The following is a 72,089-nucleotide window of genomic DNA, read 5'->3' on the forward strand; positions in this document are numbered from 1 at the left end:
CCTGAACACATAGTTTCCACTCTTGACATCAAAGGAGTCTTCTAAGCAATCTATGGATGTCTTTATCTTTCTATTAATATATTAATCTTTCTCTCTCTCTCTCTCTCTCTCTCTCTCTCTCTCTCTCTCTCTATCGATCTTCTGAACACATAGTCTGCATTCTTGACATCAAACAGGAGCCTTGAGGAAATCTTCTTCGTGACTTTCAGTTTGATTTATTTACCCTGTCAACAGGTTATCCCTCCTTGTGTTTGTCAAGATTAGCATTCTCGACCTACTTAGCCCTCCTTCATTTATCTGTTTTACAGGAGATATCAAGCATATTGATAATATGACTTTGGTGAGTTTACTTGAGGAAAGAAGCCCCGAAGGTCTTTGATGTAGAACGGAGATCTTGTTCAGAAACAGCTACGCTTGCATGCCAGTGAGTTTCTTCAGGTTGATATGTAGATCACTGGTGTCTGCCGGTTCTACAGTGAATGATTCATACACACATACATATATACATGCACTCTCCTCTCTCTCTCTCTCTCCTCTCTCTCTCTCTCTCTCTCTCTCTCTCTCTCTCTATATAACATATATATATATATATATATATATATATATATATATATATATATATATATATACTCTACCTTTCATCTGTTGTATAACGTTTGATTTTCTTTTTTTAATATTCAATACTTTAATGATGCTTATTCTAAAACAGTTTTATTTTGGCCTAAAACATAATCTTCCAGAAAAATATATAAGTATTCCAAAGCAAAGGTCTCTCTCTCTCTCTCTCTCTCTCTCTCTCTCTCTCTCTCTCTCTCTCTCTCTATATATATATATATATATATATATATATATATATATATATATATATGTATATATACATATACATATACATGCACACACACACACTTACATATATATATATATATATATACAGGCGGTCCCAGTTTGTGACAGGGTTCCGTTCTTGCAGCGTCATAACCGAAAATCGTCGTAAGCCGGAACATCGTCGAAAATCGTCAAAAATCATAAGAAAACCTTACTTTTAATGCTCTGGGTGCATTGAAAACGATGTAAACTGCATTATTATTGAGTTTTACATAAAAAAACCTTCAAATTATGATTATTCTGCCATTTTGGGGCCATATTTCTTCCGTCGGATTGGCGTACGACAGCGTCGTAACTTCCAGTTTGGAACATGTGTAAGTAAGCCGGAAATAATTTCTGATGAATATATTTGGCGTCGTAACCTCGGAACGTCGTAGCCGGAACCGTCGTAAACCGGGGACTGCCTGTATATATATATATATATATATATATATATATATATATATATATATATAGCATGTCTTTTCCTTGACAAGACCCTATAGACTCAAAACAGAATAATTTAAGCCTGTGGTGTGAGGAAGTTGACTTCAGAGCGGTACTCTTCCTTTTATCTAAGTTCTGTCTCGTTCTAATTAATCAAAAAAAAAAAACCCCTGCTGATTAATCAGAAACTGAGGATGAAAATTGCTTCAATGGGAAGATGTACTTTTCAAAATCGAGTAGAGAATAAACTAGGAAACGAAATCGTAATTCAAAGATAAATCAAATATTTTTTTGGAATGGCAGACAGACACCAGTTCAGTCGTCTTGTAGGGGAAGAAAAAGGCAATAATGAATTATTCCCTTATTATATTGACTACAATTTAATCCCCAAACTGGACATATAGGACCCGTCCCAGTTTGATCTAAAGATCTGAAAGCGTTAAAAGGTTATTAGACATGCACTGCAAAAACAATGGTAGTTATCATAACCTCACCATTATCAAAAGAATGATCATGCCTTCATAGTTCCTATAAAGGTGAGGAAGTATCACGAGAATGAGAATTCTCATAATTCATTCTTGAAATTATTTTTATATTATCATTTTTCACCATGCTAATGAAAAGGAGAGTCAGCTATGATCAACTGAGCACAAAGAATGGATTATTTCGAAATTAATCTTTAAGAGTAGTTTGTCCATCTTTCCATTATAATCTGAATGAAAAGCTGTAGAACTGCAATTCATCGACTTTTCCTCGGTATATTCGCCCACTGTAAAATGAACTGGCTCCAAGTGAAGCAAAAAAATAATAATAATAATAATAATAACCAGGAAGGAGCCCCCCACTTACATGTTTTATTAAAGACAAAAGGCATCAGTTGCCATTTCCATTCCTTTTGGATATAGATCCTTCATATATACTTAGAGTTGAGTAATTTTCTTTTTCTCTTTTGCTGTTACAAGACTTTTATTCTTCCATACGAAGAAATAATAATAATTATTAACAACCCTATGGCGCGTCACAGTAATGCAGGACTCGGGCGCAGGAGAAGAAGAGAGAGATAGAGAGAAAATGAAAAATACCAAGACTTGCGGATTGAATTTAGAAGGCTATGGGAGATACCCATAATCGTCGGGGGCATTGGGCACACTACCAAAATCCTGCAGGAAAGCTACTTGAAACACAACATATAATAAAAAAGTGATGGGCTCCCAGGAAGCAAGTTGCAACCCAAAACCCTACACTACAAACCACAACTTATAATAATAATAATAATAATAATAATAATAATAATAATAATAATAATAATAATAATAATAATAATCAGTGGGTAACTCAACTGGTAAACAAATCCCACGCTGGTGGAAGAATAAACATAATTTCGACATCCTGCTTGATTCCTTATCAACTGGTCGTAATGTTGATGAAAAAATAAAACCTTCCGTACACATGCGAATAAATACTCACACATGGATAAACACTAACAGACAATTCTCATTCAGTCTACCGAGGACTACGTCATCTTCTCTCATCATGTCCGTATGTTGCAATTTGTATTCTCGGGCACCTTTGCCTATTATTTGTTCTATCATATCCTCTTCCCACGTACGGCACTATTTTATCATTTATTTTATCTTATTCTCTTCTCTCTAGCTTTCTCATTAACATCTATTTATAATTTTCTTATACCTCTGCATGGCCTTGCGTGTCATGCAACTTCATCTAACTAAACCTTACTTAATGTTGTTTGTCTTCTTCAATAAACCTCTCATTTCCTTATCCCACTGCTTATCGCTATTTTCCTTCATCCTACCTTCCTGTGTCCATAAGCATACCCTGTTAACTCTGTGATGCATCCATGGACTTTGCATATTCCTTGTGAACATTTTCCAATCTGCGTTCTTGAACTCGGCCTATTGATTTTTATATTTCTCATAATTATTTCTGATCAGACTCACCTAAGTCTGAATATAATAAACTTCTGTCTATTAAAAATCTGTATCAATCAAATGGAGATGAGTTATACATACAGGATATCCCCTTTCTTATTAAATCAATCTAATCTACCGTCTTTTCCATGGACTCTACAAGCACTATTTCTAACAAACCCAATTAAGCTCATTTCAAACATTTTCAGAAGACTCGGCCTTCTCTGTTGGTTTATGAACTCCCATTTTCAACAATTCCACAACCCTAAGTCGCCTACTTTAGCAATTATATCCAACTAGCACACCCACCCTTTCATGTTCTATACAGCCAGTCAGCCCTAATTAGCCCAGGAACATTAGTTGAAATGATGGAAAAAATGTAAAGCTGATTTTTTTTCAGGAATAATACTCCAAAACCTGAATTCAAATATGTAGAGACCAAAAAAATCCCCTTGTGCTAAATGCATGAGGATCAAAAATCAAGATGGCCGCCACCTGTCAGTTATAATAGTGAATTTTTTTGTATTTCATGCAATGAGACAATAATTTCATCTTTTCTAGAGTGAAAAGTGAATAACAAGTTTAACTTTGTTCGTGTTTCCAACTTAATTTATGTTTTTAGGTCTAAGGAAAAGGCAAGAATCATATTCTATTACTTTTGTTTGTTGCAGGTGCAGTGACGTTCCACTCTTAGCTGACAAATGATTGACACATACTTCCATAAATTAAATACTACCTGTCCAAATTGAAATTGTCAGTAATGTTTTCTTAGATCTAATATACTATATTTTATTTTCAGATTGAGTGAAGCATAATGGTTGATCAGGAAGTTTGCATTTTTGCAAAGAACCAATTGTTACAGATCGTAGTCTCTGACAGAGAGGGACTTGATAGCATTTTGTCAATAAGCTCTGAACTACAAGATGGAATTGACAAAGAATACTTAAACAAAAATGCCCATTCCAACACATTCACAGTGTAAGAATAAATACAAGGAAACCATCAATATCAAGAAACGTAAGCAGAGGCAGCGATAGGCAGGAAGAAGAAAAGAAGCATGTCTGCAGATCCAAAGTTCCCTCTTTTTTGACATCAAAACATGTTGTATTTATTGTGCAGAATACATAGACAATGATGGACTATCTAAGTTGCCAAAACATCGTCGTAGTGAAGTACACACTGCAGAAACAACAGAACTACTGTCTTCAATCACAACAAAGGCCATGGAGCGTGGTGATGGCTGGGCGAAAGAAGTACATATTCGGGTACAGAATGTTGGTGACCTTGTTGCCACTGAAGCTGTATATCACCACAGCTGTCAAATTAGGTTTCATGGTGGTCGTGATTTGGAGAAGCACACCAATAAGGGTCATCCTGCAGGTCAGTGGACAATGAAAAGCAGGAAGCCTTTATGAGACTTTGTGAACACATAGACGCTAGTGATATCCATCAATACTCTATTACAGATTTACAGGAACTTATGGCAAAATCTGCTATGGAGGAAGACGTTTACACTAGAAGCACCTTAAAGCAAAACTTCAAGCTCACTATGGTGATAGCCTCATTTGTAAGTACTGACTATGGGAAGGAGACAATATATACATTTTTGGATAAAGGCAATAGGCTTCTCAGGAAAGCTATAAAGATACTGGATTGACAGCTTGTGAGTAATTGACATGGCAGCTACTAATTGAGGGATCAAATGCGGTCTATCATCTATGACAATTCTCATTTCCCTAAATTCTCAGGTTTGTTCAGTAGTGACAATATGGTTTCACAACTCTTGTTGTGCCTGTTATCACGTTTAGTAAAAAGCAGCAAGAGTGTTTGCCAGGTGATCAGCTTATCCCCATGCTATAACTGCTGCAGCTCGCCCGAGATCATTTGTGTCCCCCATTCTCCTTGCAATATCAGTGTATATTAACTCTAAATTTGAGTCCCGTGAGCTTGTAGATTTACTTCATAGCATGAGTTTTGCGGATGATTATCGAGGAAGTACTGAGGCTTTATGATGCACTACTACCAACAGAGAAGCATTATGACTGGGAGGTTCACTGATTAACTTTGTGTTTGATAATGCTGATTGCAATATTCGCACATTGACGGGTCATGATACTTGGCATGCCCTTGGTGGCATTGCTTGTGTCACACCTGCAGGAGACTATGTTGAACCTGCACTGGAGTGCTCACCTAGGTCAGGACTGCTGTAGACACAGGAAAGTTTGGTGAAATACCTCTTCTGCGGTACAATAAACCAGCTGTTCCCGGGCTCAAAAAGATTAAGATTGGTCAGCTACAGCCTCCCAAATCCTGAACCGCCAGGTCTCAAGCTAGCAACCATGTTAGATAGCATGTGGTTGTCAAGCTATTTTGTGGCTGATCAACACGCTGTCTATGTGGGGTGGCTTTAACCAAACAGTGGTTACACAAGGAAACTTTGATATAAGCAGGACTGACATACTGCCCTTCATCAACCATATACCCAAGCCAACCTGGTACTTTACTCTGCACTTTCATTTTGTACAGCAGCTATCTGTAGATATAACCTGGGTGTGTCATCTGTCACTTTTGACCAGCCTCTGTACAGCAACAAGCAACTGAGATTGTTGGTCATGCTGACTTAACTAATGTGTTCATTAGACTAGGTGGGTTTCATCTAATTATGTCCTACATGGGGTCAGTTGGTCACATCATAAATGGAAGTGGTTTGAGAAACCAATGGGAAACTGTATATGCAAAAAACTCTGTGAATTACATGCTTACAGGGCACGCATATGACAGTGCTTTGCGAGCCCGCATGCTCTCAGCAGCTTCTATAATGTCAGAGATGTTGGATACACCACATTGTCTGAGTGGAGTAAACATAAGCAGATTGAATCCCTGCTGGATATGCTGTTAAAACACACATGTCAACCAGATGACCTGGCTGCAGACACACAATATCCCAATTGTGCCAGATAATTGAAAGATCTTCAGAGGATATATCCTAAGCAGTAGAACTGGCAAACTATGGATAGAAGTACATGAAAATGATTAGAATCCTACTGTTCTTCATTCGAGCAGAGAACCGGAGACTGGGAGCTACACTTGTACTGTATTGTGAAAGATGATTCCAATTTTCCATGCTGGAGGTCACACTGCATATGCCAAATCAGCTCGTCTCTACCTTGACCAAATGAAGGAACTTCAGAGCATCATGGTGAGTCCCAATATAAGTTCACCTCAGAGGGGTACTGGACAATAAGAAGATCAGATAGGTTCTGGTGTGGGGTATTTACAGATCAGACTATAGAACAGATCCTGATAAGAATGCTCAAGGCAAGGAGGTATTGCTCATGGACGGGGGTATAACAGCGAGCACACAAGCTAAAATGGTCACATCCTACCCCAAACTGCTCCAATATGCGAATCTCTGGAATCATTCACTGGAACACAATCACTTACCAGTGATCAGCATAAAGACCTTCGATGCAACTACAACTGCAAGAGATGGTGCACATTTCAACAAGTTCAAGGCTTACTTATCACAGCATGCACCATTCTCATACAGTGGGAAAACAAGGATAAGTTAGTCTGTATTGCTACTGGCGTAGTGGCCCCAGAAACTGCCAATGCTGATCTAGCCATAAAAAGTTGGGGAGGAAGCTGCGAGCAGACTAACTGGAATCAGTTATACTGATGAAGCTCAGAGAAATGATAAAGTAATATCTATTGCCATAGCAAATAACAGCGCAAAAATCCGTCGCCACCAAGTGAAATTAACCTTATGTCGCTCTTCATGCGTGTCACCTGTGATGTGATAAAATCGTTCTGAGATGAAGGACCATCTAAAACATGAATTCAACAAGCAACCACCATCAATATTTGAGAATGGTATAATGCGTAAAAATACCAAAAGTGTATTAGCCAATGCATTGAAAGCATATGTCAATCCAACCCCCATTGGTGATCTACAAAATCCACTTTATGTAGTCGATGGCGGTCACTTATTACAGTGTTATATGGCCAAATGATGGTACATATAAAGACATTATTGATAACTATTCAGGTTATGTTCTCAATAATTATGGCACAGGAGCAATCATTTGCTTCGATGGGTACAGTAACCCATACTTATCAACAAAGTTGGCAGAGGCAAACTCGTTGTACGGCCGGCAAAAATGTGGCCCCAGATATCCTGTTTGAACTTGGCATGGCTGTAACCAATAGCCAACATTCATTCTTAATAATCGACAAAACAAAGCCAGCTTCATTGTCGCTCTGATGGATGGATTGACCACTTTAGGTGTAACATGCCTTCAAAGTCAGGCAGATGCTGATTTCCTTATCAGTGACACAGCAGTTGAGCATGCAGTCAGCACAGATCGTCAGTAATCTTAGTTGGAAAGGACACAGACCTGTTAGTGATGCTACTCGACCGTGCTAAACGAAATCTTTACATGCAGTATGCGGGATGCCGTTTATAGCATATATGACATCATGGAGCTCTGCATCCAAATACCAGGAAGCATTTGCTGACCGCACGTACAATTACAGGGTGCGATACAGTGTCAGCTCTGTTTAAAGTAGGAAAAAGAAGGCCTTAAAGGTACTGGAACAGTATGACTGGCAGGCACTTTATTCATTCAAGAATGTTGATGCTACACATGACGAGATCGCAAGCGCAGGGGAAAGCTTCTTGCTCAAACTGTATAAAGGTGATGACACATCACCCAGACCTTGATAGACTTCGATTTGTCCTATATATGCAGAAAATGAAAAAAATCTGCTTGTACCTTTCGAACTCGAGCCTTCCTCCAACTTTAGTAGCTGCAAGTTTCATGCATACCGTGCTTACTTTGCAGTGCAGGAGATGGTTGTTAGGCAATGTTAATAATCTACAACCTACTGATTGGGGATGGAAATACGAGAACAAGCTCATTCCGATTTGCACTGATAGACCTGTGGCTCCTGACCATATTTTACGCGTGGTATCTTGCGGATGTAAGACAGGCTGTGGCAAGAAATGCAAATGTCGCAAAACTGGTTTGAACTGCTCGGAAATATTGCTCCTCATGCACTGGTATAACGTGTAATAATGCTTATCCTCTAGATGACAGTGATGACAATAATAATGAATTTCATTATTAACGTATTTGTCTAGAAAAGTGAAGTTTCAATTTTTTCTTTTTAGGAATTTAAATTTTTGTTATATGTTTAATGCGATTCAAATGCATGTATTTGTGGTGGTAAAAATGATCTTATCTTAAATCTCACTAAGTCACTATAGCAGGTGATTCATGTTTTGGAATCAGCCTAATTTTTGACAGGTACCTCTGCAATTTAACCTGTGATCTTGCGACTTTGAGACTTGAGTTAAGACCGTCTTTTATATTGGTACATCTCCTGAAGGCTAAGTAACCTTAAATAATGATTACTATGTCATAAATGTATGCAGTTGTAAAAGGTTTGTTAAATTTCCATTGTATGCAGTCTAGTAATTGAAATATTTGAAAACAAGATTTGTGATCTAAAACCTCTCTCTTTATATATTCCTGACATTTTTTTAATTAAAAAGGCCAAGATTATATACCTAAAATATCTTATTCAGTTCTCATTCAAAAACACATAAATCAGGTATTAACTGCACATAAGTGAGATTCGTATGAGAGATACGCTAATATTAGTGGAAATGGCGGCCATCTTGGATTTTGGGCTCTAACACAATTGCTACAAGGAGGTTTTTGGGGTCTTTGCAGATTTGAATCAGCATGTCTTGGAGTATCATTACTGAAAAATTCAGCTTTCTACATTTTTTCCATCTTGCCTTATAAATTTGGCAAATGTTCCTGGACTATAATGTTCGCTTGCTCTGAATAACAGTTCCTTTTATTTTCCCTCACTGGACCGTGAACACCCACTATCACATATAGTCCATTAACTATTTTTCACAGATTCACAAAGTTTTTTTATTAATACAAACATTAACCCTTCCCAAGCCTTGCATCAGTCAACGACCCCTGTGTTTTCTATCTTGCACACACATGTTTGGGTGCATGTCTGTTTTGTGCGTTTGGGTGGAAGCATTTTCAGTCGTATAAACTACATATTATGGGTATATATATCAACATTTCTTCTTGAACATATATTGGATCTCTTGGCATTACTACCATGATGCATTACCAATGTACATGACAAATATGTAAAATAAGGAACTGCATCTTTGTCTTCTACCCTCATAGCCTTACCAAGTGGACATTGTTCTGGAGAAGCAAATTTATAGTCGAAAATGATACACGCTATTTTCTAATGTTAAGAAAAAATCAAATATCAGCAGATGCATCCTTCGTTTATATCTTCCAGCTAACTTGTGCGTCGATGATTCCTAAAAGCTGGTACATCGAGGAGAGACTCGTTTGCAAAAGGTCAAGAGTTTCCACATGCATATTATGTACTCTGAAGGGAGAGAACCTTTAACGTTTTCTTCGCAAGGAATTGGTGTTGAGGCAAAACTGGGTAATCTGTGTTTAAGGTTAAAGATTATGGGAATTCTATAGAATAGCTCAGCAGAGCTATCGTTTATGAATGAAACACTTTGAGTGAAATATAGAGAAAAGGGTGTACGTAATGCAGCACAGGCGAGATCACTGAGAAATTTACCGTCTCATGTTTATGTCTTTGCATTCATCCCTAAGGGGCTGGTACTAAACACGGTGTTCCTCTCTACTCAAAAGATGTATTGTTTTTATATATCTTTTTAATTATGAAACAATCACGTGATATCAGAATCTAAGGTTATACCTGAGAAAAAAAAATAGGCGTTATTTCACACGTGAAGAGTAATGATAATGAAAATAATCCGTAGTTTTGTTGAAGATAAAAACAAACAATTGTTGCATAGAACAACGTTCTAATTGAATTTCTAAACAGAATAACCTTCCTGAAAATGAAATAAATTATTTTCCCAACGAGAGAATGACACCACAGATAAAGGGCAACGAGGGTACCATATCAACCATGCCGCTATGATTATCTGAGGATATCTGAAGAACTTTTCATGCATTTACACCAAAATACACACACACACACACACACAAATACCTACCTGACTGAAAGTATTGGAGAGAAAATACGGAGACTCTTTAAACACTTTTTACAAGGGAGAAATTAGCCATTTATATGACCAAGGGTAAAGTTAAGAAGGAAAAATGGAGATTATCTAGATTGAACAATGATTCTTGATACTGCCTATGAAGAATGGAAGAGACTGCTGGAAGGCAGCAGGTTGGGTGCCAAAAACTGGAAAGTGACTTGGAATGTCAATGGAACCCAGGCAGGAATATTTGTAGGGATTGTTGAACCAACTCTCCTTTATGGAAGTGAAGTTCAGATGAATGTAAATGAAAAACAAATCAGGTTTTGACTTTTGAGGTGAATTACCACATAACAATCAAGAAAAAATACTAACATAATGAAAGTTATCAATTTACCTATCAGTTAAAACTGCCATCATTCAGCAATGAAAAAAAAAAAAATAGATAAAAACATCCACGTTTAAGCTTGCATGACATTTCTGGGCAGAAGAACACTGAATCACTTGAGATCTGTTCTGACAGACTGGAAATTCACATACAAACAATCACGCCAGTATACATCTAATCTTCCTGTCACAGGACTATGATACAGGAAATGGTGGGTTATGAAAGCTAAAGCCTGATTTATGGCAATGGTAAATAGTAATTTATTTGTTGCCAGTTGCTCAAAAGAAAAGATGAACAAAGATTTCCATAAAAAGTCAGTTCTTTGGATACATTATTACCACTTCATTAGACTTTACCTAATAATGAATAAAAGTGACTGTAAATAAAATAATGGCATTATTAAATGATAGTGAAACTTACACAAAATTCAGTTCTGATCCTATACAGACAGTGAACTCTCATTTTAATAAACAGATTAAGTCCATTTTAAAGGGCTCTGACCATTTTAATTAAACAGTTTACCCCTCTGTGCTCCTCCCTACCATATCTCTATGGTTTAATCAAGACACACAAAATCAGTAACCTATTAGACCAATAATTAGTCCAGTGGCTCAGTTTCGTATAGTTTATTTTAATGGCTTGTAAAAATTCTTACTCCTTTGGCAGGAAACATTTTTGACATGAATGAAAATAACAATATCGACTTTATAAGCAAATTAAATATTTTTAATTTAAATTTTGATTTTAATATGGTTAGTTTTGATGTCGTCTCTTTATTTACAAAAAGTGCCTGTAGATGATTTACTTGAATTTTTGGAGGAGAATTTAGAGAGTTATGATATTCCTTTAACTGTAGCAAACCTCACTGATCTTATACGTTATGTTATGTTTTAATGGTGAATTTTTGTACAAAGGTTCTGCATGGCCATGGGTAATCCCTTATCTCCTGTCCTTAGCAATATTCACATGGAATATTTTGAGGCAAAATTCTAACCAGAAGTTTTGCCCCAAAAAGTTATATAGTTTAGGTATGTAGATGATATTTTCTGTATTTGGCCAGTTCACAAAAATCTTCAGGAATTTCTGATCATGCTAAATAATTTAGTGCCTTCTATAAAATTTACCGTAGAGGAAGAAAGAAATTATAATTTGAATTTTCTTGATGTACAGTACTGTCCATTGACATGATAGAAATTTACTCTTTTCAGTCTTTCGAAAATCAATTAACATTGCCTCTTTTGTTCATTATTATTCCAGTCATCATCAAATGTTAAATTCTGTTTTTTCTTTCTGGGATGCTCTTAAGGGCTCTTCGCATTTGTAGCCCGTAGTTCATTGATGCTGAAATTAAAACTATTTATGATACTGCCTTGAACTTAAATACAAGGACTTTTGTAGATGTAGCATCGAAAGAGCCAGGAAAACATTTTATTCAACCGATAACAAACTTGAATTTAATAAGCAAAATATTCTAAAATTTTACCGTACGATGAAATTTTTAAATACCTAAATTCTAAAGCTTTTCAACACAAATGTTGTTTTCAGTAATTTTCATATTAAGAGTTTAGTAATAAAAAAATTCTCTAAAGATGTTTCTGGCTGTACATATTAAATTCCTTGTAAACGTGTAATAAAACATATTACGGACACACTGGAAAATCACTTTCACAGCTAAACAAACAACATCAATATTCTGCAAAGAGCTGGCTAAATATCGAATGCATTATTCGTACATATGAGAAGATTTAGATCATCCTATTAACTGGAGTGAAGCAAGATCCTTGGTCCCGTGCACAGTTAAAAGGAATATCACTGAATCTTGTTTTGTCAAGTCAAACAATCGAAGTGTTCTAAATTTATGTCTTGATTTGTTTAAACTCGATGCCTTCATAATTAAAAAACAAGTTGTTGATAAAAATAAGCAACAAAATTAGTACTCAGTTTCATACGTGTTTTGGGATTTTTATGGCTACGCTTCCGTATCTCTTATGGTTAAGTGTATGGTTTTAGTTTGTGACCCTGTGATCCGGGATTATCTGGATCATCTTCGTTTATTACATTTTGGCAATTAACCATCTGGTATTCTCGTTCATTTTGCTTACCCTGTAACCTTCTTTTCAACTATGTCCCATTTGTGCCCCGAAGATGCGTGAATAAACACCTTAAAGCGCTTCTTACTGACCTTTCTGCCCGTCATTTTCCTGTGGTACTCACTAATACATACATACTTATATATATATATATATATATATATATATATATATATATATATATATATATATATATATATATAAAACACACACACACACACACACACACACACATATATATATATATATATATATATATATATATATATATATATATATATATATATATATATATATATATATATATATATAAATACACAGATAGATGGATAGATAGATAGATAGATACAGATATAGTGCACCATAACTCTGGAATCGTTTACACCCAAGGAAAATTGTAAGTCAGATTCAAACTGCAGCCTGTTTGATGAACAACAAAAATACAGTAACTTTGTTATACTCTCTTGATAGCTCAGTGGTCAAAGTCACTGTACTCTAGATATTTCTGAACCAGGTGGCAGTTCCAATCCACTGCTGACAAAGCACTTATCACTCGTAATTCCACTTGGGCATAAGTAATTCCCCAGCTATAGTAAACTGAGTGTTAGCTCAATATATACATACACATACACACACACACACACACACACACACACACACACATATATATATATATATATATATATATATATATATATATATATATATATATATATATATATATATATATATACATATTTATTATATATATATGTGTGTGTGTTTTCTGTGTGCCTGTAATGTATATATAATAACGTAAGTATTAACACAATCACAAAAACACATAGATAGAAGTGCAGAGTTTTAGGAAATTACGACAGGCAAGAATTACAGCAGATTCCCTCCATCTCTCGAAAACAAAATTCCTGGAATTCCCAAAGGAAGGAAGAGGAGAGAAATGAATGAACCTTGTGAGCGTAAAATGTAAACAGGTTAAATGACAGAATTGGGCTGGGAAAATGGACCGGGTCGTTCTGATTGCAGCTGGTGATGATGGCGACAGAGGAAGGCTCATCTTTGTCCAATTTAATGTTTAGAGAATAATGGAATGATATTGGAAAAGATCAAGACAGACATTTGACTGTGATGCATATACTGTATGTATATATATATATATATATATATATATATATATATATATATATATATATATATATATATAATGTATGTATATACATATATATATGTATACATACATACATACATACATACATATATATATATATATATATATATATATATATATATATATATATATATATATATATATATATATGATTTTTTCAATGATGTAGACTCACAATGATAAAATTAGCTTATATTGGCATACACTCCTTAAACGATATAACTACCGTGAAAATTTCTGGAATACGATATAGACATTATTCATTCTTAAACTGGGCTAGTTTTCTTTGAGATATTTGTGGACAAAACCAACTGTCTTATACGTTTACTTCCAGTGTGTGAGAGATATATACAGCAGAAGAAAATAGCATGTGAAACGTCACCCGCAAACCTAGTTTATTTTTAATAAAAGAACACTGTTTTTTTCTATCGGTAAATGGTTTCCTTCGGTATTTTTTCCGCATAAAATACAAAGTTTGAAGAAGAAAACTGAAGCTGTTCTTAAAAAGGACAACGACATTCAACGAGATGGAGATTATATGTGTATATATTAACAGAAAATATCCATCAATTGCGTCACCATGACGGACCCCAAACACCAATTTGAAAAAAAAAAAGGTCAGTAATACATTTTAAAATCATACAAGGCTCTGTTTGACGTCATTAATAAGCCACATTATCGCATGGATTTTGCTTTCATGAATCCGCATAAAATTTGTGGTACGCTTTCACGTGAGCCATGAAAACCCACTTGGAGTTAGGGAAGTCTGTGTGTGAGTTCAACGCGCTGGAAAATGGAATAACACTTTTCCAGCCGTTAACTCCACAGGTGGGGACACACACATACTTTCATGATCATTTTAATTCGCAGAATCACTTCATTAACATCAAATGGTTCACTGTTACAGTGTGATGCTGCAGAGGCAAATGATTTTATATATTTTTTTTGTGGGGAGGAACTAGAAAAGTATTCTTAGCTATAATATTTACACTGTGAATATAATAATTGCAAACAGGAGGAAGACATGATGATGTGCCCATACACAGGCACACATATGCACTTACACACACACACACACACACACACACACACACTATATATATATATATATATATATATATATATATATATATATATATATATATATATATATATATATATATATATATATATATATATATAAATGTATGTGTACAATAAAATAAAACCTACAAAATTTGGACTAGTAAATTAATATTATAGGATGTTCATGTCAGGAGAGTTAATCTTTATATTCTACACTGACTAATAAGTGATCAGGTCTTAATCTGAAAACGCCAATCTATGTAATTCTCCTTATTAAGAGTCTAATAAAAATATCTAATTTACATTACCATAAATACAACTGATTTTCCTTTGCATAAAGGGAAAGAATTAAGCATCCATTGGGAAATTAAAGGCTATTAGTTCTTCAAAGAAGGAGATAATTTAATCTATCTTTAATTACAAGCAATTAAGATCACTTGTCTTGAAATATCAGCAAAGGCAATAGCATTTTGAGGTAGCATCGCCATTAATAATCTCTTGAAGAAAATAAAAAAGGAGTAATTTTTGTGTTCTCAAGAACGTAATCAGAAGTATTTACTCATTTCATAATAAAAAAAAAAACAAAACTAGCGAGTGATAATAATCCATAATCACTGGGAGGTTCAAATGGAATGCGGAAAACCACTTTAACGTCATAAATAAGAAAAAAAGTGCCGCAAAAATACTATTTGGGTTTGTCCACTAACTCAACAGCTTAGGAAGACCCTAGACTGTGTCCTGTGTCTCATTCGTCTCATATCCGACTTTAGTTAAGACCAAAAAATTAATTTACTGCCTTAATATTCCTACCACATTCATGTTTAATTAAGACCAACATAATGCATTGAAAATATTCAAAGAATAACTTAACATAGACCATAAGGGTACTCATTTTTATAGTGCCTCAAGGAGTTAAAGGGGAACATTTCTTTTAATATGAGGTTTTAATTACAACCATTGTGATGAAGCTGTCTTTGTTGTCAACTCGCTCAGTAGCTGCTTACCTGGCCATACCTGGTTTTGTCCCAATTAAGATTTTGTGTGTGTGTGTGTCTTCTCACTTTTGACATTTTCATCCTGGAACAGGTTAGAATCGACAAAGCCCTGTTCCGTTAGTGGTATTTAAATATTTCCTATTCCCTTCACACTATTTTTATGTTTTTAGCTTTTTTAATAATGATCACATGGTTGCGCATTCGTCCCCTTACCTTTTTGTTGCATGCATGCATATTATATATATATATATATATATATATATATATATATATATACTGTATATATATATATATATATATATATATATATATATATATATATATATATATATATATATATATAATATGCATGCATGCAACAAAAAGAGGATCCTCATGTGATCATTAATAAAAAATATATAAAAATAGTGTGAAGGGAAAAGAAATATTTCATAAACTGCATGATCATCAGCAATAAATATTAAAAGATATATATCAATAAAAGTGGCAGACAAATCCCCTCTCTCCAAAGCAACCATGAATTTTTTTCCGTAAAAAAAAAAAAAACGAAAATCTGCATATTCACAAACACTGCTAATTTGCATTTCCATATACATCATGAGCCAAAGAGACTTGGAGACTTCTCACCAGTTGTATTCCACAACTTCAAAGCCTCACGTAACTTCAACTTTCGTTAACTAAAAGGGAAAGTAAACATATACACACATCTGTAGCTGAATCCGAATCAAAGCTGCAAACTAGCTTTCGTTGGACTGTGGAAATATTTTCCCTGAGGATGTTGCTCAACTAAAACCTCAAAAGTTCAAGATAAGATGCAATGCATTACAGCAACAGAACAATTCACCTTATACTTTGGAATTTCTATTCTTTCTGTATTCCTATTACCTTCTGGAATCTCTTTTAAATGAACACCATATTCTTCGGAAGCTTGAATTGCAAGTCAATGGATCCTGCTGGCTTCTTCCATGTGGATGGGGATTATCTTCAAAAATAATAATAATAATAATAATAATAATAATAATAATAATAATAATAACACGGCAATGGCTACAGAGGGGAGGACTCAAGAAGGAAACAGAAGGAATGCTAACAGCGGCACAAGATCAGGCCCTAAGAACCAGATATGTCCAAAGAACAACAGATGGAAATAACATCTCACCCATATGCAGGAAGTGGAATAGGAAAGACGAGACCATAAACCAAATAGCAAGCCAATGTCCGGAGCTTGCACAGAACCAGTACAAAAAGAGGTATGATTCAGTAGCATAAACCCTCCATAATAAGTGGTACGAACACCAACCTGAGGGAGTGATGGAAAACGATCAGGCCAAGATCCTCTGGGACTATGGCATCAGAACAGATAGGGTGATACGTGCCAGTAGACCAGACGTGACGTTGATTGACAAAATCAAGAAGAAAGTATCACTCATTGATGTCGCAATACCATGGGACACCAGGGTAGATGAGAGAGAAAGAGAAAATACTGATAAGCATCAAGACCTGAAAATCGAAATAAGAAGGATATGGAATATGCCAGTGCAAATCGTACCAATAATCATAGGAACACTAGGCACGATCCCAAGATCCCTGAAAAGGAATCTGGAAAAACTAGATGCCGAAGTAGCTCCAGGACTCATGCAGAAAAGTGTGCTACTAGAAACAGAGCAAATAGTGAGAAAAGTGATGGACTCCTAAGGAGGCAGGATGCAACCCGGAACCCCACACCATAAAAACCACTCAGTCGAATAGGATGACTGTGAAAGACAAAATAATAATAATAATAATAATAATAATAATAATAATAATAATAATAATAATAATAATAATAATAATAATAATAATAGTGTTTCAATTCGAGCTCTCGTAAGGATTTCCGGACTATAATGCTCATAAGGGGAAGAAAATATTCGCATATATACTGACAGTTATTCTCATCAATTCAAAATTTAGATCTAGCGATGAAATTAGATAAAAAAAAATCCTCCTGGAAAAAACTTTTAATTCTGTGTAAGTTTCCAAGAATTGCATTTAGATTGTGATCATAATAAATAATTTCAATTAGAAATTTCGTCGAGACCTGTAAGAAATAACATTTTTAATGAAAAGTGAGAAAAAATTACTTTTGTGTAATGTGCCAAAAAATCGAATTTACCCCAATGAATAATACTAAAAAGTAGCAAAACAAAGATACACATTCCAAAGGCTAAAATGAAGAAATACTTAAATACGAAGAAAACCTAAACCATTTTTATTTTTTTCTGGGATGGGAGAAGGTACGACTCGGTCATGTGGAGAGAACTGATGATGGAGGACGGCATCTTGGTGTAAGAATGCATAAACGACTGGAATTAGGAAGAACAATGACAGGAATACCTAAAAGTTACTGGATGGAGGGGCCTTATCATTTTGGAATCTATAAAGTAACTAAAGATGAAGGTGAATAGCGCATTGTGACCGTTGGTGTGAGGGTTAAAAGTTTGGAAAAACGTTGTTCCCAGTTCGTGAATTATGTCATCAAAACAGCTGGCCGAAACTAATTTGCCAAAACTGATATTAAAATCGGCTTATGACGCACAGTGGTCAAAAGCCCCTAAATTTGTATATTCAGATAAACGAGTAGTATTATGAAGGTATTTTTATGCATCTCGTTTATGTAATTAAATATATTAGACTGAAATGAAAATGAATTTACTATGTTGATCATTTGGTTACAATCAATATTTTTTCTCCCATTATTGATAATAGGAGTAACTTCATTTTTTTTATTTCCTTCTGCATGAAATAAAAAAAACAAACGCAAACCTACTTTCAACGACTATCGTGGCTTTTCATTTGCAACATTTTTCCACCTTGATAAGTTTCTTACTCCAAAGCTAGCGGCTAGACAGACAGACAGACAGACCGACAGAGTCAAAGGAGAGACTGGCTGCATCTGTAGTGTTTTGTGATGGGGAGTCCTAATGCTATGTTCTCTGCATAAGGCTGCAATTAACTATGTTCGGTAAACTTCGGATCTCTATTTGCAGCTTTGTTCATGTTGACCAAAGCAGCAAATAGAGCTCAGAAGTTTACTGAACATTATATATATATATATATATATATATATATATATATATATATATATATATATATATATATATATATATATATATATATATATATACATATATATATATATATATATATATATATATATATATATATATATATATATATATATATATATATATATATATATATATATATATATATATGACCACCGACACTTTTTGTGATGAAAAAAGTACCGTAGTATTTCCATACCTCAGTATATACATCATGGCATCCTGACACCGCTCCGTCACATATTTGCCTAGTCCGTTGGGTAACTTTTTTATTGTGATGAAAAAAGTAACATTTTCATACCTTCGTACATTCATCATGACTTCTTAACACCGTTCAATCATATATCTTGTTACGACTACCGGTGGTGCGTTGGGTCACTTTTTTATTTCCTTGCTCGCATGTTTCTTCTTAGCCATATTAAGTACGATAAATCATAAGGAAATTATTCAATGAGCGATTTGAAACTCTGGCAACAAACAGCACAGACAGATGCAAAGTTCGTAAGCAGTTCCATAATTTACAGTATATACCACTTTACTTACAAAGTCTATGGGCAGCACCAGCACGGTTTACGCGGGAGGGACGGAGGAAAGTGTCAGGGGGAAGGGAAAAGGAAGGGGAGGAGAGGGGAAAGAAGAGTGAAGGGGAAGAGGAAGGGGAAGGGTGATGGTGAGAGGGAAGGGAGAGGAGGAAAGGGGTAAGGGGAGGGGAAGGGGGTGAGAGAGGGAGGGGAGGTTGGAAGGGAGGTTGGAAGGGAGGAGGAGGGAAGGGAGGATGGAAGGGGAGGAGAGGGAAGGAGAGATGACTGGAAGAGGGAAGGAGAGAAAGATTGAAGGGGAGTGGAAAGGGAGGATGGGTGGAGGAAGGGGATGGGAGACGGGAGGGGGAGGGGGAGTAGAAGGGGAGGGGAGGGGAGGGAGGGAACGATGAAGGGGAAAGGCGAAGGAGGATGGAAGAGGAAAGGGGAAGGGGAGGGATAGGGAGGGGAGAGGAGGAAGAGGGAGGGGAGGGAGATGGGGTGGGAAAGGGAGGGGTAAAGGGGAGGGGAATGGAAGAGGGAATGGGAGGAAGAGTGGATGGGAGAGGGAGGGAGGAAGGGGAGGGGAGGGGAAGAAGGGAATGGGAAAGGAGGGGAAGGGACAGGTAGGGGGAGGAAGAGTGGATGGGAGGAGGAGGGAGGGAGGAAGGGGAAGGGACGGGTAGGGAATGGAAAGGAGAGGGGAAGGGGAGGGTAGAGGGACGGTGAGGGGGAAGGGAACTGGAAGAGGAAAGGGCAGGCAAGAGAGAAGGAGGAGCAGGACAGGACGGGAGGACGGGACGGGAGGAGGAGGGGGGGGAAGGAGATGGGGAGGAGGGGGGGATGGGAGGAGGAGGAGAGGGGAAGGGGTGGGAGCAGCAGGGGATGGGAAGGTGGTAGAGAAAGGGAGGGAAGGAAGAAGGGGAGGGGGAAGGAAGGGAAAGGAGAGGGGGATGGGGAAGCGGAAGGGATGAGAATGGAAGAGGGAAAGGAAGGGGGAGGGGGAAAGGTAGGGGAGGGAAGAGGAAAGGTGAAGGGAGGGGATGAGGAATGGGAAGAGAGGGGAAAGGGGAGAGGGATGGGAAGGGGAAGGGAGGAACGGGGGGGGAAAGGGAGGGGAAGAGGAAAGGTGAAGGAAGGGGAATGAGGAATGGGGATGAGAGGGGGAAGGGTAGAGGGATGGGAGGGGAAGGAAGGGGAACAGGGGAAGGGAAAGGGGGAAGGGGATGGAAGAGGGGACGGGGAGCGGAAAGGAGGGGAGGGGAAGAGGATGGAAGAGGGGATAGGGGATGGGAGGGAAAAGGTGAGGGAAGAGGATACAAGAGGGAAGGGTAGGGAAGAGGGAATGGGAGGGGACGGAAAGGGGATGGGAGGGAGCAGGGGGAGGGGAGAAGGGGAGAGGAAAGGTGAGGGGAGGGGAGGGGGGGAGGGGGAGATGGGGAGGAGAAGGAGGAGGTGGGAGGAGGTGGGAGGAGGGATGGGGAAGGGGGTAGGGAGAGAGGCGGAAGGGAGGGGGAGGGGAAGGGAGGGAGGAAGAGGGAAGGTGATGGGAAGAGGGTAGAGGGAAGGTGAGAGTGAGGGGATGAGGAAGGGGAGGAGAGGGGAAGGGGAGTGGGATAAGAGGGGAGGTGAGGAGGAAGGGTGATGGGAGGAAAGGGCAGGGGAAGGGAGGAGAAGTAGGGAGGGGAGGGGGATGGAAGAGGAAAGGTGGAGGTGGACGGAAAAAGGAAGGGGGAGGGGAAAGGGGAGGGGGGGGAAGAGTGAAGGGAGGGTGATGACATAGCTAAATTAACACTTGACCATGTGCTTTAGTGTGCAAACAAGCAAATGTTTCAGTTTTTTGTATATATATATATATATATATATATATATATATATATATATATATATATATATATATATATATATATATATATATATATATATATATATATATTATATACAGTATATACATACATATATATATATATATATATATATATATATATATATATATATATATATATATATATATATATATATATATATATATATATATATATGTGTGTGTGTGTGTGTGTGTGTGTGTGTGTGTGTGTAATGCAGAACAGCAAAGATGGCCCAGTTTTAAAAATGCTAAGCAGCGCATGTTTAACACTTGAGCGTAATTCATTAGTGGTTTGCCTGGGAGGGGAAATAATTAATTAAACGTGGGTCACCTCGCCTGAAGCCCGGGAGCGCTGAGTGGATATCTGTCGGTGTTGAAATTCCCTAGAAGCACAGTAAACTGCTGCTTACTGAGAACACCTGAATGTTGATCGCTTATCATCATTTCGTTATCTGACTATTTGCCCTTCTCTTGAATTCATCCAGCGATTCTCAACGCTGTTTTGTTAATGCATAAGGGCTAATATACATTATACAGAACATATTCATTACTAGTTTTTTGCTTTCGATTTTAACAGTTCCTTGTATTTACGAGCGTTATTTAAAGTTTTATCTGTATTCATAACTCCTTTTCTGTTTTAATATGTAATCATAAAAACGCAGTCTTTTATAATTTCGTTTTGATATGAATAAACTCTTGGGAAATAATTTTAACCTAATTTTGTTCATAGACAGAGAATGGTATATAATAGCGTTTGGAGGCAATGATAACTTAAGAACGGGGCACTCAGTTCTTCATGAGGCAATGTTAAGGAACAAATCTCGTATCTTAAAATATGATTGGTTGTGGCTGTTTACTTTGACCTTTGGAAAAAATACTGAATGAAAGAGATTTAAGATTTAATTAATGAGGAACTGAGACACAAACACATATGCATCCACCCACCCACACACACACACACACAAGCACATGAACGGACATGCACGCAGAGAAAAAAAGAGCGAGGACAGCAGATATTGGCCCGGTAAGGTAGGAAGAGGGGAAAGTGACGAATACGGTTGATTAGAGACAAGTGAGGGGGGAATGAAGACGTAAGGAGAATCTCTCTCTCAGGGAGAGAGATGATAATAATCTGTAGGATTAAAAGGAACGGAAGGAATTGCATTAGAATAACCCATGCGGAAAATGCTCAATACTAAGCGGGTACATATATTACTGAAGAATGGCAACTTTACAATCCGTATACTCTTAACTCACTCCCATGACGAGAATTTTCAAAAAGGTTGTGAAATGCCTCAATTAATTAACATTAACATTTTCGACTTATAAAATGCTAAACTGTAATATTTACTCTTATAAGATCTTCAAAGGAGAGAGAGAGGGGGGGGGGACGGGGGGGGGGCGGTGATATTGGCATAACAGAAGAAGCGAGATCGCAACAAAACAGTATGAAAGAAGTTCAGTCAAAAAGACCACTAATGACACGCATTCCCGGGCAAGTCTTGCGTCACTTCAGCAATAAGAAAGACCCGCATCGTGAGGAGGAAATCAGGCAACTAATAGAGGGATTGAAATCCTCAATGAGAGAGGAATGACCTACCTGTGAAACTGCACAGTTGCCAGACCGCTTCCTTTTGAATGTCGCGCCTTGGAAATGAATCGGTTGAATACCTGGAATTAATGAAGGTCAGGTTGAGCATGTTGGTTCCAGTAATATGACGAAACATTTAATGTTATCTGCCTAGAAAAAGCAATGAAAGTTCATTGTTTTAAATAATTAAATGTAACGTAAAGGATACTTCATTGAAAAAAAAAATGTGAGATCATAATCATTAATAACAAGAAATATCAGTTTAATTTAATAAACATCAAAAGGAAACAACGAAATGTAGTCACGAACTCCAAACGAGATTCATGAATAAACGAAATAATGACAATTCTGAAATATATTTACTCGCATTCATACAAAATCTACAAAAATAAATAATGTATTTTTATAATTGATTTAATGACGTTTATATATACTGTGCATTATATATATATACACACACACTATATATATATATATATATATATATATATATATATATATATATATTATATATATATATATATATATATATATATATATATATATATATATATATATATATATACATGCGTATATATATTTTTTTCCAACAACCATACTCAGCACGTAACCCGACCTAAAGGAGAATTCTGTGAGATAGAAATTAAACTAAAGTAAATTAAATTCCTCAGTGCATCCAGCAGTGGAAGATAATTATGATGAAGATGTGAAAGATGAAGTTTCGTTGCAATGACAACGAAGGTCGTGGATGGGATGAATGATGATGAAAAAATACATGAAGGGTTGGGGGGGGGGCGCATTAATGAAAGTGTAGAGGCCATCTTAAGGAAGAGGTCAGTCACCCGTAAGATGATTACACATTTTAATATTGGATTGCAAGGTATCCTATTAACTGTTGTTCAGTAAGCAGCACATACTTATCATTTCAAACCCTCGAGTAAAGCCTCCATATCAAAAGTAATGTAATATGGATAATAAAAACCAATAATGAAAGGCACATCGTAGCAAGACACAGTAACTGCTCTCTTTGATATTATTACTATTGCAATATGGGCAAATTGCCTTTATACATTTAAAAAGAACTACAGGTGTTCGTGAAACGCAGTGCCCAAGATAACATACAGCGTGTGTTGGATGTTTGTGCAGGCTATATGTACATACGTGCGTGCGTAGTCCAGAACAATTGCCTACACACGTTAGAAAGCAGACCTATGGATAAATGAATTGGCAAATAACATTCAAAAAACGTGGACACACACACACACACACAGTGAGAGAGAGAGAGAGAGAGAGAGAGAGAGAGAGAGAGAGAGAGAGAGAGAGAGAGAGAATCTTCAGTGTCCAAGACAGTATATAAGCGTTTACAGAGTAGGTCTATATACTCGTGGAGGAAATTGGCTTCCTTATCCCAAATACACACAACGTAAGCACACAAGGATCCAGAAAAGAAGGCCTACACATGTAGCCCTATAGACACATGGATAGGCAAAACACGAGTCTGAAAAAAATCTCTGACGTGTAGAAACAGACTTCACTGTGTCCTGACCCCATATAAAAAAATAAAAAAAAAAAAAAAAAAAAAAATAAAAAATAATACAGTTGGGGAACATGAGCCCGGCCCGGGGCAACATACAAGCATGTGCTGGAAGTTTGCGTGTTCGAGTGTGTCGAGTATAGGCCTATTAACTTCTGGAAGACCCGGGCATCTTAACACAAAATGACACAGAATGTACACGTGTAAGGAACCCGAACAGTACACTCATTAGCAAAGAGAGAGAGAGAGATATCCTAGTTGATAAACTACAAACTACCACCACTGTAAAATGCTTCATTGGGTCCGGTTTACATAACCGGGATAGAGAGGGGTATTATGGGAAATTCCCAGGTGATGAATACGGTTTAACGATACAAAATACCTTCTCAATCTGATATTAGAGGATCTGGCAACCGTATGTTTTTGTGAATTACAAAGAACAAAATCATAAGCGTTGTATTAACGAAATTTCGGCATTCTGAGAAATTAACTGATACAATGCCAGATGCCTCTAGAGCGGAAATCTTGCTACCTCCTGGTTAAGGCCTAACTATTTTTTTTATTTCTGATGATTCAAGTACATATAGTTTTAGTATAACACAAACACATTTTTGTTTCTCTCTAGGTATTCTCAGTCATCTGCCACTCTCTACATGGCAGTCACCACTTTCCTATAATCAGAATGAAACGCAAACCCCGATGACAATGATTGTATTATACAATATTATGGGTACATCAATTACAAAATGTTATCTGAAAAATGGTCTATCTAGTGGATAACCCACAAATAAAGGATACCAGAGTAAATTATCTCTCTCTCTCTCTCTCTCTCTCTCTCTCTCTCTCTCTCTCTCTCACTCTCACACACACACACACACACACACACACGAGCGCACGCGCGGAGATATTAACTGAACAATATAGGAAAGGGTGTACATGATACAGCAAGGGTGAGATAACTGGAAAATTTTACCGAAATAACGTGAGAAATTTACAGCCTTTTGATTATTGTTTTTTCTTTACGTTAATCGCCGAAGGGCTAGTACTAAACAAGGCGTACCGTTGAGCTTTTCTGCATAAAAGCATAAGACAGCAAATTTCTCGCCTTATTTCGGTAAATTTTTCAAGTTATCTCACTTGTACAGCCTGCATTGCTGCAGTATAGCCTACGCACCGGTTTTATATCGTTTAGTAAAAAAATGTCATTAATAATCAGTATCACCGTACGGAGCTCTTCCTAGAATGACCAGATGTTGTTCTCTACTTCTCTGCTTCACATTCTTTTTCAAGCAGTAGGTGGTCGCTAGTCGTCACAGCACAGAGGCTTAATCCTAGCCCTTTGTTTGGTGAGAAAATGTGCTCATTCCCGTATGCATCAAGAGAACTGGTCAGAAATACTTAATCTGTTCTATCATTTGGATGCCTAACCTACTGTCATCCACGTAAGATTTCATAAGGACGAAGCATCAGAAAAACAAACACTCAAAACACTATTAGGCCTATTTAAAAGAATCGTCCTCGAAAAACATTGAGACTGATTTTGTTGCTGTATTCTTCTTGTATTCTCCTTATAAATTGATATTTGCAGGGCTATTTTATGGAAATGAACGGAAATTTACTGATGGTGACAACACACCAACACTGTAGCCTAAGCCATGGCTGTGCAGTGATGATGGCTCAGTGTAACTGTTGGCCACACGCTGTGTCAAACGTATGAGGAATACGAAGTATTCATCTTAATCTCCCGAGGGAAGAGTATGAACACCGCGAAAACATATCGGCGTTTTTCATGCCGTTTGTCACAAGGCTAAAAATAAACATTAACGCCGGCCGTAAGTGTTGAACGCCGCGTAACGCCCACCCTGAAACTTCAACAGGACTGCCTTTTCCCTTCCAGACCGTGACGTCATCACAAACCAGGCGAGCATCAGCGCCATCTCTTGGCGCTCTGAAGAAACACAAGTAGAACACGCTTGTTCATGTCTTGCTGCGATGTTTTATTGAATTTGTACATAAACTGATTATAATTGTTACGATACACTAATGCATTCAAGTTAAAAGAATCCAAGAAGTTAACTGTGTGACTAAAACACAACCATAATGAATGAATCCAGGTTTAGAATAATATAATATCAGGTAAAAGACTAGATATTTATAGCCTAATATCCCTAAAGTAGGGATATTTCGCTGACGATCTGATGTTATGAAAATTATATATATATATATATATATATATATATATATATATATATATATATATATATATATATATATATATATATATACACATACATACGCGCGTGTGTGTATTTCCCAGTTATTTGGTTTATACATGAAGCCCAGGTAATAAAGGTGATCGTAGCCGGTTGAACCCGTGGCTCTCTGCCAAACTTTCATATTAATTGCTATTAAGAGCCACTGCCAGCTAAGTTCTGTTTAGTACAGGCATTTCTACAAACTTTCAATAAGAATTCAACATACAGAACAATGCTGCATGCAGCCTAAAGTATGTGGAAAATAGCTTTTAATGCAAAGCGTTGTCAGCCTAACGCGAGTGACAGTGCGCCATATTTCGGGAGGGCCGTTGTAAAGACGTTTTCTTTTCACGAGAAAATTATACTCTGGGCCAGCCAATCAGCAATTTTCGTTATTGTTTATGTTTGAGGTGATCGGCGTTCGGAGTCCGCAACATATAATTGATTTTATTGTTATTATTGCCGGTATTATTAATCACCGAGCGCGTTAGTATTCACGATATAATAAGCTTGGGCAACGTTCTTTCTATGAAGTGTGCGAGGTGGCCGGGCCTTCCCCGGATACTGTGAAAAAGAGCAATTAGTGAAATATCTCTGTGCATCGTGTCTTTCATGGCAATGGCAAAGGTATTTTTGGATGTTTCGAGTTCATATGGTAATGATATTTTGATTCATGAAAATTCGGCCATTCATGGCTTAAGATCGTGAAAAGGAGTGTGGTGGATATACAGAAAGAAGGACAAGGGAAAATGGGATTGAGGCAGAGTCAAAGACTAAAAAGGGAGTCCAACTAGGCTAAGTGCTGAAGGGACGTTTCATACATCCTTCAGTGATAATGATAGCGACGGTGGTAAGCCTATTCCAGTAATAGATCTTGGTGACATTGTAGTCTTCGAGCAAGACAGTGTCATAATAAACGAGGGTAAAAAGAACAGGAATGATATTGAAGAGAAGAATGGAAAGGAAAAGGTAAAAGTAAGATTATTAGTGAAACTTTAGTTGACGAGTGGGCTGTGTCTCCATAAGAGTAATAGTGATACACAATGTGATGATCCGCTCCCTTGTGCCACTACCAGGTCCATGCGTGTTGGCAAGTGTACCACCCCCGTTAGTTTACAATACAGTACCAGTGGCAGCTCCACCACCTGAAATGGTCCCCAACCTGTGGAACTTTTTATTTTTGAGGCGCGAATAAGAATAAAAGGTGCAGAATAAATAAATACTCTGTACAGTTCAATGAATTATTGCAACTGGCAACTCTACAAAACTAGTAAGCAAGACAAGAACTCAAATTTTGGTGAGTAAAACAATTTTTTGCTATTATCCGTCTTTTTCATACATTTCATCCATTATCAATTATTTTTCTTATGCACTTATCACTATTATCTTCAAAATCAGTCGGTATTCATAGGTATGTTAGGATTATTATTAACACAGCTATGTTTACTGATGTTTACTAACTGTGTAACAATACCAATTTTTTTTAAATTTTCATTTACTTGTTTGTATTAATTAATTATCATTATCATTAACCATTATTCACAGGTTAGTTAGAATTATTATTAACGTACGTCATGTTAATTGATGATTTTTAACTAAGTGTGACATCATTAATTTTCGTAACTTTTGTTCATTGTTTTCATTAATTACCATCGTCTTCATCATTAACAATCATCCACAGTGTTTTACAATTATTAATGTATTCCACGTTCACTGATATGTATTGACTATGTGTGACAGATTAATTTTTGAAGTGTTGGTTATTTGTTTGCATTAATCACCATTATCATTAACCACTATTCACAGGTTTGTTGGAATCATTATTAACATAGGCCTATATACTCTATGTTTATTGATGTTTATTAACTATGTATTGCATATAATCAGCTTTTATAATCCTGTCTTTGTTTACATTAGTACCATTACCTTCATCATAAACACTTATAAAGAGGTTTGTTAGAATTATTAACACACTCCATGTTCATTGGTTTTTATTAAATGTGTCATTTTTGTTGGGGGGAGGGAATGTTTGTTACTTCTTTGCATTAGTCACCATTATTATTATCTTGAACCATTATTTACAGGCTAGTTGAATTATTATTAACGCAATACACGTTTCCTGACGTTTATGAGTTGTGTTGCAATATTAGTTTTTGATATGTTTGTTATATACTTGTTTACATTAATTACCTTTACATTCATCTTAAACAGTTATTAACAGTTTTTATCATTACCATACTCCATTTTTTTATAATTATCATCTCTTTGTGAAGATAAGAATATTTGGAAGGTTTGTAACTTTTTTGTATTAATCACCAGTACCTTCATCGCTAACATTTATTCACAGTTTTGTTAGGAATCAGTATGATTATACTCTTTGTCTGTTGATGTTTATTAACTTTGTTTGACAATATCATTTTTGCTTTGGAAATCTTTTTATTTTATTTTGCTTTAATCACCATTATCTTCATCATTGATCATTATTCACAGGGTTTTTTTATATATTTATCAACATACCATGACATGTTTGTTAATGTTTTGTTATGCTTGTTAGCTATGCGCAGCCTTATTTTTGGAACTGTTTGGAAATTGTTTTGGAAACGACAAAATTTACGGGCGATTAAAGAGATTTTTTTTATTATGAAACAACACAGTGAAACCACAAAAGTTAACAAAACATGCAATATTTTGGAGATTTTATATCATTAAAACGCGATAAAACAACATTATGGTGCATGAATGTGGGATTTGCAGCTCCAAAAATACGACACCCCCAAAACATTTTTGTAAATATGTAAACCAAAAAAACTAAGAAGTGTTTTTCAAAATTATTATATAGGCATGATTTGCTATGTGTGTGTAAGTATGTATATAGCCTATATCGATATATATATATATATATATATATATATATATATATATATATATATATATATATATATATATATATATATATATATATATATATATATATATATATATATATATATATATATATATATATATATATATATACATATATATATATGTGTGTGTGTGTATAATGTACGGTCTCAGATATAAATGACTTTGCTCAAATTTTTTGGGCTGAAATTATGTTATGGAAATAAACCACGATATGAAACTAGTTCAGAATTCCTAAACTTATAAGAATAGTTTTATGAAAAATGAATTATCATTTCAAGCAAAAGATATTTGCATTTCGAAACCTCTCTACCCACCTCACCCCAGGAGATTTGCTTTTGATCCTCTTCGAAGGACAAAATAAACAGTATCCTATGCCATCAGGTCACGGGCAGGTGATGATGCCCAGCACCCGCAAACTGGATTCGAGAACGAGACCTCCTTCTCCAAGTTCGGTCCGATATTCAATACTCTCGTCTGAATATCTACAGATAAGATTTATGCAGCGCATTCAGAGCGTATCGATTAGTATTACCAACCAACGCGTGTCGGTGAACCGAGAATATTGGAAGATATTTTAAATGGGGGCAGGAAATTCTGCCTGTATACGATCTGTCAGCTCCAGTAAATCTTTCCTTAACAAAAGATCATGGACTTCGAGTTCATAGTTAGATAGTCCTTAGGTAACTGAATGCCGAGAAAGAAAGAAGGAATCAAGTACTGATGGGAATTAAGACGTGAATCAGCTGATTTGAAATTTTTTAGATAAATGTGGAGGTGTCAGTCGATGTTGTAAGAATTACTAGGCAAAAATACGTTACCATCACCAACGAAGTATATCCTAATATACTTCGTTGGTGATGTTAACGTAAATTTTTTTAAATCATAATATACGGGTAATATTGGAATGATAGGATTTTCAAAAATAACAGAAAAATACACATTTTTTTATATATAAATGAAGAAAGACCCTACATAGCAAAGAAAATAACATTCCGTAGAATCAAAATTGACAGTTCTGAAAAATAGTCGACGTTCCTCCTTTCTTACATTAAAACTGCCGTTGTCAGATAATCAGTGTTAAAAAAAATAATTAGCAACTAGTGAATGAATGAGACCAGTTATCAAACGAAGCGAGGATCGAAAAAAAAATATTCGAAAAGCGATTGATTTCCACACTGAATCGTGGTGGCCATTACCGAAAGGAGTCGACGACCGCAGATTCAGCTGAGAGGTTCCGACTTTCGGAATGACTGATCTCTCTCTCTCTCTCTCTCTCTCTCTCTCTCTCTCTCTCTCTCTCTCTCTCTCTCTCTCTCTCTCTCTCTCTGTTAGTTAACAGCGAATTGCCTGTGTATATATATACTGTACATATACCCAAAACTAATTTTAAAATACGGAAATCTAAATAGGTAAATCTTCGTTATATCTTCTCAACTGATTTTTTGGATCTCCTTAAAAATAAAATAATATTCGTGAATTTGGATATGAATAATGCCAATAACGCATGACACCGTTCGTACGTGCATAGACACAAACACACGCCTACATAATTATTGGAAAATCTTACAAGTCTACAGATGGATTTTTGTAAACACATTCCCCAGATTGTGCAAGTTCAACACTTGAATCATGGTTCCGTTTTGTAAATGACAGGTTGGCTATTATGACCAAAGACTAGAAAGGAAAAGGATTAGCTTTTCCCTTCTCTCACATTCAGGCAAGAAATGAAGAATATATATATTTTTTGTCCATTATAAGAAAAAAAATTGTTATTAAATAAAATAATGATCATAGCCAGGCCTATGGCGACACCAAAGTCTTTACTACAGACTCTGTTCATTTATGTATTTGCAGGTGATCTTTAATAATGTGCTTAAAATTTTTCCACTCTTACAAGTGAGCCATTCCTGCAATATCGTGAAAGACAGCATTACTTGTAGTAATGTTAAGCCGCCCGCCCCCACTCTCTCTCTCTCTCTCTCTCTCTCTCTCTCTCTCTCTCTCTCTCTCTCTCTCTCTCTCTCTCCTCTCTCCAGTAACTGCGCGTCCTTTACGTATCCTAAGCCCTCGTTGAAATCTGAGGCAAATGAAAGCCCTCGGTTCGTTTGTATTCAGTGGATAAGAGAAAAATCAGTTTTCTGAATGTTAGTCAACGGACACCTTTATTGCCGATAACAGTTATATCCTCTGCCTTGTTTTTGCCTTGGAGGGAAACATCGGTAACAGACTCTCTCTCTCTCTCTCTCTCTCTCTCTCTCTCTCTCTCTCTCTCTCTCTCTCTCTATCATAAGATGATTTCAGTGTGAGGGATATAAAGTAAAAAAATGATCCTTGTAAAGGAACTGAAACTCAAATTAATTTTTGGAACTGAAAGAGAACATCGTTTTTTTCACGAGTTTTCTCGACCATTCCCTTTCCTGTCACCCCTTTCTCTCTCTCTCTCTCTCTCTCTCTCTCTCTCTCTCTCTCTCTCTCTCTCTCTCTCTCTCTCTCTTTTGTATGTATGTATATATGTAGGTGCATAGTCAAATGAACAATTCACTAAATGGGGAAAGCATTTCCTTATTACAGCAATTCCGTGGCATCTTTATTTATCCTATTTCTCATTTCTCAGACTCATGAGATGACACCATGCGAAAAGTTATTTCTAAACATCTGCGTCCAATAATTACTTGACTCATCACAACACTGATTGTTATGATGAACGCAGTCAGGAAAGGGAGAAAAATAAATGATTTTTAAAATAACCTGGGGACTGTTTCATGTCGGATTAATTCTTATATTCTTTTTGAGTAATTCTTTTGCTGGTGTGCTTGCAAAATACGGGCACATGCCTAAGCAGTGAGAGCATTATTACAGTATTAACTCTTTATAATATGCATATATTATAATATGTATATATATATATATATATATATATATATATATATATATATATATACATATATATATATATATATATATATATATATATATATATATATATATATATATATATATATATATTATAGTATCTTTACCTAATTCTTATGAGATGTACTTATTTTTAACAGTGAAGTTGTAAGTAACTAGGAACTGCAATGCGGATGAATACCTCTGGCACATTAAACTTTAAAATAAAAACAAAGATTCGTAAACACATTCCCTCACAAATTAATCTTTAAACAAACAGCGTTCAGGTGTCCCAGCGTTTATCAGTCCAACCCGATCCCATCAGTGGATTTGACGGGCAAACCCACTGACGGGCATACATGATTGGCATTTTGAACTTCATTGATACAATAACACTTTTGGTAATGGTCATAGTTTAATGTATCTGCGAGGGTCATCGTTTAGCAGATTGGGATAGACAGAATAATTTTTTCCCTTTTTTATGTCATTCACGTACTAAATGTTGTAGGATATAAGTCGGCCAGCGAACAAAAAGAAGATGTAAATTAATAAGTGGAAGTTCTGGTGAAGTTTTCTTGGGAAAATGAGGGTGTGGTTATTATGTTAAGACTGGGGTGACCAATGAGTTCACTGCTTCTGAACTGTTTCCTCTGTAACTTGAACTGGTTATATACCTCAAGGATTGCCATGTGTGAATGCAGTTTTACTGTGGTTAGATATATTTATTTCATTATGGCATTAATTACTGGGTTATTTGTCGTCATGTTTGGGCTTTCTATTTCGGAAATCGTTAATTGTATGGGAAAGGAACACGAAAAGTTAAATAAAGATCCCACTGCAATATATGTTGAGAAACAGCGCATTCTCCTTTCTCCTGCTTTAGCAGCCTTGAATCTCATATTACATTGCGGAGATTCAGAGCTCCTGGATGTCTCAAGCGTTAAATTGCAAAGAAACATCTCATATTTCCTAATAAAATTAGTAATATCCATTAAATCATCTTGCTTTGATAATTGGAATGACTGAATCTAGCAAACGCTGCATCCTTTCGTCATCTTTTATATAACGACTTAAAAAACAGGAAGAAATTATTTTTTGGATATTAAAGGAAGCCATCCAGGCTTGCGTGCTCCAGGGCGAACAGTGTGGGCATAGCCAGCTGACATCTTAAACGCGACTCCATTGGCTGAAGAATGCGATGTCACGAAACACGAATTTAGGGCCAATGCACGCCGCGTTGGTCGAAAGGAATAAGGCGTGCTTTAACTCATGGATGCCTAGAAACTAAGATTTTGAAAATTATCTGTAAACAAGGCGCAGATCAGTTGGCTTACAAAATTAATTACTTTCCTCTCACGAGGAAAGTAATTTATCGAGGATTTCTAGTAAATATCAGACAAAGGTATTCGTCATTTCATTTTCAATCAATGAACTCGAGAACAGATGGCTAAGGCTATTTTCCCTTACTAATGACACGCTAAAAAATTTTAAACCCACAAGTTAAGCGGTCATTTATGACCAAAGCACAGGTTTTGCATGTAAGCTGGCTTGGCCCTGGAATCACTCTTTCTCTCTCCTGGACTTCAAATCAACGTAACTGACTCTTGCTTCTGCGGCAGACAATTTCCTGGTCACATAAATAATGCTCAAGTTTTATTTTTTTTAACCAATTGTGTTAGCTACCTCTTACAATTATTAATATTACAAATAAAATTTCATAGACATGTTTGTTAGGTTTAACGGAATCATAGCTGAGAAAGAAAGCAACCGATGCATTGTTTGTCCCATTAGTTTGTTCGGTTCGGCGGTCCACACCAGGCCTCTTATATTCTTTAACAACTTACCACAATGACCAGGGCTGCGTTGACACAGGGGAAGTAATTACATTTTTGGTAAAGGTCTTCCTTTGTTGTTCACTTGTGAAATGTAGGTATATATTCCATATTTCTTTTCTCATGGTGAATACAGTGGCAAGAACTGAAAACCTAACTTGGCCAGATATACATATACATACACACACACACACACACATATATATATATATATATATATATATATATATATATATATATATATATATTATTATGTTTACATGCATGTATATATATACATACCGTATATATATGTATATATAATGTATATATATATATATGTATATATATATACATTTATATAGATATAGATATAGAAGCATGCATGCATGTATGTATGTAAACTCTATTCGATGGGTCATAGATGTGAAACTTTAATAAAGACTTTGATCGTTGTATTGTTAAGTGGTATATGTTGCTACATGTCTTGTTAAGTAATTTATAAAGAAGACAGTAATGGTTAACTTTGAATAGAATCTTTGGTATGTTATGGAAACAAAAAAATATAATACAGTGCACAAGGTTCCAGAAGTCACATATCTATTGAAATTCATTTTTAAAATCAGATGTATTGTCTTTTATTGAGACATTTATTCTTAGTGGTCTGCTTATGGCCATTCCTTAACAATATGCAAATCTTCTTCATCCCCATCTCTGTCTGTAAGCTAAGGGGTCAGTTGACTTCATATTCTTTCTCCAAATATTTCTTTTATCAAAAGCATCCTCCTTTGTTAAACGACCCTCTTCCAATCTTCCCTCGCTTTATCACTCCGTGAAATCTTTTCCTTCCCGTCGAACTTTTACCCCTAACATGTTTCACCCTAGCCCTCTCCACTACTTCCTCTTCACTCATCCTTACCACATGTCCAAACCATCTTTCGATTTCTCCAACCTCTCACTTAGTGAGATCTCCAGAGTCCATCTCAGCATCCTCATCTCGATTGTCTTGAGCTTCTGAAGAGCAAATGATAAGTTTGATATCGAAAATCCCTTCGCTTAATACAAGATCTTCATCTAAATACAGCTCCAGGTGTTAATATATTGTTTTCTTCTTTCTTGTATAAACTATGTGTGTGGTCATGTTATTTACAGAAACACTTATTTAGTAATAAGCTTGTCTGATATGGTTTAAAGATGAGTATCTTATTTTTGTTTTTATCTTTCACGTTCTGGAAATATCACATTGTTTAAAGGAATTCCAGTTTTAACATTGCTTTTGCAACGAACCATTTACGTCAGCCTTGGAAGTACGCACAAAAGATTCCCGGTTTTATTATACATGAGGATGAAAAAATTTCAATTTAGAAACTTTATTGCAGTTCTGTACAAATTTCAGAGGCAGCGAGTAGTCGCTTTACTTTGTGCATTTATTTTTTTCTTTTTATTTTGTCTTTTGTCTTTAGCATCAACTTTTAGCATCAACTTTATATTTTGTCTTTCTCATTAGCATCAACTTTAGAAAAGATATTGTTTAATACACTTCTAATCTCAGTTCTCTCTTAGAAAATCTTTCTCTCATATATATATATATATATATATCTCTATATATCTATATATCTATATATATCTCTCTCCTGCCATGAATAACTGCTGTAGGAAACTAGAAGAATGATTTTCTCAATCAGGTGTGAGTTGAATAATACACTTCTAATGCTTCGGTGATAATTTCCAGTACTGAGACCTTAATGCAATTTTTTCAATTAGAAAATCCTTTCTTTGTTAACGATATATATATATATATACGCTTTAAGAACTGAAATGTTTTGGTTTTGTCAGTGCCTTTGTGTAGCCAACGAAGTTGAATAATCATGTAAATAAAACAAGACATGGAAACAATGGTGGACAATTGCCATTACGTAACGATTTTTTTTCCAGAACTACTGTCCTTTTATTGTGAAATATTCTGGTCGAAGCTGAGCTAATATGATGTAAATGATTCATAATAAGCTAATACATAATGAGATGAAAACCTGATGCTATTTACATACTTATTCAGTTATAACTCCTTACGTAACTGGATACCATTACTATAATTACTATAATTCTTCCATAATAACTTATTACATAGTTGGATGAAGCATTTAATACTGATGTAATTTTTTCAATAATAATGAGTTACATAAAAGGTATTGAAAAACTGGCTAATGATAAAAATTCTATATTTTATATATCTCCGGGTTTGAAGCAGTATATAGATGGCCAACACGTTTCATAATCGTTCTGTTTGAAATTGCCATTTGAGATATGATATTTCGTGACTTCATCCTTATAAATTCAGTTAATATTTCCTTTTTTTCTAATTTCAAACTTTTGCGATATTTTACTTATTTACTTACTTTTCTAATTTCAAACTGTTGCGATATTTTACTTATTTACCTATTTTTCAAATTTCAAACTGTTGCGATAATTTACCTATTTACTTATTTTTCTCATTTCAAACTTTTGCGATATTTTACTTATTTACTTATTCTTCTAACATCAAACTGTTGCGAAATATACCTAGTGACCAAAATTATTAAGATATTTTATTCTTTAAGTCAGTCATTCTTACTGATGTCTGACATGGTGTCATTGGAAAATAAATTTAATCCACACATTCGTGCCATTTTTATCATGACAGAAGTCAGCTGCTGTTTCCCTGTTCAGGGTCAACCAGTACTAGGTGATATATATATTGTATTTGATAACTCGGTACTTTCTTTTTATATTTTAATCACTCAAAAAAAAAAAATATATATATATATATATATATATATATATATATATATATATATATATATATATATATATATATATATATATTTATATCAATATTTTTAAGATGTGATAAAGAAGAGAGAGAGTTTGAGATATACTGACAGATCATAAAATCTTTGTATTCAGCAAATAGTTTGATTCCTCAGCTATCTGCATGAAGCTCAGCAATATTGCCGGTCAGGTGATCTCCGAAGTGTTATGTATATTCGTGAGTACGTGCGTTACTTGGATCTAGATTACCACCAAAATCTGCCCTAAAAGTGAGTTTGATCGTTCATTAACGTGACAGAACTGCAATTGTCAGTCGTAGCTTTGGAGTCGTTTCAGGCTTTGAAAATCGGCAGATAAGGAGAGTTTCAAATCTCTGTTTTATGGGAATAAAAAAAATTGAACTTGTGATTTTTACATGATTTTCTAATCATTATCTTTTGAACTGTGTGGGAGATTTAATATGAATATTCATACCTCTTTTATATTATTATTTTGTTATGTTACGTTTGCCATATCAACAATCATTTTACACTTTCCATTATTGTGTTTTGCATTTCATATATTTTTAGGGAGTTTTCTATCATGTTTAATTCTTTCAACAGATGTCTGTGGACTTCAGGTGTTGGAATGACATTTGGAATTGTCATGACTGTTTTTTTACATGACTTCGGCAACGGGAAGTTATTGATTTGGGGAGTATATGTGATTTTGGGGCCAGGCTATTAGCCATAAGTCACTTCTTTAAAGTTTAGTTATCTGACTCGATAATTCATTTAATGCATTTTAATCTTTGCTTTGTTTTATTCATTTCTTGTTGGGTTATTCGAATAATAAACCTATTTTTGTAAGAACCAATTGTGTTTCTTTAAATAGTCCATCTAATTGCTTTGAGAGAATGAGTGAGGTTAGGGTGGGTGAGCTTTGGTAAACGATGAGAGAGAGAGTCGATACAGCTGGTGAGAGACCAGAGAGAGAGAGAGAGATAAAGAGAGAAAGAGAGAGAGAGAGAGAAAAATGTGGTGTTTCCATGAGTGAAGATTTTTTCCTGATTACGTACACTTTCAAAAAGTGTTGATTTGTTCCTGTAACATATATATTGTATTTGCGGCACTTTCTTTTTATATTTTAATCACTCAAATTTATATATATATATATTATATATATATATATATATATATTCTATATATATATATATATATATATATAATTATTTATATATATATATATATATATATATATATATGATATATATATATATATATATATATCAAATTAGAGAGAGAGAAGAGAGAGAGAGAGAGAGAGAGAGAGAGGAATTAATAATCAATCATGTGTAGACAAGAAATCAATTTCTGGTTGGAATCAGGATCGAACTTGTCTTTCATGTGAAAACAAGGACGCTGCCAACAAAGCCACACAGTCATAAAAGAAGCTGGAACCTAAGTACCACTATACTAAGGCTTTACCTGGGCAGGCTAACTGCCTCGCATATCAACGTGCTTTCCCCAACTTCCCGACTCAGCAGTGACCCAATTGACATCATTTCATTTGAATTATCCCTTCTAAGTCAGATATAATCAACCCAAAATCATGCGTGGAACAGAAATAAATTTCTGATTTACATCAGGATCTTTAGTGACTTGTGTGGCTTTGTTGGCATTGCCATTCAACTGAAAGTACTGTGCTCTATATGAGTTAGATTATACTGTATATATATATATATATATATATATATATATATATATATATATATATATATAGATTCAGGGTTGTTTTTTTGGAACAATCGGAATGATTGTTCACCTGTTCGTTGGGTGGTTTTGTTCTGCCGTGTTGGCAGGAGAGTCGATGTCTGTGGCACTAGGCCTGTCGTCTTCAGTCAGGTTTGTAATAGCAGAGAGTCAGCTTTTAGGAAGTGAGCAGTCAGTACTCGCTCACCGAGAGTCAGTGATGGAGCAGCTTCAGGTATAATTACCTGTGAGCAAGGGATGTCATTCTTCGTTGAGACTTTGTCATCGCCAAGGACTTTCACGGGAATGTTTGGGGACATTCCCTTTCTTGTGTGTGTGGGGCACCGTCTCCGCTTTGTAGCTGGTTGCTGTTTCGACAGTATGACCAAGATCGTCTGTCCGTCCGACATCGTCCTTGGTAGCAGCTGATAGCTGTTTTGAAAGTGCGACAGAGTTCGTCTCTCTGCCTGACATCGGCCTTAGTAGCAGCTTGTTGCTGTTTCGACAATTCGACCGAGATCGCCTGTCCGTCCGACATCGTACCTTGGTAGCAGCTGGTGGCTGTTTCGACAGTGCAACCGAGTTTGTCTGTCTGTCTGGCAATGTTCCTGTAAAGCAGCTTGGGGCTGTTTCGACGGCTCTATTGAGTTCGTCTGGTGATGTAACTTCATCACAGTTTATCCTGTAATGATTTTGTTATGGTATTTTTCATTGGAGGCAACATGTTTGAGTCAAAGAGTTCAATATTGTGTGTTTATTGTTATTATTGATGAGTATTTCAGTTCGAGAGTTTTGCGGGAGTAATGGGTGTTTAACAGATGTTTGTGTTGGTGTTATTTTTGCTATCTTTATTTTAAAGTAATTTATTGACTCTGAAAAATGTTTTGATTATTATAATACCTTTGAATTTTGTTTATTTACTCTAGTGTTTGTTGATGAGTTACATGCATATTTTACAAATTCTGTTTGGTTGTCTGTTTGTAATGTAATCTTTATGATTTTCATTTTCTATATGTTCACTGACTTTTTAATATTATTTTTTATTTTGATTCTATTGATTCTATGAAATGTTAAGTTTCGATGCTGACTTATTTGTATATTTGTATGGATTTAATCTCTAAACTGAACCTGGCTCAATTATAAATATGTATATTGAATTTAGTTATTAATAGATTAGTATTAAGGTTACCTCTCGTGGGTGGTATTAATTTACTCCCTTCCTCCTTTGTCTGTCTTAATTCTTTGCCAGTTTAACCAGTTCCTGCTGGTTGATCTTTTTTATAGAACCTGTAGAACCAAGTGTGGTTCATTCCAATATATATGGTGTATATTATTATATATATATATATATATATATATATATATATATATATATATATATATATATATATATATATATATATATATATATATAATTCTAATAGCCACAATGCCTCTTCTTAACTTAAGCCACAATTCTTCCGCTTTTTTGGATCACCATAACTCCATGTTTAATTGCAAAGCCGTGACATCCAAACACAAGAATTTGAATCCATCCTTGTTTTTCAGGTTGGATTTAAACCAGGGTCAAAATAAGATTAAGGAGGTCAATTGCCGATTGGCCACGAGACGCTTTTAAAAGCACCGCCACACACATGCAGCGCCCATATTCACTAAAACCCACAAAAATGGGTGTTGTAGAATTATGTGAGGTAAACAGGCTTACATGTAGACATTTGAATAATTTCATTGCTTATCTTTCAGTCCTATATAATGTCTCACATAAATATGTAATTGTACATTTGCTTGACAACTGAAAAATGTTGGGCTTGCTTCCAGTTACGCTTTAAATCTTCAATATGCATGGATCTGAATATATGTTCGTATACGAATCCTATTAATATTCACTTTTTTATATAAACGTAAACACAATATAAACAAGGATAAAAAAACTGCATCAAGGCGAAGCAGACTTCTTTAACAGTTGTTCAGTGAATTGACGATGAACGAGACGTATCAACTTTAATGAAGACGAACTTTTCCGCATCTGTTTAAAAAAAAAAAAAAAAATCACGTCCGTGCTTGCTCTGCCAATGGGAGTCTTCAAAAAGCTGGATACGAAAAGTAATCAGCGATTCGTCCGACGATTCGAAACCCGATACGCTGTCAAAAGAAAATTATCGGATCAGTGACTCATGGAAGAGGAATCTTCATCAGTGGGAGGGGAAAATTTGCCACTGTCTGAAGAAAACCCCTTCAATCGCTTTGATCTCTCTCTCTCTCTCTCTCTCTCTCTCTCTCTCTCTCTCTCTCTCTCTTTGTGTGTGTGTGTGTGTGTGTGTGTATTTGCTTACATAAAAACTCGCCAATTCCCTGTACTGTAGACGTCCTATCTATCATATTTTTGAGCAGCTGCTTGTATACGTAAATTAATGGCTTTTGGAGAGAAATATTTGCTGAGCAGCATCTATGACTGTAAGCTGCTCGAATTATGGGTAAATATATAAGATTATAATCTTAGTGTAATTTTTCATGATAACTTGCCAGTGGGCCTGTTAAAGTGTAAAAAAAAGATAAAGAAAATCAGTTTTGTAGTACTGAATAACCACTGCCTAATATTCACATATGAAAAATGTAAAGGATTCTACGCATTTATCAAATCTTTTCCTCCCATCTCAGCTTAACCAAATAATGTACAGTCCTCGCACCAAATGTGAAATAAAAAAAAAAGATGTAGTTATGAATTATCTAGAATGATGTTTACGAAAACGTACATTCATTAAAATTTTTCTGACTTGAGAAGGACGAAAATGTTTAAAACTCAGTGGTCTAATTATCAAAAGGCCAAAAATGTAGTTATTAAAGAATAAAAACACACACCTATGAAGAAATTTTCCCTTAATTTTGCTCTAACGCTGGGAACGTTGTTTTCGACTCCTAGTCGAAGGAGACAGATAGAAAGTAATATGTCATAAGAGGTATCTTTCAGCTGAAAGGTCAAGATATTGTCTCTGAGAGACACGTTCCATTAAGAACGGGGCGTGGGGGGATGGGGGGGGGAATAGGAGCTAGGACAATTCGCCGTAAACAAATTTGCCGTAGGACAATTGATTGTAAGACTTTTCGCCGTAAGAAAACTTGCCGTACGGATATTTTGCCGCAAGGACATTTCGCCGTAAAATGTATATTTTAGTTTTTGGCTTATTTCTTTTAGAGATCAATGTAACTATATTCATATAGTTATCTTCAAGTATATTTATCACTTTTCATTGATTTTCATGTATTCATTTAATTATAATTATATATAAGAAAAGGATAAAAAAAATGAAGACCACACACTTTATTTAAAAAGTTTTCTAAAAAAAATTCAAAGCTAAAAATCATGTAAGTTCATAGCAATTGCTCGTAAATAATGTTGTTTTGCATTTTGATCATAACCTCTGACAATACTTAGTATGCGCTTATAAACATTTTTGTATTGTTTCTTGACTGCTGTTTCACCTCTTTCTGCATCGATTATCTTCTTTTTAGAAAGATATTCTTCATTTTTCAATACATTGATGAGTTTCCATAAATTTGGATGCGTATTGGTCACAGATGCTTGAAGCGCATTATGGAACCCTTCTACTCCATTGTTGGTATTAGCCAGCTGATCTAGGGTTCTTTGATAAACATTCCAAAGTTCGATAGGAAAAGTTGGAGAAAGTCTACGACGACGAGGTCCCCTCCCTCTCTCCCCCCCAATGTAATGAGTTTCAAAATATGCAACTAGTTCTTGTGGTAAGTCATCGTCATCAACCAACTCTATAAATGCATCAATGATGTCTGAAGGCGGTATGAATGCAAGCGCCATAAGGCACTTTACTTTTGTATTAAAAGCACAATCACTTTGATATCGAACCTTAAGCCCAGTATCTGTCACTTTTCTGTAAACATTCTTACAGAAATGAAAATAACAGCCTGTTACATTTGCAGAAGGGAAAATGTCAGAAAACTTAAAAAACTAGCTGGTTCGAAATCAATCATTAGATTTTCAGGTTCTAGGGACTCGAGTAAATCTTTAACCTTTTGAAAAAACGTATTGTAAGATTCCTTAGTCTTATTCGGAAGGAGACCGTAAACTCGTGGGATGCATGCATGTCCTATGTTGACATGTAGAGTATATAACTGATAGAAGATTTCAGGACAAACCTTAAATGTTCCATCGCATGCCCAATTTGTATGTCTTTCTAGATCGTGTAACCCTGCAATCGTACCAAAGATCAACATTCTGTTTTCATCTTCCATTCCACTATCATAAAGTAAAAATCTTTCTCCGTTCTGTAAACACGCAAATTCTTCGGGAATTACATAACCGATTCTTCTTCTTGGAATAGGAGGGGCCTTTTCTTCTTTTTGTCTCCACCTTCTTATGTTTCTTGACAAATTTGAAGTTGATGGCATAAGAGAGCATCCTGCATTTTCTAATTCCTCGCATGCAGCACCAGTCAATGATCTTGAAGCTAGCTGGGATTTCAGTGCATTTTCTTTCATATGTGCAATTGTTTTTTGCATTTTATGTTTACTTGGGTTCGCTGGATGGGTATGCTCACTTACAGTTTTACAGATTGAAATCTCTTCAATATTCCGTCTTGTATGTACTCTTGCTTTGCAGTTTTTTTCAACACACTTCCAATAAACCTTGCCTCCATATTCTCTTTCTTGCCTGTAAATGAAGTTGGAATCATCTACGAGCTTATCACAACCTCTGGTGCTTTTGATAGTGTACGGCATCGTAGGGGTTTAAGTTTCAACTGATAAAAGTAGATAATACAAAGGTTTAAGATAAAAAAAAAAAAAAAATAAAAAATATGGTAAACTACCGAATTTGTAATGACCTCATTTAAACATTTAACGACGGGTGTCAAAATTTATAACGACCCTTCTCACGCACTCACTCACTCACTCACTCACTCACTCACTCTTTCTTCATTCTTTTTTTTTTTTTAATCTATACATGACAAAGCATATACATTTTACGGCGAAATGTCTTTGCGGCAAAATATCCGTACGGCAAGTTTTCTTACGGTACAATCAATTGTCCTACGGCAAATTTGTTTACGGCAAATTCGCCGTAAACAAATTTGCCGTAGGACAATTGATTGTAAGACTTTTCGCCGTAAGAAAACTTGCCGTACGGATATTTTGTTCGCAGGGAAAGCTGATTTTAGTTTATATTATGAATCAGATGTTGGTTGTTCAACTACAATAGCACCTCAGCTTAACAGACACTTTGGGGGTCTGACCTTAAATAATTTATTTACTAGAGATCTTACAGCTAACAGCAATTCCACATAGTTCCTAACCTAAACTAACCCTAGTTTAAACTTAATATTCAGTTTAAGATATGTATCAAAAAGTGATTCATCTGAAATGGTAGCTTATGGAATAATGATCATAATACAGTAGTTGATAAGTACAGAAGTCCGCTAATTTGGGGTCCGTTTTGTTGAGATATTGCTTTAATGCAAGTGTTGCTGGAGGGAAAACTGTTCAGCGAAAGGACATCAGTTATAGGAATGGTGGTTTAGTCTCCGCAGGATTTTTCAGCCTTTTATTCATTTCACTCTCGTTAAAGTCAGTTTAAATTTTGTTCGATAATATCAATTCATGATCACTCGTCTAGAATTAGAATATGTATTTTAGCGTATTTATATATCTCCAACTCAAAGTATTGCAGAGAATGCTTATGTTTGTTTTTTACCGATTACATAAACGGCAATGTTCATGTTTTTTGGACTTACTGATCTTTGTAATTATACGAAGCTGAGTCTGGTGTGCTCTTGGACAGGTGGGCTCATGTGACGGGGAAAGAGAGAGAAAGAGAGAGAACTGATAAACCATAAAGTCTAGAGCAGAAATAGCCTTAAATTACTTGGTAATTCCTCGTGATTATTATTTGAGGTTTCTGCTTAAGGTAAGCGTAGCAGTACTACTTCAATGCTACATAATTTAACTGATTGTAGCTCACCAGTCACGAATGGATAACTCATTCTTCAAATGATGCAAAAGCCAGTCAATAGGGTTACCTCACAACCTCACGGGTTATTTATCCATTACCAGTATGTGCGTGCCCCTCTTGAATAATAAACCTTCGACCTGTTGTGCAATTCTCAAACAAGGCTTCATTCATTGTCATTCACAAACACATAGGTACATATGCACAAACGCGACACGAATTATTTTTGTAGCACCAATCTTTTAACTGTTATAACAGTAAGTTTCATATAACGTTTTCTGACAGTTCACATTCTTTTTGGATTAGTATTCATACATTGTATATCGGGAATTCTCTGCTTCCCATTTACGTTTATACTTTTTTTTTATCTATTACTCGGGTATTTATTAAAAGTTGTCTGTTAATGTAGCTAAACAAAGTAAATAACCGATTTTTTAAAAATTTTTATTATCATTATTACTATTACATATGACTGAAGAAAGATGCTTTATACGGAGTAACAGTAAAATAAATATACCTGTTAAAAATTTTGTAATTTTTTGCTTTGTCAGATACACTAGCCTACTAGATTCTTCATAGCCAAAACTATTTTCAACATTTTACTCCATTTACAAGACTGTCTGTAGCGTAATAAAATGCGTTTCTTGACACAACCTCAAAAATACACACAAACACCTGGTATACAGTAGATGGTTTCCATTTACTTGCCTATCTTAACTTGAACGTGGTGGTAATTATGATAAAATAAAATAAACTAAGGTGTTCTCGAGAGTTATGACATAATGGAATATCATAGATCATCTTTATGACATATGATTCTATAAATATGATAAAAACTGAATTCTTACTTATTCGATAAGTCAACAAGACTTAATGTTTAGCTTCATGAGAGAGGTGCTGAATATGTTACACGAGAGCTGTTTTTTTTATTACTCACAATAACATCACTAAAATCAACAGGAATGTATTGTCCAAAGTGCCCAAGAACAAGCACTTGCATATATATATATATATATATATATATATATATATATATATATATATATATATATATATATATATATATATATATATATATATATATAGTGATTTTTATATATTTGCTCATAAGAACATAGAAATAGTAGCAGCAATAGAACAACAGCTGCCGGTTTTATTATAGTGAAGACAGAGACCCAAATAGAGAGAGGAAGAAAATTTTAGAATATTTTGTAGAAAAGAAGTTCATAAAATGTTGCAGTTGATCGAACGCCTTTGCACAATATACAGCATCCAATATTTCATGAAGTGTGACGTCTACTTTCGGTTTTATTTTCGACGTCTCAAAAAGACATTGACCCCAGAGCACTACACATCAATAATGCCCTTGAGTCAGAAAATAAAACTAGAACATATAGTTCTTATGAATTAGTTAGTTCTTAAAATATTGCAATTGGTCTACCTTTCATGAAGCACAAATCATCATCCACTATATTTCAAATGAAGCATGACGTCTACTTTCCATTATACAAAAATATCGACGTCTAAAAGCCGTTAAAAGAAAAAAAGAAAGAGCACTAAACATCCTTTATGGATGCTAAACATGGCTGAATCATAGTGTAAAACATGGAATTTCATATTTTCTTTGAATTAGTTATCCTCAGTGCTGAATGATCGTTGAGCTAAATTTTATATTTTATGTATCTATCGCTTTCTTTCTTATTAAAGCCATATACAGGCATATCACAAACTTTCAATTTTATAGTATCAAATCAGTCTCCTATATAGCCATACATACAGGCATATCACAAACTTTCAAAATATATACAAATGCAAATATATATATATATATATATATATATATATATATATATATATATATATATATATATATATATATATATATATATGTGTGTGTGTGTGTGTGTGTGTGTGTGTGTGTGTGTTTATATATATATATATATATATATATATATATATATATATATATATATATATATGTATATATATATATATATATATATATATATATATATATATATATATATATATATATATATATATATATATATATATATATATATATATATATAAAACGGCTTTGGTGAGGTGCTGCAAAACATTTATGGACACAGTATAAAATAAAGTGAGATTTGTACTCCTATGTTGGGAGAGAAGGAGAGAGAGAGCGATCAAAGTGATGTATCCCCCTTCATCAGAGGCGATAAAATATTTCTTTTCATTCCACTTCTTCGCACTAATGAAGAATCTTAGTCGCATGTATCACTAATATGTTGTCATCTCATTTTGAACTTGTCCTGAGGTTTAGAATTACTGGTGTATCTCTAATCACTCTTCACAGTCCGGTTCTGTGAAGGCTCAAAGTGATGCGTTGTAGGTATAAAGAAAGAAACATGGGACTGCAACACTTGGATGCGAAGTATAAAAAAATGCATGATTATAACTTACCTATTTCCATTATGTGTCATATGTAAATATGGATTTTATATATCAATATGTCTATCTGTCTCTCTGTCTATATCTAATATGTATATATATATATATATATATATATAAAAATATATGATATATATATACCTATATATCCATATATGTAATTCTACAAATGTCATTTAATATCCGATTTCTACCTTGGAAATAATACCAAGGAATCATAACTGATAATAATAGTCATACATTATATATATATATATATATATATATATATATATATATATATATATATATATATATATATATATATATATATATATATATATATATATATATATATATATATGTGTGTGTGTGTGTGTGTGTGTGTGTGTGTGTGTGTATAGCTATTATAGTCTGTTGCTAGGCTTTCTGTTTTTTGGTCTTGAATATTCATATCCTAAAATTATATCTGAGTATTGTTATAAAAAGATATAGAACGTAATTTCCCAATATCAAAATAGAGACTCTTGTATCTTGTGCCAACTGAACTTGCGTTGTTTGATTCCTAAGAAATAAATATTTGCATTTTATTTCTAATAAGTATATTAAATCGGATCTTTATAATATTCGAATTACTCAGTATCATACATACATTGTATTACATTCGCTGTATATTAGTAAAGTCTCTCTCTCTCTCTCTCTCTCTCTCTCTCTCTCTCTCTCTCTCTCTCTCTCTCTCTCTCTCTCTCTCACGTACGGGCACGCACACCCGAGAATTTGAGAGAATACTGTAACAAAATTAAAGTCTGCGACTTGATGACTATGTGCGTGTTAGAGCGCTATAACGGTACCTGTAAATATGAATAAAGGTAATTGATTATCAATTTTTGATGAAATATCGTGCCATCACAGATAACTCTTTTTTTCTCTCTCTCAGGATATCATAAAAGAATATTTATAATGTCTTTAGTAAGTGACTGAATTTCGATTATCCATTTATTCATCAAATAAGTATAGTTCGTTGTTCGCTCTGCGAAGTTAGGTAACATGATTCAGGCCATTACTTGAATAGGTGACAGCCATGAGGAAAAAAGATGTATGGAAAAATAGTCGTTGCACAGAGCGAATATGGAGCGGTGGATTTGCCTGTTGTAATATTGGAGAAATTAGTCAGGGGTACGAAAGTATGGAGAGAATTACGAAGACTTTTTGCTATAGAAATAATTTGTAATTGAATTTTCATTATGGATAGAATTATGGAGTTTTTCAAGTAAAGAAGTATTAACATAGAAATATGAGTAGAATGAATAGGAAGAAACTCTTACATTTATTTTGAAAATGTCATTCCCAAGAATAGATCATTTCAATAGCCATAATTCATTGGCCAAGAGACAAACAGAAATGAGGCTATACAAAGTCATATCTTACCTCCGTATGTCCTTGTTCGTAAACAGTGTCCATCCCCCCTTTTTCAACCCCTCACTCTTTTTCCCCTCCCCTTCTCCCCTCCCTTAGTTCCCCTTCGTTCAGTTTGCTTTTTTAAACACACAAGTTATCTCTCAAATCTGACATCATCCCCCCAATCCCCAGTTTTATATCCTCATTTTTAAACGTCCCGTGTATGAAGCAACGCTGTTTATATCCTGCAGCTCTTCATTGTTCATTTAATCAAGAATATTTTTCATAGATCTGAACGGTGACCTCATGCGATATCTCAAGGAAACAAAAAAAAAAAAAAGGAAAAAGAATATTTTGTTTCCTGTGAAATTGAGGCAACTTTATAATGCATATTATGGTGCCTATGAAATACTGAGAGAGAGAGAGAGAGAGAGAGAGAGAGAGAGAGAGAGAGAGAGAGAGAGAGAGAGAGAGAGAGAGAGAGAGAGAGATTTTTACTGAATAACTGTTACTTGTTAACTTGTTAGGAACCAAACTTTAATATCCTTCGCTTGAAAGAGAAACTGGAAATTTTTTTCGAAGTTATCTTTTGCAATCAGTTATTATTGAACAAGATTCTTTTTTTTTTTTTATCTGTTTTAACCTGGTTCTGATATGCTTTACAGCCATCACGACTGATGGCACACAGCAGCTTATGTTCGGAATGTCAACAAGGAGGCTTCTATAATTAAGAGTTATTGATTTGGCATGTTATTAAATTACAACATATTTAACGTAGGCATGTATCAAATATTACACAACAATATTAGAACCAATAATTATTGATGAATATTAGGAATATATCTTTCCGCCCCAAATAATTCAACAAGATGAAGCTTAACCGCATTTAATGAGCAATGAATAATTATGTATTCCCTATTACACCTACTATTTCCTGTCCCCCTCCTCTAGATGGGCTTATTAATGCTCAGGGAAGTAGAAATAATCCTCGTTAATCAACATTATTTCTGCGCGCTTGCGTTGTAGGCAGTAGTGCTAACACATAGGATGGATTAATACAAATTCCCTCCAGCGCATGAGGAGATTAATTCTGGTCTAAGAAAGATAGTATAGAAAGTCTGGAGCGCCTGGCTCGGGTTAGTAAACGTACGGAAAAATGATTGGAGCCCTGAAATTTTGTCACATTTTGTTTCTGAGGCAGTTCTGGAAGGAAAATTCTTGGAAGAAAGTATTATGGTGTTAGTAAGTCGATGCAGAGATGATTGATCATATATGTTTATAGCTGAGCATGGAAAGGTCGTCGGCCTGTACTACGAAAATCATGATACTTTTGTTTTTCGGCAAACCAGCCATTTCTAGTTTTGAATTCTCTTTCTTTATCGTCAGTTCTAAAAGTTCGGAATTAAGGAAAAGGCTGTGTTGAGATTAATGTATATGTGGAGAGAAAAGCAATTACAAACACAAATAAATTTCGAAAATGTCTGCCTTGTATGATAAATAGAATTAAGGGCACCAGTAATTGTGCTTTATGTCATATTACGATAGTATACCGAAAGAGTGGCGAATTTATGAATTCACAGCATTTTATTTAAACGTAATATGTTATGACAGTACCATTGCTATTACAACAATAGTTACTGCGCCGACCCCTGAATTTGACTCTAAAAATAAGTTTAAGAGTAAACTTTATTTCCAATACCATTATGTTTATTAGAGAGTAAATTTCTTCCAGCTTCTTAAATCATTCTTCGAATGGCCCATACCACATTCACTGCACAAAAACCCCGAGTGTGAATGCATGTTTTTCATATGAAATCTTGACAGTTTTACTCAAGTTTTCTGACTGATTCTTCAAGGAAAAACAAGACTGGAAATAATTCCTGTTTCAAGAAACGTAGGTACTTAGTTTGCTCAGCAATAAAGAACTCTGATTCCATTCAGTTTTTATAAACAAATTAAATTTCTTCTGACCTTTGGTACAAGTCTTTGATCTGACGCTTCTGCTAAAAAGAGGGAGTTTTCCAAGGAACCTTTTCATTCCGATGGGGATCGTTGCAACGGTTCTTACTTCTTCAGCTTAATCGTCGAGGGTCTGCCATCCGGTTTTATTTCACGAGTCTAAGGTTCTTAAAGACCACGTTACAGCCAAAAAAGTTGATTTAATAATTTTGCATCTTTAGCTACCACATTTTTTTTTCACTCTACTTCTCAATTTCAGCCTTTTGGCTTAATTTTAGGCCTTTTAGTCTATTTTATGATAAAATAGACGATAATTTATCAAGGCGTTCCTCGTATTATATTTAACAGTATGTCATGTTTAAAATCCAGGCAGTCCTGTTTCATTTCCATATATCCATTTATCACTCCCTGTGACAAGTGATTAGCATGATGTATATATGAAAAGGCGAATGACTTTGCTATAAACAAGGGTATTCAGCCAAAACCAAGGGTTTCTGTCAGGCGTTGGTCGGGAAGCGATTCTTGCTGTCATATTTCAGAAAGAGGCCTTCAAGTCCTAAGATGAATTGATTTTCAAGAGCATTTCTAAAAATGGAAATACTATTTGTTTAGAATAAGAACGAGAACAATAAAAGTGAGAGCTGCTGTTGTTGATGATATTTTTAGTCTTTTTAAAGGAGACGACACGCGGCTGCAACAGTTGGTTGACTTGCCAATAGCATCGTATCATCTATTAAATTTACTGTTGAATTGGAGGAAGACAATAAACTTGCATTTTTGGATGTTTTGGTTATTAGAGGTAACGTAAGTAATAGATTTAAATTTTCCATGTTTCGTAAGAGCATTAATGCTGAGGGGTAGCCTGTATTCATTTCTATTGTTTTCACTCGTTGAGAATAAAAATTAATATTATTGTCAACTCCCGTCTTAGAGCCCCTCGTATTTGTGATGTTGAAGTTTTAGAACTCGAGCTTCAACATATCTTGAATGATTTTAAGGGTTTGAAGTATCCCGCTCACATTACAGAACGAGCTGTCTCCAAAGCAAAACGAACATATCACGGTACGAGTGCAACAATATGGTCAAAAGTACCATTGCTTATAATCCGAAATTGGAAAATAAATGTTATCTTGCAAATAGTTATCAAAAAGATATTTAAATCGCCTTTAAATTTAAAAATACAATTAGAAATAGGCTAGTGTGTAATAAAAATAATAATAATAATAAAAGGAAAACACCTTGTGTTTACCAAATCCCCTTTCCCATTGCCCTCAAAAATATTATGGAGAAAGTGGGCGGGGTTTGGACATAAGACTTTCTAAACATCATAGGCCTACGAGCTCCATGCAGCGCATGATGCCCTAGTTTCTCATTCGTTCGTTCCAGGTCGCAACATCAACTGGAATGGTGCCTCTGTCATATTTAAGAGTGGAGAGATGTTGGTGTTCGTCGCTTAGTGGAAGGGCTGCTATAGGAAAGGGGATGCTGTTGAAAGGAACAAAATCTTCACTGATGAGGATAATTTTGTTAAATCGCTAATTATTGGCCACTTTGTCGACGATTTTAAGATTCATGTTTCTGGTGATTGTGAGACCCCTGATGCTGCTCCCACCTCTCTTTTATCCCAGAGGACTGATGTTGCTATAGCTGAGAGTCGTGGCACCGATGGAGTCTCAGGTGAGCTGGAATCACCAGTACGACCACTTCGTCATTCCAACCGTCTCGCCACAGAAACAGTCGAACAGGGGTTACTTGACCAACACTGTTCGAAGAATCCGCTTTGTACCAGTTTCCTGCGTCGCGTCGCGTCGCGTCCGTGTCTTAACACTCCCTCCACTCCTTTACCGCTTAGTAGGACTGATGAGGGATACGGAGTAGTATCTGAAAGTCTCTCCTTATCATTTTTAACTATTTTTAACACTACTGTGGCTTTCAATTCTCGATATTATAGCCTCGTTACAGGGCTCTCAATAACAATAATAATAACAGCAATTTCATTCAGTAATGCAAATCTTCTTCACAATCCTGGAATTCATTTTATTATTTGTAAATACAGTACTTTACATTATTATTATAATAATAATAATAACAGCAATTCTCATTATTATTATTATTATTATTATTATTATTATTATTATTATTATTATTATTATTATTATTATTATTATTATTATTCAGTGGATGTCACAGGTGTTTACGAAAAGAGGTTCAAATCAAAACCAAGCGATTTAAGATGGAGGACATCCCGAATTCATGGTCATACAGATGGCCAAGGTCATTGATATAGTAATCAGTGTGAGGTCAAGTTGTCTGAGAAAGTCGAGGTCATCAGATTCTGTTGACAGGGCAGAAGGAAAAATTATTGACAGAAGACGGACAAAATCAAGGGAATTAATCCCCACCAAACCGTGTATGATAAATCTTGACTGTATCTGATCATGTTTGCATTGAATAAATATTAATTGTATTTAACTTCACCATAAGATATTTTCCTCCTTCCACTTTTAATTTTATTAATTCTACAGTTTTTTTCTTAAACTCTATTCTCCCATGTGTGTCCTCTCCATATTTACAAAACTTCTCAACGTACAGTAAGAATAATACATCACAGGAAACGAAAATAAAATGGCATAGAATACGTGGTTGATCGCCAAAGCAATTATTGCTTATGGTTTTTATTACAGACGCAAGGCTTCCACATATTTTAAAAGGATCTTCTCCCCTCCCTGTTGAGAGCACGTTAAAGAGAGCAATTAATGAGAGCCATTCAGAGAAATCGGTTTAATAATGCTTAGAATTTTGGGAAGGGGAAGACCAGTATGTACTGTACCTCTTGATATTTATTTACATCACTTTTTTATGTTTGAGTAGAAATAAGAATTCAGAAATGAAGTGACTATTTACATCGAGTTAAAGAGGCACTCATTACGTAAGAATATGAAAAAAGAATATTTCATTGAATCTTCAGTACAGAAGTTATGAATAAACATATTTCAAATTAAGATATTCTGAGTAATTTTGTGATAGGGATTATACTAATCAGAAATGCATCATATATATATATATATATATATATATATATATATATATATATATATATATATTATATATATATATATATATATATATATTTTCATGATGTTGCCTTGTAATACGTATTTCCTCCTATAATTTTGACATATTTACTTTTTCATGTGTTATGTTTAATGATAATGATTGTTGAAGTGTCATATTTAGTTTGGCATCAGATCTCAAAAGAACTTGATTAAGTTACTTGATAGCGTAATTTAGAATTGTTATTATAATTTTAATAGTAACGTAATTTAGAACGAATATCTTTCTTGGTAAAAGCGTAGCTTATGAACACGTGTGTGTGTGTCCACCAGGGCTTATTTCATTTCAGTTGTCATCAGTTCAGATAAGTGTGAGCGCTTTGTTTTAGGCTAGCGATGACAGGTTTGCAAAACAAACGCCGATTCGTCCCATACGGGCTCAAGACAAGTGATTTCATGTTGTTACATGCGTTGTTCGAGTCACGTATGCCACTTGGAGAGAAAGAATACGTGTCCTGATCAATTACGTCATGTTTTGTAAGATTGCATTCAAAACGTTTTGCTGGGATGACGTAACTTCCTTCTAGAAGCTTCTTTAGTATCTCGCACCCAAAATGCTTTAATGACGTCACTTCCCTGCTTCTAGAAGCTTCTTTAGTATCTCGCACCCAAAATGCTTTAATGACATCACGTAATTGTTTCACTGTTACTGGAATCCTAAAATTTGTTTCATTCTGATTTCTGAGACCAGTCGATTTGGTTCCATCTCTCTCTCTCTCTCTCTCTCATTCCTAATTAGGAAGAGATTACTTTTAACGTAATTTTTTGTGGTCACTTTTAACATTAACTTTTGAGATCTGAATTTAGCAAAGTTATTTAGTTCGTAACGGCGCCTGGTAAAAAAGTGTGTATTGTGTAACGCAGCTGCAGCAAGTGATTTACAGAGGTTTTCACAAGTTGTGTAAGGTAACGTGAAATTTTACTTATTGATACCATGGTATGATAAGTTAGGAAGTTGTGGTATGAAAAGTTAGGAAATTTTGAACAAGTGAAATCATTATTGATAAATCTTATGTGTATTTTTGTGTGTTTTTCTGTTTACAATTTCTTTATATTTTCACATTTTTTATGTTTGTGATGTAACATTTATTTACATAGCATTGTAAATATTTCTTGGTAATTTAACATTGCATACTTAATTTAACATTGCATACTTAATTTAACATTGCATACTTGATTTCATTTATTGAGATTTTCTTTTTAAATCTTGAGTAATTCTTGATAGTTTAAATTTTGCTTGATTAATTTAAATTCCTGATAAAGTTTTTGTGAATTAGTTTTGTTTCATAATTTAATTCAAGAATTAATTGAGTGTTGTGTTATTTTCGAATAATAGTAAATTTTTCAGATTGTGAATTCTAATTAATTGTGAATTCTATTTTTAAACTTTGAATTTAAAAATAAATATTTGTATTTAACATTTTTTAGAAAAACAGTGTTTCATTTATTGACCATCAGTGAATAGGATTGATTGTGTGTACATAAGGCAAAGTGATAAACATGTTTTGTTCTTTTAGTTTTGCTAAAGTGAATTAAGACCAGGGAAACAGTTAGAGTTTTTTGATGGAGTGATGCCCTTTTACTCTAGAAGATTTCTAGTTTAATTTTTGATACCTCACACATATTCTGATGAACTTAGTTTGATTTTTCAAGTAATTGATAAATAAGTTTTTTCTTAAGGGATCACTGTTACCTTTAGAGTACTCAGTCGTAACAATTAATGTTATGAGAGTTCAGGTATCTGGCTGAAGTGAGGTAAATTTTTGAATCTTGAGATTAGTTGTGTAATAACCAGGTACTTGATACGCATCGTGACAATATATATATATATATATATATATATATATATATATATATATATATATATATATATATATATATATATATATATATATATATATATATATAAATTCTTTAAGTCCACAAATTTGGACTTAGGATTTTCACTTAGTGTTTGGGCGCACAGAAATTCTATAAGTCTACAAATCAGACTTAGGGCATTTTACTGTCACTTCACAAAATCTCACACTCTAGCCTGTCTTTGTTCCCTGTTCTCACTGCTGTCTGTTTCAACAGCTCTCCTATACAAGGAATCTCTCTGAGAGTGCGAATTGTGGCCATGTCTTGTATCAATTTCTCGAGTTTTTTTCTCTGGGTTCTTTCCCATTAATATTTACGTTCACTTTCTCTTTTCTTTTAGTTCAATGAGTCATTATTGAGATTAATGTCGCCAACGTGTCCGCCGAACATATGAATCGGGGACCCTTCAGACATCCCTTTTTCCCAATTAACATTTGACCCTTGGTGATAGACTCACTAAAATGCTTACTTTATATATTTTCACAATTCACAATACACAACTCCCCTTCATTAGGGGCTGCGATGGGAAAGAATTTCATTTATAATTTCGGTGTTTGCTAAGATGTTGTTTTGGGGAGATATTCATTTTAACTTGTTATATGTTAGACTCACAAAATAAACTATTTTTGTACACATGGTTTAATTTATATATATATATATATATATATATATATATATATATATATATATATATATATATATATATATATATATATATATATATATATATATATATATATATATATATATATATATATATATATATATATATATAATATATATATATATATGTGTGTGTGTGTGTGTGTGTGTGTGTGTATAGATCCATACAAATATGTAGACAGATAGATAAATGGATATTCCTGTTAAGCAATTTACCTATGCCTTAGTACTCTCTAATATATGAACAATAACTTTGTACCACACACACCAACACACTTCGTTATTAAGTTCATTGTGCCACCAAAGCAAATCTGATGCCCTGCTGGCCACGTAAAAGTCGCTTTGATGGGACAGATTTCGTGTATTAGCTTAATTTTGAATTCCGCTCTCACTTACACTAATGGTGGCCATTACTTCAGTAATCAAGCGAGTGCTCAGGGAAATCTCATTAGCGTCATCCCTTTCTGAAGCGAGAGGAACTACTTTTTTTATTAAGTCATGTTCTCTGGAATGAGGGAGGGAGATGGAAGCCGACCGACAGTGATTAGGTAAGTGGGACAACTATGAATAATTCCCCGTAGGGGGTAGTGCCGTCAGCGCACCTCACGCACGGTGCATTGTAGGCATTATTTAAGGTTCTTTGCAGCCTCCCTTCGGCCCCTAGCTGCAACCCCTTTCACTCCTTTTACTGTACCTCTATTCATATTCTTTCTTCCAAATTAATTTCCACTCTCTTCTAACAATAGTTTTGTAGTGCAACTGCGAAGTTTTCCTCCTGTTACGTCTTTGTAACCTTTTATTCTGGATTTTTCGTTCAGCGCTGAATGACCTCATATGTCCTAGCTCTTGGCCTTCGGCCTAGATTGTAGTATTCTATGCTATTCTCATTAATAATAGTCTCCTTTTGTGACCTCTAGAGAGGGGTGGCATTAAGGATTGCCATCATGAGGATAACGTAGGGCCCATTTCCTTGAGTTCTAGATCTTTGTAAATCATTAGGAATTCATTCAAAATCTTTCAGGTTTACGAGGACTGCTAACAATAAGGACAAAAGTTGTCGCTAAGCTTAAAGATTTTATGCACATTTATGAGAATCTTTAGCATTTAGACTCAAGAAAAGGAACTTATTTTTCCTCAAGTTGGAAATTCCTAATACCACCATTCCTAGAGGTGTCAAGGGAAATGAATATTACTCACGACTATTATTCATCAAGAGTCCCGCCTACCTAATCACCGTCGATTTCCTTAGTTGGTTATAACTTATCAGCTATGTGGACACGCCTACAATAGCACAGGGTCAGTGCATCACAGTATAAAGATTAAATCAAGGTAGGGAACTCGGTGTCTAAAATCAGGGTTTGAAATCGTGAATACCGAGGATGAAATTTAATCAGCCAGTTATAGTCAGGCAGTTTCACCTGATCTATGGACGTGTATACATTGAAGCACTATTATGTCTGAAGATATATATATATGTATATATATATATATATATATATATATATATATATATATATATATATATATATATATATATGTGTGTGTGTGTGTGTGTGTGTGTGTGCATATCTATATCTATATATATACATATATATTATATATTATATATATATATATATATATATATATATATATATATATATATATATATATATATATATATATATATATATATATATATATATACGGCATGCAAGGCACGGCGTCCACTGCTTTTGGCAATATGCATGAACCCATAGAACTGTGGCAGGCGAAATGATACAGCCATGGTAAATTCGTAAGTTCAATAATTCAGAAAATGGTTTCTGAGCCGTACGCCAGCAAAATTATGCCCTCGATGGGTCCTTAACTTATGTTTCTGTCACATTGCTTATACAGATATAGTAAGTGTCATTGCATATTGAATATGGGGTAAGTACAGTAGGAATCCGTCACATATACTGAAGTTTGTTTGTGGTAAAAGAATCTTTCTAAATTAAGTGAAACTATGAAGGTATTTTACTTTGTCTTAAAAATATTTTTACAGTACTGGTATAAAGAGAAATGAAGCTTACCTAGTGAGTTTCTGAATGTCCTATTTTCAGATATACAGAGAAATGTGTTTAAAAATTGCGGACATTACAAATTTTATGCACCTGTATCATACTGGGTTGAACTGACTCTGCACGAACTGGTACTTTCGCATATTTATGCACACACCTAAAAATCCACATGCTTTCTTTCTCATAAATACTATTTATTTATAAACCTTTCTATAATCTGGGTTTATGTACCGCTGTACATTACTGAACCACATCAACATCCTATATAGCTTATCATAATTAGCTATACATATTTACATATATATATATATATATATATATATATATATATATATATATATATATATATATATATATATATATAATTACCGAACACCTTTTAATCCGTCTTCGTGGGTAATAATCCCAGTCTTTGATTGTGTTTGCTAGGTCGTAGCAAGCATGGCTCAAGCGCTTTACCACCCAGCCTGTCATTGCGTTAACAGCTCCATTAAGCGTAGCATTCTGTTATACTTTTTCTATATACACATGCGGGTAGGAAATGCACGTACACCGACCTTTCTTACAAAGGCACCACGCATAGGCTACTCACCTCTCGAAATGAAGTATACCTAGCGTAGGTATGCCGAGCATTCGTCATCATAAAAAGTCGACGCGAATCACCAACGAAAAAATGAAAATGATAAAAAAAAAAAAAGCCAAATGGTGAGGCGAAAAGGAATTTGCAAGTCCGGTAATGCCCCAGCTCTTTTGAGTGACGTCCCACCAAGTTCTTCTTCTCCCGGTCGATAGCTCAGAGTTTCTTCCTTGTCACTTCGAATAACCGAATGCAGTGAGAGAGATATTTTTCGTTGTTCAGGTGTCAGATTTGGGGAATGATGAGGGATGGCGTTCTACATTCATGGTTTGCTCGCAAGAAATGCATTCTGAGTTTATCTTTTGAGGAGGAAAATTTACCTGCTTCAAGTTACTACAGAGTCGGGTACACACAAGAAGTGATATTTTGTTTTATTTTTCTAGTGATTATCGCATATCTTGGAATATAATTCATTAAGACAGTTCTATCGCAAAGGGTAAATTATTTTTCCTGAAGAGGTCACATTAAATAAAAAGTAAATGGGATTCATATTCACATTAAAAAAAGAACTAGCTGTGCAAAAGCAGCCGTATATATATTACCAATCCTGTCATCAGGGCTCAGGTTTACAGCCTTATCGTCAATATTTCTTCTCTCAAGTTAGATCATTTGTACCTTGTCAACAATTATCATTTACAAGAGCACCTCTGTAATACAATTAACGGTTAACAATTTTTCCATTTGGTTACAGGTTTTGTCATCATATAGGTATTATCTTCCTTTATCACATACTCTACGATAACCAGATCCCCCACCCCCCTCCCTCTGGTTCTTCAGCTATTAGATTTAGTCTGACATTTTCAGAATGATCCTTCACTTTTACGTATTTACCTTTTAACCTTGACTTCGAACCTTCATAATCTTTTCACCCTTGTTTAATTTTCATATCACCGTTCATTAATATTTCATCTAAAAAGCACAATCTGTCCCGATATACACATATAATCTTTTTCCTATTATACAAATGTCAAAATAAATCTATAATGTTTCCATAATTTTGTTTTGTTAATTTTATCAACATTGTCAAGATTGTGATAATTGATTATCATTAAAACTGCTGAACTTTTTCATACATAATACGCTTTGCAAATGTCATACACGTACACACACACAAACAAGCACACCTGTTCACGCACCAATCAATTTTGAGGTTGTCATTAAGGCAACTATATAATTTCCTGGACCAACTCCCCTAAAGAACCACTTATGTCAATGACAGTGTTTTCCACTTACGTTCATGTTTTTTTTATATAACTGTTTCCTATTCAATAATGAGATTCGATCCCTTCTCTTGAATGAAACCGTAATTGTATTTTCTTATACTGTACTTCTGATCTTTACAATATACCCTTCGAGCTGACATACTTTGCGCATTTTACAGCCTTTAAAGTGCAACCTTCATAAATGATATGAAGTATGTCACGAACACAAGAAATAATTCCTGGCAGATTTTATTGTGTCTAACCTTTCCTTACTTTCACTCTTACAGAAATATCAAATACTACACTGAGGTATACCTGAAGGCTTTCAGTCCAGACTCCCTTTCAAAGTTATTATTTCATTGCCACAAGATGCTAATTCTTCCTCCTCTTCTTCTTTTCTCTTAAACTCTTCCTCAAATTCTCCGAAGTCAAAATCCATCCATTTATGTAACCATCTTCATCCTAACTCGCCTTTTTAATGTTCTAACTTGTTTCTTGTTACGTCAGCCCTCTGCTACATAACAAATAGATCTGGGGGGGGTTACTCGTGCTTTTACATGAACGATTGGTAATATATTAAATATATATATATATATATATATATATATATATATATATATATATATATATATATATATATATATATATATATATATATATATATGTTTGTGTGTGTGTGTGTCCGTGAGTGTGTGTGTGTGCACAGCAAGTAAAATGGTAGAGGGTTAAAATTCAAGGGGAAAAGTATTGCAGCAGCGTAGGGAACTAATAAGTTTTTATCCTTCAAAGTGTGCAACAAATCATAGTGTCATGGGAGGAAGGACGAAGAACGAAAATTAAATGGTGCAGAATAAACAGGGATGTAAAACACGAGATGAAAAATGAGGGATTTAAACAAGTACGTGGAAAGAAAAATGCACAGGATGGGATGTGAGAGGGAAGATTCAAAGGGAGTCAAAACAAACGTAGGGATGTATGTGTTTCTTAGGGTACTTCCACACTCCAATAAAACTTGACATAAATACAAGTCGGAAACCTGTTGCATACATATAACAAACAAATCGAAAATAAGTTAAAATCAGTCAACAGCAGCAAGTGGAAGACGAATCTTTGCAAATAACTTGTTTGTGGTGTGAGCGCAGAGTTTTACTGTAAGGTGGGCGCACCCTTAGAGAAACATTCTTTCCAGCTTTTTCTTATCTGAGTGAAAAATTTTGTCGTAGATATATAATCTGTTCTTTGCACCCCTTTGAGAAACAAGCAATGGTAACAACAGCCCCTGGATTAATATAAATAAAACGAAACTTCTAATTTTCAGTGCTATAAACTTAAATGATGATAATTATTTTGGTTAACTATTTGCTGTTTTACAAGTCGTACAGTCTACAAAGGATAAGAAACAGTTCACAATTAAGTATTTATATTTGCAAATTCGAATATGAAATTGAACAAGATTATTTTTTTATTTAGTATATATACGAACATGAAGGCATTACACTTATATTTCAAATAAAAGGAACTGCTCATCGTAAGTAATTCTACTAGATGTATCTATCTATCTATCTATCTATCTATCTATCTATCTATCTATCTATCTATCTATCTATATATATATATATATATATATATATATATATAGAGAGAGAGAGAGAGAGAGAGAGAGAGAGAGAATACAAATTGAATCCCAACATTGATCCCTTGTTGTGTCATGTCAACGAGCAATGGAGATATTAGTTTTGTCAAAATATTTGATGGCCTCTAAAACTGTGGGCTTTATGATGGAAGCGAAGCTCCTCGAAGCAAACCAATCTGTCCATCGCTGTCGTCGTAAAAGTTTAACCCTCGAGATCCTATGCAAGTACATCAGCCCCTTGGGTATGCTGGGGAGGGACATCCCATCCATATAGCTGGAGCCGTCGGCGTCTTTTATGGCGCTGGAGCAAGTACAGACTCCAAGGTGCTCTTTTGTTTTTTTTTATGAGCTATACAATCCATACGTTTGTTGCAGGAGTTTTGCAGCATTTCTTTTCATTTATTTTTGAAGATATTTGACCTTGTCGCAAAATTTTCTAGTTTCAAATTTTCTTGGGGAGAAAGATATTTAGGGTATGGTATTTGAACCAAGTGATAAGAATTTAAACAAGTAAAATGAATCATCATTCAAATGAAAGCCTGATTCATTTCCGCATACATTACTCTCAATAAAGACAATGGTCCGAATTAATCATAAAATGTTTTTCGTTTTATTTTTAAGCACTTAATAAATTTATGTTGACAATGGATATTTAAAGATGGTTATTTTTATGCAAAGTAATGCGGCATATCCATTAGAAGTCTAATTATTGTGATTATTTAATCCATAAGATTTGGTTAAGTTTTCGGAACTCGCGTGGAAACCTATTTTTTCCGCTATATTTAAAAAAAAATGGTATGTTGTCATATATTTTTATTTTTTGCATTGTGGTGTAAGGGGAAATTATGTTGGAGAGAGAGAGAGAGAGAGAGAGAGAGAGAGAGAGAGAGAGAGAGAGAGAGAGAGAGAGAGAGAGAGAGAGAGAGAATGGCTGGGCGTAAAGTTGTCAGATATCTCCCTGGGGAGACTCGTGGGAATGAAAACAGCCTGTCGTTTATGTGGCAGATTGAAAATGGCCACATATACGAATCTCAAGCCCTGTGTTCTTAATTTATCTCGTTACTTGTAATAAAGATCTCAGCACCTTACTGTATATCACGGCGAATCTAAAAACAATGTTGATGGTGCAGCGAAAACCAAAGAAAACGAATCCATGACGTTGAGGTCGTAAAGCTTCATTCCTACATTTCTGTTTGGTCAATTGCATGAGTTCATTTTAATTTAAGTTTGCTTTTCAGAAGGATGTTTAAAATAATTTGTTTACTGTGGGTTTCAAATGAGTCTGTTTTGAAATACTTCTGCCAAAAATTGATTTTAAAAGAGGGTTATATTTCCATTAGTCTTCTACGGAACACTCATCTTATTATAGCAATACATTTATGCAATGGCTTAATTTAATTAAAAACTACTTTCTTAAATTTAAATTTTCTAATCGATATTGCACATTGCTCCTGCATTCCTTAGTTTTGACATTGAGTTTTCATTCGCATTTGCAGCCTCACTCATTTATTTCATCTAGACAGAAGAGATATAACAAAACTAAGTTTATTTATCCCCGTGATTTTGTTATTGACAAACTACAAGAATTTTTTAAGAAATCAAGTATCTCAGTGTTACAGCTATTGATAACTTAAAAACTAAATTTTTTAAAAAATGTTAATCACTGATGAAACTAATGAAACACATACATGCATTTAAAGTTCACTTCTGTAACTAGAGACTTTAAATGTAAAATTTTTCTTTGCCATAGGGAAATTGGACTGTAAGTCTGAAATATCATTTTCATCTCTCAATTATTCAGCTTCATATCTAGAACTGAATTAACCATTGAAAACAATTACCAAGGCAACTTTAGGTGTAACGGCATTCATGTTTCCAATTAAATATTTCACTCTGCCACTTTAGGTCTAAGTCATTTGCTGTGTGGTTCATTGATCAACATTGCCTGCGAAAACGAGGTTGCGAGTTCGTTACGGCCATGTGTGTGTGTGTTGACCGAATATGTTGGGAATGGGTGAATGACTTTGTAAGATTCAGGGTTTGATCACTGGTTCGTTATCAAATTGATATTGCTTTTAAATTGCAAGGCGATTTGCTTCCGCAGCGTATATCATTTACGTTTGATGATGGTAAAAATCTTAACATACAAATACCCCTACCCAGTATGCTGAAGACATAACGGCCATATGCCTTGGCACCATCTGGTTTTTAGGCGGCTCAGGGCGTGTAAAAGGCTTTCCCTTCAGTACATAATATGATAACCACCCATAAAATTACGGCGAGATTCTACAGTATGCGATTCAAGACAACATATATTAACTTTGGACTTATTTATCCTTCTTGACATTCTTCCTTTAGGTAAAGATATTGTATGAACTGTTTTTATAGTCGCCATGAGATACAGTTAGAATTCAAAATATAAGAAAAAAATTCATATGTTATATTGCTTTTATTGTATAGTGAGCTCATTAGACGAAGAAATAAGTATTTACTATTTTTCCTCATGAATTCAGGAAATTAATATTTTTTTTAAATAGCAGTTAAATACTATTGTATTGCGAGCACAAATTCTACCAGGCACAGATTGTGATTACTAATTTATATCTTCAGGCTATATTTTTCATGCGACAAAACAAGAAACGCCGAACACACACACACACACACACACACACACACACACGCACGCACGCACACACACACACATACACACGCACGCACGCACGCACGCACGCACGCACGCACGCACGCACGCACACACACACACACACACACACACACACACTATGATATATATATATATATATATATATATATATATATATATATATATATATTTCTATATATATAATCTTAGATTAAAATACATTTAAGTATAAATGTACACGTACACTAATTTTACACAACAAAAAAAATCTCTGACCATATTTTTTTAAATTAACCAGCCAGCCTCCTTGTGGGAAGGTTAGAAAACAGTTCATGTTTTATTCTCTTGTAGACGGCAAGTCACCTGGTGTTGGAGAAAGGTCATTGAATATTTATGTGTGACCTCCAACTTAAACACGAAAGTATTTTCAGAATTATAACCAAAAGAATCTCATCGGGTGAACTGACAGATTTAGTGTAATATTTCAATTTGTGAATTAATTCAAAGAATATATAGAAGGTTTAGCTCTTATACTGTTTACTGGTGGCAGGGCTTATGGGAGCGAAGCATTGGGAAAGGTCTGGAAAACCTTAAAATAGATAAGTTAAATGGATTTTGAACATGTTTAACAACAGACCGAAATTATATACGAACTTGCTGATTATCCTGCCATTTTTTACATAGTTGCTTTTATAGGCCATGCTTTATTTCATTTGCTAATGATTCCTTTATGTTTACTTGATATTTGTGCGTACAGAATATGAATACTTGAACGATAATAAAAAAAAATCCATTTCATTTTATTGTTTTATGTGAGCTATGCAAATCGTTTATTGTCAGGAGAGACAAATAAACATTTACGAAAACATTTATTATATTACATAATTCAGTTATTATCCCTAGATCAAACCCGAAAATGGAAAGAAAACCGAAAATGATGAAGTCGATACGTTTCCCACACGCCTACACATAGCAGATTCAAGTGAAATATGATCCGTTTCAACTGTGCAAAGCGATAGAAAATGGGATTATAGACATTATCTTGCTAATTATCGTGGAGCAAGAATAATCAGGCTCAAAAGAAAAAGCAGCTCAGAAAGAACGTTTATTCAACCATCGACCTTAATGAGGTGATATGACGAGTGATCGAATATTTCAAAAGGAAAAACAGAAAAATTTCTGCATATGCTAAAAATGATTATGGACAAGAGTTTTTCAGTTTTCACCAGTATAGCAATCTTCAGAGTTTCTAAATACAATGGCATTGTCTGTACACATGTTATTTTTGTTGTCAGCAGTAGAATTCAATTACAGATTAAGAGTTCCTCAGCGTGGAAAACTCTAGCACCTTTACAAGAGAAACACGTCATGGTAAAACACTATGAAATAAGCAAATTACTCGTGCCGAAATCACTTTAGCAAAAATGGGAAAGTTCCTGTAGAAAATAAAAACTAACATTTTTGTGATATAATTAATATCTGAAGTCTTTTCAATACATATGGGAAAAACATGCAAATGAACTGCCACAAACAAAGAAAAAATGCCAGGTTCTGGGAAACACTCACAGGCCTTTTGTTTCTCTCTTCTTCGTAAACTTCCTTCTTCCAGCTATCTCTCTCTCCACTGTTCTCCTCCGTTCAGACTGCAAGGAAGGGAAGCGTTCCAAGATAAGGGAGTTTCTACTTCCTGAGCAGACTGCGGAAAGACTTCCCAGGTAACAGATGAACTGGTTATTTTCATTTTTACCTCCTTTCAAATGTGTGACACTATTAGTTCTTGGTTTTCACAAAAAGGGAATGCAAGTACTGATGTAAAGTAATCCAGGTTACGATTGTAAATTATAGAGGGATGTTTATATATGTGTGTGTCTGTGTATATATATGTTACAGGAACAGATCAACACTTGTTTTGAAGTGTATGTAACGTGATCTTAAGTTGATCTAACTTCAGGAAAAAGACGATAAAAAGGTTCAACCCTGATCTCAGGCATTTTTTCCCCCTCTCTCTCAGCCTCTCTCACAGTTTACCGATTCTCTCTCTCTCTCTCTCTCTGTGACCTCACTCATTCTCACAAGTAATTAAATGGACCATTTAAAGAAACACAATCTTTTCTACAAAAATAGGTTTATTATTCAAATAACCCACTATAAAATGAATAAAACAAAGCAAAGATTAAAATGCATAATAAATGAATTATCGAGTCAGATAACTAAATCCCTAAATTGCAAAGCACTTTTGACTAAAGAATCGGATTATGGCTAATAGCCTGAAATACACAAAAATCTCATATACTCCCAAATCAACAACTAAACGTCATGTCAAAAAAGGTCTACCACATAAAGAGACTGACATTGCAAATGACTTGCATGTTCTTTATCAAACCACCCAGCTATTTTCACAAGTCCACAGACATCTGTCGAAAGAATTAAATATGATAGAAAACTGAAAAATATATGAAATACAAAACACAATAATGGAAAATGTAAATGCATAGCCAAGATATGGCAAACGTAACATAACAAAATAATATATAAAAGAGGTATGAATAAATTAAATTTTACACCAGTTCATAAGTTCACAATGATTAGAAAGTCATGGTAAAAATCATAAGTTCAATTTTCTCCCATAAAAACAGAGGTTTGAGACTCTCCTTTATCTGCCGATTCTAAGAGTCGCCACACTCAAAGATAATGTCTTCTATGATCCCGATCTAGGTCTGCTAATGAACGACCGAACTAATTTTTGGGCAGAATTAGACACAAAAATCGAGATTCTATAACACACGAACTTTTGTACGGAAATAAAGGTCTTGGTCATATGACCGGCCAACACTTTAGTGTTCATCACATTAACTGCTGAGATGACCAACTATTTGCTGAATACAAAGATTTTGCAACTGGACGGCTTCCATCAGTACCATCTCGCACCGAAAATTCTTTCATCACACTATGTACCTTATTGGCCATATTTTCTGAAATATATATATGTGTGTGTGTGTGTGTGGATGTGTGTGTATGTGTGTGTGATTCATTACAAGTATATGATTTGCGGAATAAAGTGCTTATTTTATATGAATTTTTAAATATTTTCACTCTTATTAATACTAATTTGAAAATCACTGTTGTGATTGTTTTATTGCATTAGCAGTTGTAAGTTTAGTATGTATTAAGGTACTGATCTCTGTATGGTTTATAAACGTTTTCCTTACAGTATGTATGTTTGACATTATTTCGTTTAATCCTCATGTTAAAGTCTGATCACTGAAATTTAAGGAGGGGATAGTTAGTGGAACGTGTGGAGAATTTTCAGTTAATTTTATTTGAGGGCACTAGTTTTGTGCCATGTTTCTTAATTTCCTAATTTTCATACACTACAGAGGCAATGTATTAATCATCTTCATTGAGCGTCACCATGATTTATTATTTCTAAAGCTCAGTTACATCGATTTCTAAAGAGCACGATGAACTTAGAACATTACTTTATTTCAAATCTATGCTAAGAAATCAATAGAGACAACATTGCCTATAATTAGGTTATGGAGAGAGGCCAGAGACTCTTTCTAGTTTACAGGAAAGCTAATTCATGAATTAATCATAAGTTAATTAAATGACGATCAGACAAAAAAGCTACCCTCACAATTGTCAGTTTGTCATTTGTACATCTGCATTTCTGAATTTATGAAATATAATATTTAGTTTTAAATAATATCAGAATCCTGTATAAAGCAACCTCTTAATGAATGATTTTATATCAGCACTGTTTTGATAATATAAACCTCTGTTATAATTTAACAAGTAAAGTTGTTTTTTCATTTTAAGAATTAGGTGTAAGAAAAAGCTAATTTTATTTCGTTGGTGGGTCTTTTGTTTTTCTTTTTCTTTTCTATTTTTTGAAGAAAGGGAAATATTTATCAGCAAAAGAAGGAAATGGGAAGTTCCCAGAATTTAGAATAATTCTGAAAAATGGGTAAACATGTTTCGGTTGAATTGTTTACCTCTCATAGTTCCATTACAGTCAAGAAATAAGCAAAGTAAACAATTTGTGACCTCCTGATATTTGGTTAGAATTTCTGTTGCGATCACTTAAGACTACTTTGCATACAAAAAAAATCCCGGACGAATGTTTGCACTTAACGGATGAGTTTTCAGACGAAGATTACTAAAAATTTACTTTGAGTGCAAAATAAGAGAATTTAAATTAAAGGGTTAAACAAAGAAATATCTTTTATTTCTAAAATAAATCCCGAGTATTAAAGTTAATACTTAGTTTTTTTCTTATTCCTATTCTAAAACAGAAATTTTACTGAAAATCTTTCATTTTGTCAGCAAGGTTTCAGACTGTGTAAGGTAGAAAAAACTAGGTTTAGGGAAGACATGTACTTAAGACTCATGAATTCAGCAGTGTTGGGATATACTCTAAAAACAACCTACTGGTGATTTGCAAAAAAATATGCTTTTGTTCTCAATTTTAGAACTAAAATTATGTATTTTAATCTCTATATTCTCTTTCGCATCAAAAAAACTAAACCTGCCTAACTATGACTTAAAAAAACACATGGAAAATGAGAAATTAATAATTCTTTGAAAATCAGAAGAACATGCAATACTCAACTGAGAACTGGCCTGAGCACATGAAAAGTTCAGGGTAAAAACCACAAATCAGTTTTCTTTAGCTGTCGAATTTTGAGTAACAGTAACTCATAGCTACCAGAGTTTCAGCTGTGGGAAAAAAGGTACTAAGTTTTACAATTTTTTTATTTAAGCTTTGAAATACAATTTATTGTTTTAAACATATTAGAATGAAAGTAAAGCATTATCTAGTCACTTATGAGTAATATTCTACAAAATGTAGGATATCAAATTCAGCCTTATCCCAAGATGTATCCTTTATAAGCCTCAATTCCACCCAGTATATAAAGCAATATACAGTTCGTTAGTATGAATCTTTAATAATCGTTCACCATTTACACGTGTTTTTAACCAGTATTTTTATGTAGGCGAAACTGAACATTAGAAAGCCTATTTAAACATTTACAACGGACATTCTGCTCTCTTTATTCATAAACCTATAAACATCTGTGTAAGATTTAACGAAAACTGTGCTCCATGCCACATTCCCAAAATGTAAAGGCGAAGGATTTATGGTTACCATGAAAGTCGAGTAACAGGCAGCACCATACTTTAGTCCGTGGAAACAGGTTCAGAGCTCAAAGCGTCCGTAACAAAGGATCTCGGCAGATTAATGCTATTAAAGCTATGGAAAACCGTGAATTATAACAGACTGATGTTTCCTATTAACCAGATTTCAACCTGTGCTTTTGTATATATTTTGTGAAATTGTTATATATATATATATATATATATATATATATATATATATATATATGTATATATATATATATATATGTATATATATATATATATATATATATATATATATATATATATATATATATATATATATATATATATATATATATATATATATATATATATATATATATATATATATATATATATATATATATATATATATGAAACACTTGATCCCACTGGCCAGAAATCCCTACAATTATGACAAGGCAGAGGCATAAACTAAATTTTCATATCTTCCAAATAAAGACTGTGATGAAAAGCCCATATATATAGCCCGTTTTTTTATAGAAGTGACAGGGGATTATTAAAGAAAAACGTCTTGAAAGTGATGTTGGTATTCCTTTGAATATGTGTTGAATACACACTCGGGAAAATAGTATTGCTTCATTATTCCACTTCCAATAAGTGGGTATCATCTACTCCCGGAAGAGGACGAAATATGTGAGAACGGGTACATTTATAGAAGCATTAAAATATTTTCAAGATTTTCGCACTTCACACATCATCCTTAATCCAAAAGCAAATACTAATAATTACGCATTTATCCTAATTGTTGCTCTTCATCCTTCATCCTGTAAACGGAAGCCGCCTAGTTTTATCTCAGCTACCTCAGTGACACTCTTAATCCTCCAAGACTCGATCTCACGAGACAAATGTTCGGAAAGAGTCCAAACACGGGTGCCGGGCATTTAGAAGTGATTTATGGAACATCTCGGAGGTCTGTTTTTGAGCTGACTTTCTTCCGGGACCAACGGCCAGAGATAACGAAAAATCCATCAACGTTCCTCGAGAACTTGCCTCTGTAAACAAGATGGAAATTCAAGGAGAAGATTTTAAGGAGGGAAAAGTTCGAGAGTTTTGGGAGTATCAGTGATTTATTACCAACAGGATAATGAAGATTGAGTTATGAAAACAAGGAGTTTTCTTTGCAATGGAAGACTTTACATTTTCTCTTAAAATTATATAATTACGATTACTCCTTTCATTCATATGCATTGTCATTTTCTAGAAAATCTGTTATGATAAATATTATATGAGATTAATAAGATCTTTAGTATTAATAATATATAAATGTAGTGTCAATACTTAATGCAAGTAATAAGAAAGTATTTCCGTTGTATAAATGTTATACGTGTAAATGTTTTGCATTTCCATTCAGATACCCTTACGAACTGAACTAAATAAAACTTTTTTATGTATGTTATACATGAGTGAAGAAAATGTGTTTCTCTTTTCTTGACTTAAGCGATTAAATATTTGTCACTTTATAGAATCCGCAAATAGATATTTATAATTTCTTAGTTTCTGCGAATAAAAAAGATGTATGATTCTACCTTCAGCGAAAAAAGTATTTATCATTTCTGAATTTTTGTGATTAAAAATTAAATGAAAGTAAATTTAAAGACATTCGTAGAATATAATTTTAAAGTAAATTAAACGTGCGAAATATATGCAGAGTAATATGTGTATATATATATATATATATATATATATATATATATATATATATATATATATATATATATATATTATATATATATATATATATATATATATATATATATATATATATATATATATATATATATATATATATATATGTGTATATATATATATATATATATATATATATATATATATATATATATATATATATATATATATATGTATGTATGTATGTATGTATGTATGTATATGTATATATATATATATATTATATATACTTATATGGAGTATATATTCCTTACTTTACAGCCGACAAAATTCTTGGGACGAAACAGATTCCATTATCTAGATCATTTCGCCTCTTGGGAACCTGTTGTAATAGACAACGGAATTGTATGAACAAAAAACAGCGAATAAAATGGCAGATAAACACCGCTAATTGCTGACATGGTGGAGACCTTAAATCAAATGTCCTAAAAGCCTAGACTCTCACGAAGTTCCTGAAAATTAAAAAAAATCTGCTTCTCGTTATTGAGATCATTAGGCAGCTCGAGTATCAGCAGTAATAGAAGTAGGAAGCTGCAAAGAGCCCTGGGAATTTTATCGGAGTCTTAGAGGAAAATAATCTTCCGATGTTCGGGGGGAGAACTTGAATTAAAATAGTGCTTTTAAACAGTTGGGCTTCTGTCGAAG

Source organism: Macrobrachium rosenbergii, chromosome 7, assembly GCF_040412425.1.
Source record: "Macrobrachium rosenbergii isolate ZJJX-2024 chromosome 7, ASM4041242v1, whole genome shotgun sequence".
Lineage (NCBI taxonomy): Eukaryota > Metazoa > Arthropoda > Malacostraca > Decapoda > Palaemonidae > Macrobrachium > Macrobrachium rosenbergii.